The sequence below is a fragment of the Crinia signifera genome, chromosome 4, assembly GCF_055691185.1.
Source record: "Crinia signifera chromosome 4, ASM5569118v1, whole genome shotgun sequence".
Taxonomy (NCBI): domain Eukaryota; kingdom Metazoa; phylum Chordata; class Amphibia; order Anura; family Myobatrachidae; genus Crinia; species Crinia signifera.
In genome coordinates, this window is record NC_139220.1 from 327,348,858 (window position 1) to 327,420,946 (window position 72,089).

The 72,089-nt window shown below is 43.4% G+C and overlaps 1 protein-coding gene across 1 annotated transcript; it reads right to left on the reverse strand.

Moving 5' to 3' along the window:
• Positions 1-10,940: 10,940 nt before the first annotated feature.
• On the reverse strand, positions 10,941-31,869 carry LOC146073472 (olfactory receptor 1500-like). The gene is made up of 5 exons (XM_083180654.1): positions 31,791-31,869; positions 27,344-27,424; positions 24,415-24,513; positions 12,138-12,250; positions 10,941-11,867 (listed from the first exon to the last, which is right to left on the reverse strand). The coding sequence occupies exons 1-5, from the start codon at positions 31,867-31,869 to the stop codon at positions 10,941-10,943; spliced, it is 1,299 nt and encodes a 432-aa protein (XP_083036780.1).
• Positions 31,870-72,089: the final 40,220 nt, after the last annotated feature.

Here is a 72,089-nt window from a genome sequence, read left to right on the forward strand (position 1 = left end):
CTGTGCCCCAATTTCTCCCGAGTACGGCAATGCCTCACATGTGACCAAAAAATACCAGTTGGGTGCATGGCAGGACTCAGAAGGGAAGGAGTGATTTTTGGATTTTGCAGCTCAGATTCTGGTGGAATTTTGGTGGGTGCTATGTCGCATTAGCAAGACCCCCCAAGCACCAATACAGTGGAACCCCCCCACAAGTGACCCCATTTTGCAAACTACACCCCTCAGGGAATTCATCTAGGGGTATAGTGTACATTTCAAACCCCCAGGGGTTTCACCAATTTTGATACAAGTGGGCAGTGAACATGAAAAATTACATTTTTTTACACAAAAATGCAGTTCTGGCTCAAAATTTTTCATTTTCAGAAGGTATGAAGGAGACAAAGCACCCCAAAATCTGTGCCCCAATTTCTCCCGAGTACGGCAATGCCTCACATGTGACCAAAAAATACCATTTGGGTGCATGGCAGGACTCAGAAGGGAAGGAGTGATTTTTGGATTTTGCAGCACAGATTTTGGTGGAATGAATGGTGGGTGCTATGTTGCACCAATACAGTGGAACCCCCCCACAAGTCACCCCATTTTGCAAAGTACACCCCTCAGGGAATTCATCTAGGGGTATAGTGTACATTTCAAACCCCCAGGGGTTTCACCAATTTTGATACAAGTGGGCAGTGAACATGAAAAATTACATTTTTTTACACAAAAATGCAGTTCTGGCTCAAAATTTTTCATTTTCAGAAGGTATGAAGGAGACAAAGCACCCCAAAATCTGTGCCCCAATTTCTCCCGAGTACGGCAATGCCTCACATGTGACCAAAAAATACCATTTGGGTGCATGGCAGGACTCAGAAGGGAAGGAGTGATATTTGGATTTTGCAGCTCAGATTCTGGTGGAATTTTGGTGGGTGCTATGTCGCATTAGCAAGACCCCCCAAGCACCAAGACAGTGGAACCCCCCCACAAGTGACCCCATTTTGCAAACTACACCCCTCAGGGAATTCATCTAGGGGTATAGTGTACATTTCAAACCCCCAGGGGTTTCACCAATTTTGATACAAGTGGGCAGTGAACATGAAAAATTACATTTTTTTACACGAAAATGCAGTTCTGGCTCAAAATTTTTCATTTTCAGAAGGTATGAAGGAGAAAAAGCTCCCCAAAATCTGTGCCCCAATTTCTCCCGAGTACGGCAATGCCTCACATGTGACCAAAAAATACCATTTGGGTGCATGGCAGGACTCAGAAGGGAAGGAGTGATTTTTGGATTTTGCAGCTCAGATTCTGGTGGAATTTTGGTGGGTGCTATGTCGCATTAGCAAGACCCCCCAAGCACCAAGACAGTGGAACCCCCCCACAAGTGACCCCATTTTGCAAAGTACACCCCTCAGGGAATTCATCTAGGGGTATAGTGTACATTTCAAACCCCCAGGGGTTTCACCAATTTTGATACAAGTGGGCGGTGAAAATGAAAAATTACATTTTTTTACACAAAAATGCAGTTCTGGCTCAACATTTTTCATTTTCAGAAGGAATGAAGGAGACAAAGCACCCCAAAATCTGTGCCCCAATTTCTCCCGAGTACGGCAATGCCTCATGTGTGACCAAAAAGTGGCAGGACTCAGAAGGGAAGGAGTGATATTTGGATTTTGCAGCACAAATTCTGGTGGAATGATGGTGGGTGCTATGTCGCATTAGCAAGACCCCCAAAGCACCAATACAGTGGAACCCCCCCACAAGTGACCCCATTTTGCAAACTACACCCCTCAGGGAATTCATCTAGGGGTATAGTGTACATTTCAAACCCCCAGGGGTTTCACCAATTTTGATACAAGTGGGCAGTGAACATGAAAAATTACATTTTTTTACACAAAAATGCAGTTCTGGCTCAAAATTTTTCATTTTCACAAGGAATGAAGGAGAAAAAGCACCCCAAAATCTGTGCCCCAATTTCTCCCAAGTACGGCAATGCCTCACATGTGACCAAAAAATACCAGTTGGGTGCATGGCAGGACTCAGAAGGGAAGGAGTGATTTTTGGATTTTGCGGCTCAGATTCTGGTGGAATGAATGGTGGGTGCTATGTGGCATTAGCAAGACCCCCGAAGCACGGTGAAATTATGAACCTAATATTTCATAGATGTGTGGTATATTTTAAAACACTCCTTTATACATAGGCCGGGTTTGTCGGGGCAAGTGTCACACTGGAAAATAGTTTGCTTTCTTATTCCCTTTTTATAGCAAACTTTGCACCTTTTTTGTGTCCTGCCCTTTTTTCCAGTGGAGGGGATTTCATCAGGAAAATGCTGCCCTGGTACAATACGGGGGCCAGTACTAGAAGTACTGGGGCCCTCTGCCTGCTGGTTCCCAAATATTAGGCCCTTTATGACTTCCTCTTGAAAGTGCATAAATGTCCCCCTCTGGCCGGTAGAACGGAATAGCACGTAAGCGTTATACAGTGCCATCTGGATGATATACACGGCCACCTTCTTGTACCAGATTTTTGTTTTCCGCAGGGCACTGTACGGCTTCAGTACCTGATCTGAAAGATCCACTCCGCCCATGTACCTATTGTAATCCAGGATACAATTAGGTTTGGAGGTGTGGGTACTGGTACCTCGTACAGGGACGGAGGTGGTACTGTCTCCGTGAATTGTTGTCAGTATAAGGACATCCCTCTTGTCCTTATATTTGACCAACAACATATTTTCGTTGCATATTCCCCTGCTTTCACCCCTTCTCATTACTTGGGCAATGTGCGTTTTTGGGAGGCCTCTTTGGTTCTTGCGCACAGTACCGCAAGCTGCTGTACCTCTTGAACCAAGGGCCTTAAACAGGGGGATGCTGGTGTAAAAGTTATCCACATAGAGGTGATAACCTTTATCCAGGAAGGGGTGCACTAAATCCCAGACAATTTTCCCACTAACACCTATGAGGGAGGGGGGGCATTCTGGCGGTTCAATTCTTGAATCCTTCCCTTCATAAACCCTAAACCTGTGGGTGTACCCTGAGGTGCTTTCACACAGTTTATACATTTTTATGCCATACCTTGCCCTCTTACTGGGAAGGTACTGGCGGAATTTAACCCTTCCTTTAAAATGTATAAGGGACTCGTCGATACAAATAAATTTTTCAGGGATGTACACCTCTTCAAATTTGGCACTGAAATGATCAATGACCGGCCTGACTTTGAATAGCCGGTCAAAGGTGGGATCATCTCTGGGTGGGCACTGTGCATTATCGGTGTAATGTATAAATTTAAGAATTGTCTCAAAACGAGTCCGGGGCATGGCCATACGGTAAAATGGGGTGCTGTACAGAACATCTGTACTCCAATATTGCCTAATTTCTGGCTTTTTTACTATGCCCATATGAAACACCAGACCCCAAAACGTCATCATCTCTACTGCATCTACAGGGGTCCACCTAGCAAATGATGACGTGGGGTTTTGAGCAATAAACTGCTGGGCATATAAATTAGTTTGGTCCACCATTAAATTTATAAAATCATCAGAGAAAAATAATTTGAAAAAGTCAATTTCTCTGAGACCTGTGGAATCAAATTGGATTCCTGGCATGGCCAAAAACTCAGGAACCTGGGGCTCAAAATTGTCTGGTGGTGGGGTCCATACGAGATCAATTATTGGGGGGGGGTCTCAGCTGCTCTACGGGGGCGTCTTTGAGGGGGTCCCTCATCACCAGAGGAGGAAGAGGAGCTTAAGACGAATCCTTCAAATTCCCCGCTTCCCTCACTGGCTGTGTCAGAGTCAGAGGCAAGCATGGCATATGCCTCCTCCGCTGAATACATTCTTCTGGATGACTGGGATGACATTTGGGATGACATTTGGGATGACATTTGGGATGCCATTTTTATTTTTGTGTTACTGGTAGTGAAATGTTTCAACACGTGTATAGTGTAGGGGGGGGTACAAACTTTATTTCAACCCGGGGGGTATGTAGTGTGTAGTGTGTATGTAGTGCAGAAAAAAAAAATACTTTATACCAATAAAAAAAAAAAAAATGAAGGGGTTAAAAATAAAAAAATGAAGGGGTTAAAAATAAAAAATTGAAGGGGTTAAAAAAAAAAAAAAAGGTCCTGCGCCAAAAATTGAGCACAGATGTTGGTCAGTAACGTCCGTCACTGAACAGCGCTCAAAGGCAACAGGAATTTGATCAAAAAAAAAAAAAAATAGATCAACCCTGTGCCGAAAAAGCTGATCAGTGATGTACGTCACTGATCGGCGCACAGTGGCCACAGGACACCCACAAAATCACAGTGTGTGTAAAAAAAAAATTAAAAAAAGACCCCACAGCACTCACAAAAAAAAAAAAGGTGATCAGTGATGCGACACTGATTACCAGTGAGTGACAGCAGGTGCACAACCTTTGGTGCAACTGACAGTGCAACTGGCAGCAACTGACAGGTATATATATAAAAAAAAAACCTCTGCGCCCCCAAAAAGTTGCTGATCAGCACAGTTATACTGATCAGCGCAAAAGGGGGGGTAGCAGACACAGAATATACACTCTCTATCACTCTCTGTCACTATCTCTCTCTATCTCTCTATCTCTCACTATCTATCACTATCTATCACTCTATGACACTGCAGCAGCAGCACTGACAGTTATATATATAAAATAAAACCCCTGCACCCCCAAAAAGGGGGGGTAGCAGACACAAATCTCTCTATCTCTCTACCTCTCACTATCTATCACTATCTATCACTATCTATCACTGTATGACACTGCAGCAGCAGCACTGACAGTTATTTATATATAGAAAACCCCTGCACCCCCAAAAAGGGGGGGTAGCAGACACAAAATATAGCTCTCTCTGTCACTATCTCTCTATCTCTCTCTATCTCTCTCTATCTCTCTCTCTATCTCTCTATCTCTCTATCACACTGCAGCAGCAGCAGGAAGTCACAAGAAGTCAGATCCAGGAAGCATCCAGCACGCTACAAGCAGTGAGCAGGTGATCAGGTAAGGTATTTGCAAGGATCAGGTAAGTATTAGCAAGGATCAGGTCGGTATTCACGGCAGACAGGCACGGTGACCGTTCTGCACGCTATTCCAGACCGGAATGGCGTCTGCAGCGCAGTCACCGTTAGTTTAAATGTCGCGCCTTGGCTGTGATTGGTCCGTGGGTCCCACGGACCAATCACAGCCTTGGGGGCAGGTGGGGTGAGGGTGGGGTGAGGTGTCATCGTCACCGATGACCCCCTCATGCCCCCTGACGCCCGGCGGTGATTGACACCTGTGTTACCGAGCGTCTGATTCGCTGGTAACACAGGAAAACGCTGTGAATGGCTGTTCACACTGAACAGCCAATCACAGCGATCGCCGACGGGGGGGCGGCATCGCAGCCCCCCCTGGGCATGCAGGGACATGTCTGCTGTCAGGGACAGCAGACATCGTCCCTCTGTCACTGCGTCTCGAGACGCAGTGACAGTTTAAAGTCATGACGTACATTTATGCCATGTGTCGGGAAGTACCTCCCGGCCATGACGTAAATGTACGTCAAATGTCGGGAAGGGGTTAAGGCCAACGGGATGCACAGTATTGAGCCTGTGCATCTACTTTGTCTCTCTATGAAGCAGTAGTTTATCATGACCCCCCCCCCCTCCTAAGGTTCAGGGGGATGTGATCTATTATCTTGTACCTCAGGGTCGCTAGACTGTGTTTTAATTCCCTAAACTGCTAGGGAACAGGTTGCTCCTATATGCAGTATAATGCCCAGCACTCACTACTCATGTACACTTTGCACAGTGCCACACTCACCCACAGTTGGCCAAAGAAATCAGTGACCCACAACAGTAGGTATTGTCAACATTTCGGGTATATTACCCTTTATCAAGACAGAAAAGAAACAATGGTACAGTACTTACATGTGTGACAAACCCCGTGCAAAATGAAACTCCCCTCAAATCTGCCGTCCAGGAGCCGGATGACATCATTCGGGGCACCGGTGCGCCGACGGGTCCGGTCACAGCGGTGTAAGTGTGTCCGGGGAGTGGTGAACCATCACCTAGGTGATAACAAACACACAGAGACTTTAACTGACACTGCAGGAAAAGTACAAGAGGCACCAGATCGGACTTTGTAATCATTAATCAAAACACTCTGAGTGTGCACTGATTGACATTAATGAACCTAATTAACCAAGTTTGCACTCCGTAACATTGAATTTTAAATGTATTTAAACACATTACACACATATTGATCCATTAAGGGATCTCACGTGTTCCATTGAAGTAATAAAATATTTGGTGGAGAGATTAAGGTAACTCTGCCACCTAGAGGTAGTTCTGCACTATTGCAAGCACTTTATTTCATGTCATCTATTACAAATTGATGAAAGTTTTAGATGTTAGATGTTTAATATGATATTGCTGTTGCCACTGTATATTACACATTTTATATTTGATCACTATATTTGATTTGTGTTTTGCACTTTGGTTGAATATTGTTTTGATTCCCACAGTAGTCCCCCTGACCCAGATGGCATCCTAGTGCCGGCGTCATGTCACTTACGGTTTCCAGAGCCGGAAGAAGCAGCGGGACCTGGACCGTGGAACATCAGGAGGCGGGGCGAGCTCCTTAATGTGAGTATGTACAAATATCACCTTGTCATGCACAACTGTAAGTGTGCGTAGACCCTGCAGTAAAGTTTATTTTTTGCACCAAGACCTGGAATGACACCTGTATAGCCCTCTCTGGCTAATTAACAGAAACTGTCTATGTGTGTGGAATATTATATATACAGTATATTCTTTAGTTGAGCACCCCGAATGACTAAACTGGATGTAAGTACAGATCTCTGGATCATGATATATTACTTTTGCAAGCTGGCACATGTAATTTTGGGAAGAGATGCTCAAAAAAGCATATCACTCAATGAGCTTAGTTCAGGTGCAATCATGTTCGGCTACCCTACTGTACTTTCTACAAAATGCACAAGCTACTATAGGCAGCTATGCCCATGCTTTGACTTTTACAGTTACAGTGTGTCCCCAAACTGCATTGGACCCTAAACTGCCTGAATGAAAAGTGGTAAAGACACCTCATTTTTGCAGAAGAGATGCTCACAAAGCATTTCACACAGTGAGCTCAATTCAGCATATGCTCAGCACTTCTCCCCCCATCAATGCTCACTCCAATTCAAACCCACTGAGCATGAGCTCACTGCAAATACAGTAACTCTGCACCTCCCCGTCCATCAGCCTCCTTCCCTACATTGCTGCTATTAAGGGCACTAGGCAGATCCAACTGGATTCATAAAGCAGCTTGTGCTCTCCACTGTTATTTGGCTGCAGGCATCCCGGATGATGAATTAAAACAGTGAAAGCAAGTACTTTCTTATGTTGCTATTCAAAATGACATATATTCATATACAAATTTATAAAGTGACCTGCAGGCATCCATGTGAAAGGCAGGTGGAAAATGTTCCTTGATGCTTGCAGTACTGGCATGGGTTGCAGTGTGTATTGGAATGAGCATTACAATGTGAAACTTATCCAGCATTAAATTGAGAACAGGACAGATTTCTACACATTTGTCAAAAATGTACACCTTGTGTCCGATGTGGGATCCGAACCCTAAAGAAAGAAGGATGGCAACTTATAAATAAGACACAGAGTATATGAACCCTTTGAGTGCCAACGTTGATTTGATCATGCCCACACATTGAACGATGATGCCATTGTACACGATAGGTCGTTCAACTTTACGCCTGCTGAAAGGAGCAGCAGGCTCAATGAACCACCAGTGGGCACCCACATTGGATTGTGACTGTCCGCATGTGGAAAGTTTATAAATAATTGGTCATTCCGATCGGTCGGAAATGGCCGTATAATTTTAAAAAATGTTACTGTGTGTGGGCACCTTTAGTACATATCCCCATTAATAGCTTGTATATGGTTTTATCAACCTTTAAAGATAAATATACCCCTTGGTACTCATTGTGCAGATGGCTGGAATAATATGTTTAATATGTTTTTATTTTTACATTTATGTTATGATTTTTTAGACATATATACAGAACATGTTAATTAATGTACTTTAAACAATATGTTTATTTGTATTTCTACAAATATGCCTTAATTCTTATTAAGTACAACACGCATAACCCTCTGAGGCACTTATGTATTATATAGCTTCCCTTCTGGACCTACAAGCTATACTATTACTGGTGCCTGTCCTTGTGTTTCCCTCCTATATCCCTATAGATTGTAAGCTTGCAGCAGGGCCCTCCTACCTCCAAGTCTGTCTGTTGTTACCCAGTTTGTTTTATCACTGACTACAATTGTAAAGGGCAACGGAATCTGCTGCACTATATAAGACACTGTAACGGAATCTGCTGCGCTATATAAGACACTGTAACGGAATCTGCTGCGCTGTATAAGACACTGTAATGGAATCTGCTGCGCTATATAAGACACTGTAACGGAATCTGCTGCGCTATATAAGACACTGTAATGGAATCTGCTGCGCTATATAAGACACTGTAACGGAATCTGCTGAGCTATATAAGACGCTGTAACGGAATCTGCTGCACTATATAAGACACTGTAATGGAATCTGCTGCGCTATATAAGAAACTGTAACGGAATCTGCTGCGCTATATAAGACACTGTAACGGAATCTGCTGCGCTATATAAGACACTGTAACGGAATCTGCTGTGCTATATAAGACACTGTAACGGAATCTGCTGCTATATAAGACACTGTAACGGAATCTGCTGCACTATATAAGAAACTGTAAATAAATAATAAAAAAATAAATTAGAATATCTCCCATTATTTGTACCCCTTTTATAAACTAATATTTAAATAAGTGTTTTTAAAATAAGATATACAATTTAAAATAATATTTTTTTATTAATTAACATATTGCCTTCTTTTTTCACAGATGATGTGATGTATTAAATCACACACAAATTATTTTCCTTCCACACTTTTTATGATAATTAATAATACATGTATTATTCATTTCAGCTGATTTGTTTGTACTTTATCTCTCTACAAGGCTCAATACATCTCCTCCTTAATATTTTGTATATGTTTCAGACTAAAGAATTAAGGTTTAATATTTCAGAAATTTTTCCAGCCCTCACAAATGGCCACCATTCTGGTTAAAGAAACTGGCATGCTTATACAGGAGATAATAATAATAATAATAATAATAATAATAATAATAATAATAATAATAATAATAATAATAATAATAATAATATCAATAAGGGTGTATGTGTTCTAAAGGTTGACTTTCACTGACTTCGAATCGATGGAAATCGGTCTTAACCAATGTTGGGTTTCAGGGTCTAAAACACACATTTATATATATATATATACCTGACGAAAATGCCACAGATAAACGGGCATTGAAACGTTGTGAACCTTAACTGGTCTGTGAGTATTTCCTTCATCAAGTCGCCTGGAGTGCTATATCTTCCTTGTCCTGATATATATATATATATAACAATTCCAGGGGGTGGGCGGCACTCAAATAAATCACTCAGCCAATGGGTAAAACAATGCTGTGTATTGCGCACCAAGCGCTTTCGGGAGTCACCCCGTCCTCAGGGTACAGATGACACAGGAGAGAAGGCTTCTCTCCTGTGTCACCTGTACCCTGAGGACGGGGTGACTCCCGAAAGCGCTTGGTGCGCAATATACAGCATTGTTTTACCCATTGGCTGAGTGATTTATTTGAGTGCCGCCCACCCCCTGGAATTGTTGTATGCAGTTATCGGGAAGGCACCTTGCTTTTGCCTTATTTGGAGAGTGCCGGCATATCGTGGATCCTTATATATATATATATATATATATATATATATATATATATATATATATATATATATATATATAGATAGATAGATAGATAGATAGATAGATAGATAGATAATCATTTTTACTTTTTAAATATTAACAAATGTGTGTTTTAAATGTACCCCAATGTATCCAATGTATGATTTCTCTGATCGTTATTCATACACATGTGCCTTAATTCTTATTAGAATTTCTGCCATTAACTTTGTACCTTTTTATTATTATTATTTATATAAATGTTCTTGGTATAAGATATCAAATTATAATAGTGTTATAAGCAGGATCACATAAAATTCAAACATTGCTACTTAAAAAAATTACTATAATACATTGGCATTTTTTTAAAATAGATTAAATATGTATTAAATAACACACAAATTATTTTCCTTCATCACTATTTCATGATAATTAATAAAACATGAATTATCTAATTTCAACAATTCTGGATTTGATATTTCATCAAAATTGACATATTCAAAATTTGGTTGCGTCCACCATGAAATTTTCTTCAGCATAGAATATGCTCCTTGTTAAGCTGTGTACATACGCTTAGATTTTTCCCTGTTTTTGATTCGATTTTGCTTATAGGAGCAAAATCGAATCCACATCAAATGGTTTTTAGGACACTTTCGATCTGCATTCGATTCGATGCGCACTCCCGTTTTCTTAAAATCGAATAGAAAAATCTACTGTGCATCCAAGGAAATCTCGAATTCTATCCAGTAAATAGAATGAGTACATTGTGCCTACATTGTGAAATCGAAATCGAATCGAATGCAAAAGTACAGATCTAATGCCAAATCAAATGGGATGATCTAATGCCAGATCTAATAGAAAATCGAATCTAACATCAAATCTAAAGCAAATCTAAGCGTGTGTACAGGGCTATACTGAGATATTACTATGTCCGATTATACTCACACACTTTCCTGCATCACGCCCTGCACCATCCTTCACATAACATGGGGTGATCTCTAGCAGTCTCATGTTCTGTGGCATCACATTCTTATAAAAATAGGGATTTATCATAATTTCTCACCAAACTTGTGATGACTAAAAAAACAGAGAAGAAGTCTGCAGGCATTTTATAATGTTGAAATAATGAGCCAAGAATCATCTAGTGATATTTTTGATATATTTATTAAATGCTTTGTGTATGTCCTTATTTCTAAAGCTGTATATGAAAGGGTTAATCAGTGGTGTGACCACCGTGTACAGTAGTGGCAGGAGTTTACTCAAACTTTGTGAATTGACTTTCTTAGGAACTACATAGCTACTTGTCAAGGTGCCATAAAATATGGAGACAACGGCCAGGTGGGAGCTGCAGGTGGAGAAGGCCTTATGTCTTCCAGTAAGGGAAGGCATCTTTAGGATGGTAAAAATAATATAGATATAGGAAATAATAATGATTATGAATGTCACATTAATTAAAAGGATGGAAAGCAGCACAGTTTCAATTTCAAACACGTAAGTATCTGAGCAGGAGAGCTCCAACAAGGGGTCATAATCACAGAAGAAATGGTCAATCACATGTGGTCCACAGAACGATAACTTCAGTATAGATATAGCTAAAATGAGTAGCACTGAAAAACTTATTACCCAGCACATGAGAATTAATTTAAAGCAAAACATTTGGTTCATTATAGCAGTATAACGTAGTGGGTTACATATGGCCAAATAGCGGTCATAGGACATCACTGTCAGAAGGAGACACTCTGAGCCTTCTGAAGAACAAAAGATGAAATACTGGGTGATACAGCCCAGAAGAGAAATGAGGCCTCCATCATAGATGAAAACATAAAGCATGTTGGGGACAATATCTGTGGCCACCAAAATGTCACACACAGAAATCTGTGTAAGAAAGATGTACATAGGAGAATGGAGAGTCTTGCTGTGAGCCACCAGTGAGATGATCAGAAGGTTCCCCAATATGGTCACCCAGTAAATCACAAGAAAGAAAGCGAAGCTTAGAAACTTATGTTGCTGGAGACTTGGAATTCCTAACAGTAAAACTTCTGTGATATCCGTTCTATTCCTCACCTGGAAATTATAACAATAGAGGATGTTTTTTTATGAGGATATACAGCATTTAAATTTATTGATTCAAGTTCAAAAATTACATCATCACTGGCTATGGAGATGAATAAAAAATTTAAGCAAATTAATACAAGTCTGGTTGGCAGGGCCGGTCAAGGTTTTTTGGCACCCCAGGCAAATGTTCAGCTTAGTTCTACCACCATCCACACACCCATAATGCCTTTCCAGAATGGCAGGTGAACATCTGGACATGGTGTCTTAGAAGTTCAACACCTGCTGTTTGCCTCTCTGATTGTACTCCTTAATTTCTTGATAATCAGATTTAAGGGAACCCCCAGATTCTGGAGCCACAATGGTAGAGCTGGCAATGCTTGTAGGAGTTTGGTCTGTAAGGATGTAGTGAGTATTTAAACAAGAATACCAAAACCTTTTTTCTTTGATCTTACATCTATCCTTGGGGTTAAATGGGAGTACAGGGATGTAACTGAGTTCCACCACCTGTATTGGCAGGTGGAACTAGTTCCACATCCACCACAGCCCTGCACAGCAATTCCAACAGAAAAACATGTCCCAGTGTCTTCCTTTTCTGGCATGCCATATGTGGTGCCGTCACTGCTAATGAAGAGCCACTAAGATGCCCATTTTATGTGCATGCTGAAGACAAGGTGAGAGGGGGCTGAAGGAACACAAAGAGGTTGAGAAGCTGTTGGAGAAACGTAGGCAGTTGGCTACTGGAGTGAAAAAAGATGTGTATAAAGGGCAATGCTACTGTGGGCATTATGTGTAAAGGGCACTACTACTGTGGTACATAAGGGATACAATTGTGTAGCATAAAATTTAGACATGCTACTACTGTTTAGTGTAAGATTGTGCTACTGTGTGGCATAAGTTCAGTTGGGTCTCCAATGTTAGCGCTAACCACTTCTAGCCTGTTTCAGTTGCAGATTAGTAGCAGCCTCAGACTTACTAGATTTTCAAAGATTGCAAAACATGCTTTGCTTCACTTTCAAATGCTTCGCTCTACAAATACATGCTGCCTCTCCCGCACACTATTTCCAATTCCTGTCTCCAAGACTTTGGCTTGGTTTCTCCCTACCTCTGGATCTCTCTCCCTCTACCCATAAGGCTCCCCAACTCTCTGCAAAACTTCAAAAGGGCTATCAAGAGCCCACTTCTTTATTAAACCCAGCCAACTCTCATCCTATTTCTCTGTTCCACACTCACAGTCTACCCCATCTGTGTCACCCCTCTCTGTCTACCCCTCCCCTTTAGAATATAATCTATCACGAGCAAGGTTCCCCTCATGTGCATTTCTTTCCTTTACTTACAGTAGGTTATCATGTGCTCCGTACTCCCTACAAGTGCACCTAGCAATCAGTAATAATTTATTTATGCAAATGCATTACTGTGCTGTAGGTGTTCAAAAAGTTACATTCTGGAAAGGCTATTAAAATAACATTGTCCATTTTGTCCACGGTGCCCTTGAAATGCATTCTCAGTGTTTCTTTTGGAAATCGGAACATACAGGGTTGATGTTACTTACCTCAGTAACAAAATGATGGAATGCAGTGTGCCCTGAAATATTTGTCTTTCCATTTTCCTGTGACAAGTCCCCCATTAGGCAATAGTTAGAGGTCAATGTACTGTAAATATTTCAGAATCATGAACAAAAAGAAGTCACTGTTTCTGCTTTCCTTGTAGAGACAACAGAGCGTCTCACCTATAGCACTGGGAGACAATGACTGATAATCTGTTAGTCTTTTTATAATCATAATGTGGAGACTCCAAGGTCCTGTTTATTCTCTTCAAATCTCATGTGTATCCCTATAATCTAGTGGTATGAATTAAAAGATAATATTAATGCCAGTATATTAATTATATTTTTTTCTAGTTAAATAAAAATATGTAGTCTGCTGTATTGGCTGAGATCACTATATGAGATGGGCATCATGGACGGTGTATTGGTTAGCATTACTTAGCATTATTATCGTGGGTTTGATACCCACCTTGGCCCTAACTGTGTGGAGTTTGTATTTTCACCCTGTGTTTACATAGTTACATAGTAGTTATGGCTGAATAAAGACCTGGGGTTACTCTGGTTTCATCCCACAACCCAAAAATATACTGGTAGATTAATTGGCTCCCAACAAAATGAACCCTAGAATGTCTGTGTGTGTGTGTACATGTGGTAGGGAATATAGATTGTAATCTCCACTGCGGCAGGGACTGATGTGAATGTTCAACTTTACTCTTTAAAGTGCTACAGCATATGTGTGCGCTATATAAGAAACTGTTAATAAATAAATAAATTATAATAATGTTGATAGTTATGACTATAATAGTATAAAGTTTGGGCAGACGTAACTATGACAACTACGGCAAAGAACGCAAACATGGTCCAACACAGATTCAATATCTTTGTTTCCATGTGATCTTGACTGACCCTTTGTACCCAAGATACATATTTAAACAATGACACCCTCATTTTAAATCAATATCACCCAGTACTCAGTCAATTCAGGACACAGCAAGCAGTATTGTTCAATTATTTAATGGCATACATGCAGCCAACAAATGTTACAGCAAACAAACTTCATATGAAAAACAAGAGAAACTAATTTTCCACCCAGAGCTCTGGGCACTAATAAGTCCCTGCACTACAAAACTTAGCCTATAGCTTGGCCTCTACCGGGCCTCATTGCCCTGAACAGGTTTAAATTCCTGCTAGTGCAATCAGACCAATTCCCAGCTGTGGATGTGACGGTCCAAAAACCTGGAATTAACCCGTGTGCTTGGGAGCCCTCCCTTCTCTCCCTCAAGCACACCTCAGAGACCCATTCCTGGCTTTACACCGAACCAGGATCTCTTACCTGGCTACAAAGCACTTTTCTTTTACCGTCTACAGGGCAGTTGTGACGAGGGAAACCATGCACGCCATGGTGAAACTATCCCTGTTTCACCACAATATATACAGTATATATATTACATTTTTTGTATATACAGTATATCAAAAACTCTCACACAGGAATAGCACACTATTTTGTGCCACATCCCTTTTTAGTAAAACAACCTGTTATGAGTATCCGGTCAAAAGGTAATCATTGTCTAGGTCAACACCATAGATTCAACATGTACAAAATATTGACATGGCCAAAGGGTTAATGTGTCAATGGTCGGCATATTACAAGTGTTGACATGATGGGTTTTTTTGCATTGTTTTCTTATTTTGAGCTTTTTCATTCTTTACCATCCACATGGACTCATCCATATGGCCTGAAGCATGACGAGCAAGGTGAGCCATGAGACGGGAGTCGGTACACTAATTTGAGGTCTTTGCTCTCAAATCTACAAATTGACACCAAAAAACATAGATAACTCTTGTCTATATTTTTAGGAGAATGTTGCAGTCTATGTGGCTAATAGCCACAGTATCTGCTAAGAGGTGCAGCTGTGCTCAATCATACAAGTACCAATTGGGCTATATGAATATATAAAAATTTATTAAAACATAATAATAAACAAAAAATACATATTCTCAAAGTGCACTTTGTATTAACACACAGACAGACAAGACTCACAACATATAACAATTAAAAGTCACTGGTTTCAATGGCTATGGCTATGAGGCTAGAAATGGCTCTTTATTCCTTTGGGCATAGATGTGCAAATTTATTGAGGTGTAAGACACCTTATAGTTACCAGTCCCACTCTTGGTGGATACTCCTTGGCATTATTTTGTAATCAAGGAATAATATTCGCCAGGTTTGCAGTTTCCCTGCCTTTACCAGAGTTGCGCTCCAGGCAATGGAAATGTGGGAGGTACTCCTGCACCAATTAGAGTCCAGCAAGTCACACTTGGGTATTTTAGCAACGGTTTTGTAGCAGCAGTATTCTGGGCACAAACACAGTTCAAAACACGTTTCTCCGCCTATGTAGAACACATCAGCGGCTTCCTCAGTTGAACTGTATACTGGTGTACTAGCGGGTTTTATAGCCGCAACTTTCCCGCGGCTCGTCCTTGCCACACTTCCGGGTGGGCTACACATATGTATAGTGTTTCGCGGCCATCTTTAATATGCTTCCACACCTCGGTTTCAGATCAGGATAATTTCCTCATATGCTTATACTCCAGCCGGTGGCCATTTTTAGCCAGCATTTCATGCCTTTCATACAGGAATTCTTTATGCATTCCAAGCCTCGTTTTGAATAGCGTCCATTGCCCAATCAGCATAAGCCTCAGGAGTCAAGCCTCTCTTTTTTTATAGCCATATTTATTAAATGTCAGATTTCTACCATCTTTCTTTTAATGCCATTCTAGCTCAAGCCATATATTTAACCATTATGGTTAAATATATGGCATGAGCTAGAATGGCATTAAAAGAAAGATGGTCAACATGTCAACATGGAGACTAAAAACGTGCACTGCATCCCCTCACATGGCTCTCTGTGCTATGCTCAGCACACTATTATATTCTCCCACCACACCCTAGTGGATGGCAAGGCATTAAATACCACCTGTCGGCACAAGTCGACTCAAAAAAGTGAAAAACCCCATGTCAACATATTGACTGTCGACCCTCCCAATGTCCACCTAATGTCCCTGCTGATCTTCGGTTATGTGGACCTTCCTGCATGTCAACCTCTTCAATCATGTGGACCGTAATGCAGGTTAACATTCAGTGGTTGACCTAATGCTTTTCCACCTTCCCCCTTGTCAACCTAATGATCATACCCCCTTAAAGGTCCACTTGTCTCCACACTAGTCAGTGCACAACTCCCCACCGTCCAGCTTGTCTGACATTGGTCAAGTTTGTGCAAACTTCCACGTGTCCTGTACACCCAATTCTGGTCACCTGCTTAAAAACCTGGAAATCCAACCAACGAATAGACAACCAATTTTGTAGACTGACCAATCTCTAGTCCCAGCATCCAAGCACACCATCGGTGTGGCAGCAGTAAAGGATGCGGATGGAGCCAAGCACTATCCGCTGCTGCAGGACCCAGCATGATGTGGTGGTGGGACTATGGTGGCATGGCAGCAGAAAGTGCATTGGCATCATTTTTTAAATTCAAAATGGCAGTGGCAAGCATATATCAGCAAGCCAGTAGCAGCAAGCCACATCATCGCCTGACTACTTGTTCTGGCTATTATTAGCTAGTGCAAGACAAAAGAGCTGACAAAAGTTCCTGAAAACTGAAGATCCTGGTGGGTGGAGGCCAACTCAAAATAACTTAGAGACTGACACCCTCAAGGTGAAGATTGAACAAGAGGTGCTTCCACAAACCCTTAGGGGGTGGAGCTAGCACACGAGCTTAAAGGCAACTGCCCACAATGTGAACATATAAGATATTGACACTAGGGTTGCTCCCTTCTCCCCAGGTGAAGGTGCTGTATAATAAATTATTCCAACATTTGGTGGCTGGTCTGTATATTAATATTATTTTATAGGTGGACTAAAGGTGCCAGAAAACTCCTCTTAATGCCTGGGCATGCTGGAACTTGTGGTACTGTCACCTTTACCCAAATCTGATCTAAGTTGTTATACAGTACTGTATTTTGCAAATGGTCAAGTTAGATTGAAATGTTCCTGGAGGGTGTATATTCAAGTCTAGTCTAGGGTCAGTGGTACTGTATGTGTACATGTAGAATGAGAACATACTTTACAGTATGTATTGTTATATCTAGATATGGTCTGTGTAACGTGGAGATTATTTGGAGAATAATAAATGGTGGTCAAATACTGTACATACCTCTGGGATATCATAATATGTCATTGGGCATTCTATACAATATGGTATAACCAGGCTTTTTTAAGGGGTGTTGGGCCTGCCACCTGACATTTCATAAGTGTGGTGTGAACACCGAACACCAATGGGTAGTCAGTGGCATTCCGCTAGTACCAGATGACTGACCCGGCAGTGGAGGCGGCCGGCAGCTGATTGACAAGCTGCTGCTGGCCTAATGATAAGCCATGGACCGTGGGCCAAATATAGTATCGCACACATCTATAGTGGTATCCTTCCGCCGGGCATTGCTGGTACAATAGGAAGGACGGAGGACGAGTGGTATCCGTGCGTGCAGAGGGGGCGGGGCACAGAGTGGATTGCAGAGGCAGCTTCCCAGTTTCCACCATTGTGACTCCTGCCTGAGACAACCTGCCCTCAGCAGCAGGAAGACACACAGCCACAGACAGGCGGTACAGCCTCGAGAGTGATCCATCTGTACAGCGTCACCTGAACGAGAGAGGCCACAGACCGGGTAGAAGGGAGAGAGAGAGATGGCAGCAGCATCCACCACCGCAATACTTCCCATCCGCTTCCAGGAGCACCTGAAGGTACCAAAGGACAGGCCGCCTCTGCGCTATTGTGGGTCAATGTCACTTGCTTGCATAGGTGTGCGCACATTGAGTGTTAGGGGTAAAACTGAAATAGGCAGAAGATTATGGTGCGGCTAAGAGACTTTTTATATAGTAGCGAGTGCCAATAGTTGACGGAAGACACGCCTGATTGGCAGTGTTAGACACGCCCAATAGGTGGAGCTGCACACACCCATTTGACAGTGCACCCCCTAATAAAATGTGCTGCGCACGTCTATGCTTGCTTGTCATGATAAAGTGAGTTCCCCAACCCTCATTTTATCCGCGTCCTACTTAGTAGGCCAGTTTGGTTACACTGTATATTTCCAGGGATATGTGAACTTAAACTTGCTGTACCATTGGTAGTTCATTCCTGTTATTTTTATCTTCCATGTAAAATGTTGTGGGAACTTTGTGGTTCCTTGCAAAGACAAGACGAGCACTATTTTGTTAATGCTTTCAGTCTAAAAGCTTCATGTGCTTTAAGAAGGCTTTTAGTGGTTTTACCAATTTGGGCTTTTAAAATTGTATTTAGGGTGACCTGTTTAATTACATATAGAGCTTGTTGCAAGAATTGTTGAACATTTGTAAAATGCTTGATGCTATGTAGTAAAAATAATAGTAATATACTGTAGGTTTATCTCTTCAAGTAAGTTTTAATTGTGCCATTATTGGTAGTGGTACATGCACCTGTGACTGAGCGTTAGACATCTGTATTGTGGTGGTGTCATTTTGGGTGTATACCCTGCTATAGTAAACTAGTGCAGTCGGAGAGAGGCTGCTTATCGGCTGCAATCTGTCAATGTACCTCCCTGTGCCGGGCAGGAGCACTAGGCCAGAAGAATGAAATTTATTCTCCCGGCCTAGTGATTCTGCCTGGCACAGGGAGGTATTCAATGAATTAGCCTCCTACCCGCAGTGGCCGGATATACATTTCATCTCTGTAGTTATTTTAACAAGGTTGCATGAGTGAAACTGGTCTTGTTTGAAAGGCACATTTCTTTATATACTATGCGAGGGGGTACCTATGATGATTAGCCACTCCTCTATGGTCAAGTGGCCACATCCCTTCAAAAAGACCATGCCTCTTGTGGGCCCCGTGAGTGCATTTCCCTGGTGGTCCCTTCATGCTCCAGTCTTACACTGGGTATGACCCTCCGACAGTCTCGATTCTGATGGTCGTTTCTTCAACATCGGAATCCCGATTGTTAGGAGCCCGACAGGGGGTGAGCATTTTTAAGCCCCTTGCAGGGTCACTGCACTTGCCGCGCTGTGGTCGAAGTGGCATGGTGCACTCGCCACTTATTCTATTCTCCATCTATGGGGTTGATGACTTCCTCAAGGGAAAATAGCCCATGTAGGCCTTGATTCCGATGTTGGAAAAACGACCACCGGAATCCCGACTGGCGGTGAGTCACCCGGCACCTGTACTATAGACTGTGTGCATACCAAAATGGTCTTTGAACCATGACTGGGAGCAGTAAATGAGTTTGGATGAGAGACATTTAGATTTTCCATCCCAGTGGAGGATCATTAGGAAAGACAGGCACTTACAGATGCGTCCTCATACACCTATTGTCAGTACATCTTTAGATGCTGAGCCACTCCAAAGGTATTGGGATGTTGGTCACACACAGTAGCTGGAGAGTGGATGTTAAAGTGACTGCTGGACCACATAAAAGAGGTTATTCTGGTTGACACACAGCGCTGCGAAGTTCGCAGAGCTGCATGTCATTTTAAGCCCACCTGTCACTCGCACATGCTGCCGTCCCCCTCCGCAGCCTGAATTCACCTGCTCAGCTGTGAATGGATGTTTTACATGAATATCCATTCGCACCATATGGGGGCAAACCACCATCAGTTTATGGTTGCCATCCATTGAATGATGTGGAAGTACGTGCAAAAGCTTTACAAGTGTTCTCAAGGGGAACATGGCGGTCAACTGATATCTAGTGATGTCAGCTTCCCGCCCCTGCACATATGTCACTGGGTAATTACACGCAGCATTTTCCGTTCTCATGGGCACCCATACCCGCCCCCCTCCCCACACTCCCCATCCACACTAGTGGTTGTGAACTTGCAGCGAACACTCTGTTCACCATGGTTGCTCACACCCGGCACATGAGCATGCACAGTAAGTGAACATCCTGCACCTGTGTGAAATCACATGGGTGCACATGGACCAGAAAAAGGACTCCTATACCAGGGTTTATTGGTAAACCCAAAGTAACAAGGTTAATGCAGGAACTAAGAGGTAATGCGTGTGTTAACAGCAATGGTATCAACTACTTGGTAATAACTGGTGTTTGGCTGTCTCACTTCAATAACGTAGCACTGCACATGTGTGCAGAAATATAACACTCTGACCAGATATGGAACTTTTGGATGGGGAACTCAGGTGCAAATAAATATTTTGAGCACTGTCATTTATACCTGTGTGTCCTGAAGACGGGCATGAGCCTGAAATGCCATAGACATTAAAGCATCTTGGTTACACTCATTGGTTACACTCTCGCCCGCCTCGCCCCTCTCCAATCCATTCTTAACGCCGCTGCTTGGCTCATCTTCCTCTCCTGCCGCTCCACCTCCATCTCCCCCCTCTGTCTATCTCTTCACTGGCTCCCCATTCCTTTCCAGGTTCTCTTTAAACTCACCTCCACCTACAAGGCTCTCTCCTCCTCCACCGCTCCTTATCTCTCTTCACTGATCTCTATCCACACTCCCTCCCATCCTCCTCACTCCGCCGCTGACTGACCACTCACCTAATCACCTCCTCCCACTGCCGTGTCCAAGACTTCGCTCGCGCTGCCCCCCTGCACTGGAACAACCTCCCGCCACCCATCAGGCTATCTGATTCCCTTACCTCCTTCAAGCACTCCCTCAAAACCCACTTCTTTCTACTGGCTTATCCCTCCTCCTCCTAACCTCTTTTGCTCCTCCTATCCTGCCTACCTACCCCTCCATCCGTTCCTACTTATCCTATTGTTTTTCGTTCATCTACCCACCTCATTTTAGTCTGTTAACTCTTATGAGTAGGGCCTTTCTTCCTCACGTACTCACACTACCTCTTTACCTCACCAGTGCTCCTGCCCTGTTCTTCCCTTCCTCTACTTCATCTTCAGTCTCCTCGACATTTTCGACACCTACTTCAGAACTGATGCTGATTTTAGTTCTACCAGCTATACCCTATTTATGCTGTATTTTATCAACACACCCTGTACGTTACCTTGTAATTTGTTTTTTAGTTTGCTATGTACGGCGCTTTGTGGCACCTTATAAATAAACATACTACTACTAAGTCCCGGAGTGACACTCTTATCTTGGGCCTCCCTCCACCACCTCAATCCAAGTTTGCAATATGTAACATGGCAGTGGGTGACAGGGAAAGGCAAAGTTTTACAGGAAAACACAGGGGCAGCAGTAGGCTCCTTAATCATCAAGGGCCATCTTTCATTACACCTGCTGCACAAATGGTAGTTTGGCTTCTAAGTCTGCCACAATAAATATGCCTGCAGATGTGCAGTAGCACATTTGGTTGGAGTTCCCACCTCCCTGCTGTGAAGACTCAGGGTCCTGTCTAGCATGTTCTGGTACAAAGAAATAAGCAGTGAAGAGGCCTATCCTTTAATAAAAAAGGAGTACCATATTTCACCTATAGATTGTAAGCTTGCGAGCAGGGCCCATCTACCTCTATATCGGTCTGTTACTACCCAGTTTGTACTATCACTGTTGTTTCCAATTGTAAAGAGCAACTGAATATGCTGCATGACAAGAAACTGCTAATAAATAAATATCTTTTTTCTTTCTTTCAATATTGCAACTTATTTGCATTGAATTTGCAGCAAAACCCGTCACAGTCATATAGTCATTAGTTTGCCCTGATCCACTTGTCCACATGTCTGTAGCTAAGTGGACAGTGGGTAGAGCCGCATTTTTCAGGGCACTGAGGACACTTTGTCTGACCTCTCTGTACATCGCGGGTATCGCCTGCCTAGTGAAGTGGAATCTAAATGGGATTTGGTACCGGGGACACCTTCGTAAACCATCTAAATCCCACTCCACTGATGGTGGACACCGGATGCACATCTAACACCTACATAGCTGTCAAAGCCGCAGTATTTGCCATAGGATAACTGCTGTCATATTTCGTCCTCATGGCAAACGATTGTTGGATGGTCAATTGCTTAGTGAAAGACGTAGTAGTCTTATGACTTCCCCTCTGGGATGATGACCAACTCCCAGCATCAACAGCTGTAGTAGGCGTAGAGCTGCAGGATCCTCCGGAGGAATCCTGGATAGAAGAGGAGTCATTTATGTTGGTGACATGGCCTGTAGGAATCCCCCAATACAGATCGAGGAGGAAATTGATGAGGAGGGAGTTGGTGGTGTGTTTTTCAGGAGCTTGGCTCCAACAGGAGGATCAAGGGATTTAGGTGTTCCTGGACTGCTGATGGTCCTAGCCACAGTTCCTGAACTAAACACTGATTTATGAAGGGTCTTCAGGTGACGTATATGGGAGGATGTTCCTAGGTGGGTAAGATACTTACCCCTGTTTATTGGAGCTTTACATAAGCTACATATGACAATAAATATTTGTTGTCCAAATTCTAATAAAAAAAATTCCAGAGGTGGATTTATTAGTCCTCTGTGCAGGCATGACAGTAGGCTTTTTTATCCCATGGACAACAACTGTTTCCCACCTGGTGCCTCATTTAAGCAAACCACGTCAGCATCCTCCTCGTCAACTTCCTCCTCAGCCCCAGCTACATCAATATCCTCCTCTCGGACTACAACTTTGACACCTTCATTATCAAAATCAGGAACTGCACTGTGGGTGATCCCTCCAGCATATGCAGAGGGAGTGCTGAAAATGGTGGAAAGAGCCACCTCTTCCCATACAGAGATGGGAAGGTCAGGCATCGCAACCACCAACACCCTTGGACTCTTCTTGGGGGTTTGTGATAACATGTCTTCTTTAGTAGGCAGAGATGTTTGCTGTGTTTTTGATGACAGCTGAAATCTCTTCAAATTTCTAAAGGGGGGAGTAGGAGGGCTTGCATGGTCATGTGTAGTTGAACCACCAGTCATGAATACAGGCCTGGGCCTTAATCGTTCCTTGCCAATCCCTGTCGTAAATGGCACATTCGCAATTTTACGTTTCTCCTCCAATGATTTGAATTTATTTTTTTGGGTCCTTCTTTTACTGAACTTTGGCTTTTTGGATTTTACATGCCCGTACTTTGACACTGGACATCGGCCTCTGCAGACGACATTTATGACATATCATTGTCTATGTCATCATTGCTACGTGCATTTGCAGCAGATTCAGAAATAAGAGGAAGCGGACTTTCATATTTCCCTATTTGATTCTCCATATTTTGGATCTCCATTATTTTTGTGGAGTTATGCAATATATTACACCACAGGACAGCACCACTAGAGTGCAAATATATACGGCAGTAGATGCACCAGTAGAGAGGTATTATATATACGGCAGTAGATGCACCAGCAGAGAGATATTATATATATGGCAGTAGATGCACCAGCAGAAAGATATTATATGTGCAGCAGAAAGAGTAGCAGTGCACTTGTTGCAAAAATCACAATAACTACAAGATCACCCTACCCCTTTAAACAACGGATATATCATTACTAGATACATCTATTGCCCCTGATTAAGTCCTAGGGATGAAACGTGTTGGGTTGCAAATTGTCAAAAACTTATGAATCATCATGAGAAAACAGAAATGTTTATGAAATCTTATTCATTTTAATAAGGAATAAATATACATTTTTATTATATTGATTTGGCAATTGTTTGTAGCGCACCTCTATCCCATCTTTTCATTTTTCCTGGTTCCCTCTTTAACAGCAAGGTTCCACTTATTCTGGAGCGCATTATTAGGTTTATACCATCTTTTCCAATATATATATATATATATATATATATATATATATATATATATATATATATACACACACAACATTGGGAGCAGCACTATCTGCCAATGAAAAAGAACTTTAAAGGGTGCAGATCCATAGACCCCAAAAAGGACCCCAATATAGTCGACTGTAATCGGCAGCACTCCCAATAAATTGACACGTGACACAGGTAGCGTGTGATAACATTTCGAGGCTATTTATTGCCTCTTCATCAGATCAAAAGAGTGTACAAATATACAGGAAATTTATACTCACAAACCATCTCTTCAGGCGCGGGAGCAGCAGCCAGCGTCTTCCGCATCCGTCATCGCTGAGATCGGAGGTCCCAGCGGCTCCGTTGCCAAGGAGATCTGAACAACAATACAGACAAAAACAATTTTATTGCAAAACACATTAACATAAAAAAATTTAAAAACATAAATAGCAATCAGCATGAACATAGCAGGCGATAAGGAAATGAGATCCAGAGAGTATTCTAAATATTTATAACGTTTTTATGTATGTTTATCAAAGATGGCAATCACAAGGCTCTGGCTCTGGCTAAAGCCATCCATTTTAAATGCTGCTGCTAGGCTGATAATCCTTGCAAGACGCTCATCATCTGCTGATCCGCTCTGCCAGTCCCTCCATTGGTTGCCTGTATCTTACCGTATTCAATATAAAACACTTCTACTAGCATATAAAGCTATTAACCATACTGCACCAGCTTATATCTCTCTACTTATCACAAAATATCTCCCATCTCGACCACTCCGCTCTGCACAAGATCTGCGTCTCTCTTCTGCACGGATCACTAGCTCCCATTCACTATTACAGGACTTTCATCGGGCTGCTCCCATCCTATGGAATGCCCTTCCATGCACAAAAAGACTCTCCGCTAGCCTCCAAACTTTCAAGTGTTCCCTGAAAACTCACCTCTTCAGGCAAGCCTATCATATTTAAGTTCTACACGCATAACCCTCTGAGGCACTTATGTATAATATAGCTTCCCTTCTGGACTTGTAACATGGTGGGACTGCTATGCTGTTACTGGTGCCTGTCCTTGTGTTTCCCTCCTATATCCCTATAGATTGTAAGCTTGCAGCAGGGCCCTCTAACCTCCAAGTCTGTCTGTCGTTACCCAGTATGTTTTATCGTTGTCTACCATTGTAAAGCGCAATGGAATCTGCTGCGCTATATAAGAATCTGTAAATAAATAAATAAAACAAACCAAGATGGATTAAGAAACATAAGAGATAGAGGAAAGAGAGATAACACCCCACCTCCACCCAAAGAGAATGATTTTTTAGGGAACCCCCAGACAAAGGTACCAGCAGGATCCGGGAGAGTTACTGAATGGATCACTAAAAAAAACAAGCGACCGCGATTCAGGGGAAAACAAGGAGGGTGGAAGTTATCTAGGAAACAATTCAAAAAGAAGATAAAGGGAAAGGGTGTATTTAACCTATCCAAAAAAGTATTGACTGAGGAAGAGGTTAGTCTGTTAGAAAAAGGGATAAATTTTGCCCCAGCAAATAAACCAAATCTTTTTGAACTCTTTATAGATCTAAATAAATTTGTTAGGAGTCTGAGACAGAAAATATATCTCGCCATCAAAAACCACCAAAAAAGTATAGGATAAAAGAAAGAAGTACTCCATATAGATGATGATAATATAATTTTGGAAATACTAGAATCCCTATCTACTGATAATGGTAAAAAAGTTGATAAAATCCCTATATATGATGTAAAAGAGGAATCAACCACAAAGAAAATATTTAAGAAGAAATCTGAAGTTTACCCTTTACAGTTTAGAGGTCCCTTTATAGAAAATTTCTATAAGGTAAAGATGGAACAATTTAGAGAGTTATGCAATAAAACAGAGAAAATCCCCCAAAGAGACAATAGGTGAGATTTAATAGGATGAGAGATTCAGAAAGTGAGAGATTTGGTGAGAAATCTCCAGTTTTTTTAATGCGGCAATCATTCACACTGCAAAATCAAACTGGTTTAGCAGTGTAAATGATTGCCGCTTTAAAAAAACTGGAGATTTCTTACCAAATCTCTCACTTTCTGAATCTTTCATCCTATTAAATCTCACCCAGAGTATCTAAACAAGAAAGAATTGCGTTAAAATCAATATGCAGGGATACTAGTCTGACCATTAAACAGGCAGACATGGTACTCATGGAGACAACAGATTATGTAAAAGAAGCATTCAGGCAGCTGACTGATGTAAATTATTATAGGAAACTAGCGGGTGAACCAACCCACCAATTTCTAAGAGAGCTGAGCCATTTATTGGACGAGGGACTCTCTGTGGGAGCAATATCCAAGAAAACACACAATTTTCTTTTTTGTTCACTATCCGGTCACACCCACTTATTATTTTTTACCAAATATACATAAAACACTCACTAATCCACCAGGTTGCCTGATAATCTCAGGGATAGGGTCAATGACAAACAATCTATCCTTTTTTTGGACAGTTATTTGCAATTTACAGTCTTATATCAAAGACACAACACATTTTTTACAAAAAAATAAAGAAACTAGTTTGGAAAGACAGTTATTACCTCATTACTAGTGATGTAGAGGCCTTATATTCCAACATCGATCATGAACTAGGAATAACAGCAGTTGAAAAATATTTGTCTAATGACCCTGAGATATCGGGCGGCCTGAACACTTTTATTTTACAGTCTATAAGATTTATATTAACTCATAATTTTTGATTCACAATTTTATTTACAGTCACTGGGCAATGCCATGGGGACCAGGTTTGCCCCAAGTTTCGCTAACCTTTTTATGGGCAAGTTTGAGGAGGAGCACATATGGGGGCATGATCTCGGGGCAAACCTGGTCCTCTATGGCCGATACATCAACGATTTAATTTTTGTTTGGGATGGGGATCACGATTCAGTTATTAAATTCACTAATAGTTTACATGATAATTCATATGGTTTAAAATTAACAAGTAATTCTCACAAAGGTGGTATTAATTTCCTGGATATGGCTCTCACAGTTGAGGAGGGACAAATTCAAACATATGTGAAAAGTGTGGATCCGAAGCGCTATCTTAACTATCAAAGTAATCATTACAGTAAGTGGAAGAACAACATACCGAAAAGTCAGTTTATGCAAATTAAAATAAATTGTTCTTCAAATGCAGCCTAAAAGAAACAAAGTGAAGTGCTATACCAAGCCTTCCAAGAACAGGGATATCCAAAGAAAATCTTGGATGACTCATCGATGCTAGTGAACGAAATGGAGAGGGAAGAACTAATAAGAGAGGAAAAAAGGACAGGAAAAAGAAAAAGCAAAGTTGAAAGATAGAGAAAAAAGGGCGGTATTTGTTACACAATACACCAGGGCGCTAGAAATAAAAAGAATAGTAAAGAGGAACATGTATCTCCTGAGATTAGATGGCATCTTGAATAAAGAAGTAGACCTATGAAACACAGTGGTATTCCAGAAATCTCAGAATCTAAAAGACAAAAATAGCACCAAGCTTTTTCAGGGATAGGGAGGGAGCCATAAATAACTACACCTAGCTAACAGAAAAACCTAATGGGTTCCATACATGTGTGTGGGGGGGGGGGGGGGGGGGGAGTGAAATTTGCCCTCCTGCATAACTGTAGAGAGGAAGACAATTAATTGTAAAATATAACTGTAAAACCAAATACATTATATATCTCCTTTACATGCGGATGCGGCCTGCAATATGTAAGCCACACAATTAGGAGTCTCCATAATAGATTTATGGAACACAAACGCAATATAATAAAAATGAGTAGAAATAATAGCTTATACTGTATAGACATATGGCAGGTTATCAGCGGGGGGGGGGGGGGGGGGTGATAGGAATATAAATGATAGGGACAGAACATGTAAAAAGTACACCAAGGGGGGGGAGATTAATACATTTGGTTATGTAGGCGGGAGGCCTACTGGATCGTTTGCCTTAGGACCCTTAATCCACTCAGTTTAATCCTCCTCCTCCTCCCTCCTCCTCCCTCCTCCTCCTCCCTCCTCCTCCCTCCCCCCTCCCTCCTCCTCCCTCCCCCCTCCTCCCTCCTCTCTCCTCCCTCCTTCTCTTCAAGATAAGGATAAGGCATGGAAGTGAAGGCAACACTCGGCAGATGTAGTACAATGTATCAAGCACTAAAGGGCAATGTTAAGAAAAGCACTGTAACAGGGGTCAGAGAAAGCAGTTAAGATTAAGTTGCTTGTTCATACAAGATAATTCAATCTCTAGTAACCTTTCATCTGGGAACATCTTCAGTGATTGGTTTGCAAGAGACACATTTTATTGCAATAGCCACGCCTGCTTTTCATAATACTCGCTATCCCACAGGCTACTTTTCTAATGGTCTTTTTAAATGACAAGGTGTAGCTATCCTATTTTTATAATACTGTACAGTTTAAATTGATATCTCAACCATCTGATAAGGATGGATGCTATTTGATTTTGATTGGTAAATTGGATGATAAAATAATCACAATTGTCTCTCTATATCAGGGATGGGCAATTGCGGCCCTCCAGATGTTGATGAACTACACATCCCAGGATAATTTGCATTAGTTTTGCTATGTGGCCATGCTGAAACTGATGCAAGGCATGCTGGGATGTGTAGTTCATCAACATTTGGGGGGCCGCAATTGCCCAGCCCTGCTCTATATGGTCCAAATTCCAATCAGATTTTTACACAAATTATTTGAAACTATTCAAAAAGTTCAGAAAGGACACAAAATAATTATGGGAGACTTTAATGTAGTTCCTGATGAAATGCTGGACAAATCCACATGGTTTAATACCATATCTAATGATCAACGTCCTATAACTCCCTTGGGCCATTTGTTGATAGAGTTTGATCTTTATGATATTGGGAACATAAAATCCACCTGTCTTGAAACTAACATAATTCCAAGATTTATGTTAGTTGGTCTTGAAACTAACATAAGTCCAAGATTCCACCTTGCCCGTAGAGACTCCCAGAGTATATTTTAAAGTCCCCCTGAAGCACGTTCTGCAATTTCTGAGGCTTTGGTGTCCTATATACTCTAGCCACAAACTAACCTCTTAATCATCTATACGCACTCACTGGTGTGCTTTGAAGGGAGTACTGCGAGGTCAAATTATTCAAGTTGGAGCGAGACACAAAAAACAACATTTACAACATCAGAATGCTTTGGAAAACTGTTTGCTCCAAGATGAGTGCATAAATGGACCCGAGGCAACTTGTCTCTTGAAAAAGGAATTAGTCTCAATCTGTAATCAGCTCCAAACCCTATCCTTGAACCAATTGAAGCATGCATGCATATGCTAGACTACAGCAGAAATCCTAGATTCGGAGCCTTTTTGGCCCATAAATTGAGATTGCAGCAGGTTATAATTAGAATCAAACTCGTCCAAACACCAGACAGGAGGAAACTCCTGAACTCATACAACATATCAGAGGCATTTGGTGACTAATACAAAACACTACACAATCTAAATTCTGACCCTGACACCCCACAACCCACTCCCTATGTCATAACTTCCTTTTTATTGCACCTCCACTTTCCGAGTTTGTCTTCTACGGCATTAGATTCCCTTAATTTACATTGACCAGAGAAGGAAATATTGACAGATATTAAACTTTTGACACTGATGAAGGCCCATGGTCTTTTTGGCTACACTAATTCTTTCTACAAAGCATTTGCTTCTGATCTGCTATAATGTCTCACTCCATTATATCAACATTTATCAGATTGTGGATCAAGTAATGCAACATGCACAAAGACCCTTCCCTTTTTTGGAATTATAGACCAATAGCATTACTTAACACAGATTTAAAATTTTATCCAAGCATATAGCAAATAAATTGTCTCTATTAATTTCTCATAGTATCCATCTGGACCAGGTTGGTTTCATCAGGGGAAGACAGTCTACAGACAACACAAGACAAGTTGCAAAGGAACAAAAAAACGGGTGCTGGCTAGGGGTGTGTTGCAAAGCAGCTACTTAAGAGGGGTGAGTGATCCCTCAATAGAAAGATAAAGAAAAAAGAGAATAAAGTAGCGCTACTACACCAATGAACATTCGAAGTATACCATTTAATAACATATAAAACAACTTAAAACACTTCGAATAAAGTGTGAAGGATCCGTTCCTATGTATACCGCCAGTAGGGACCACATAAGCTCCAATATTCCAAATTGGGAAGAGTTAGGTGAATAATTTTTGGAGAAGGACCTAGTGGTACAAATAGACAACAAACTGAGCTGTAGTACTCACTGCCAAGTAATGGCAGCCAAGGCACACAGAATACTTGTCTGCATAAAATAGTTGTAGAGGCTAGTGATGACACTGTAATAAAGCATTAGTGAGGCTCCACCTAGGAGTCCATTGGCATTCCTGTGGTTATGACTCTTTATGAGAAATTCTGAAGATTTTAAGGCCAGTCCCCAAGACATCAACTGCATATGGTTTCAAGTTGTCTTCCACAAGCAGTTTAAAGAATTACAGTCAATACCAGTAAGAATTTCAAATACTTGTAACTAGAGATTAGCGGTTCAGATTCTGTGGAATCCAAACCGCTCCGAACATAGCCGGCCTGACGTCCCGCGAGCCAGGCTTGCAAGTTTCCGGTTTTGTTTGGAAACTCGAGTGTGGCTGAATGTGGGAATCTGGCGTTGGATTCTCGCGAGATTCCGAGTCTATAAAAGCTCATCGTCCTGAGAATTCGGTGCCAGTTCACAGTCACGCTTCCTGCTGCCCACAGCTCTGCATAGTGGGGTCTGGGCATTGTGTAGGCTAGAGGGGTGTTGTGCAGCAGAGGAGCACAGTCAGTGCAGAGGGGTGCTGTTCAGTGCAGACAGAGGGGTGTTGTGCAGTGCAGACTGCAGAAGGGTTTGTGCTGTGCAGATTCAGAGGCATGTTGTAAAGTGCAGAGGGGTGTTGTGCAGTTCAGACTAGCAGGGTTTGTGCAGTGTAGAGGGGTGTTGTGCAGTGCAGAGGGGTTTGTGCTGCGCAGACTGCAGAGGGGTTTGTGTGCTGGGTTATATAGATTAATATTATATATTTATAAAATTAAATATACTTAATTATATTGTAATTGTACTGGTCGTGTGTTAGGCAGGCTGTCAGTGTAGTGGGGTACAGTAGTACACAGGCAGGCTGTCAGTCAGCTTTTGTTATTTTTTTTTTCATTGTGATGTGTGGTCACTGTAGTGTGCTGCACAGCAATCCAATACACTATATACTACTGTCAGAAGCAGAAGTTCTATGTGTGATTGTTCTGCCTCCACGGTCCACGCAGTGTTATCCAGGGCCTGTCCATAAAAAAGATATATATATAATAAAATATACATTTTGCTGTTCTTTATTTTTTTGCTGTATACTGCACCCCAATACACCACAAGTTCTGTTTGTGATTGTTCTGCATCCAAGCAGCATTATACAAGCTGCGCATTAAAAAAAATTAAAGTAAAAAAATCGAAATCAATTTTTCTCTTCTTTAGTCATTGTTTGTGTGTACTGCACCCATAGTATATAGTGTCAAAAGGTGGGTGTGTGATTGTTTGGCCTCCAAGCAGCGCTATACAAGCTCTGTCCTCCAAAGTAAATGTAATTTAAAAATGGAGAACAGATTGGACCAAATACTCTGGCACCAGTTGCTGCCATCATTCATGGTGACAAATATGGTACTACTACTAATACTAACGCCGTTGTTGATGCTCATCTTTAAACTGGGCAAGGAGAGTTAGCCCAAAGAGTTTCTAAACAAAAAACCTCCAACAGGAAGAAAAAGAAAAAGAAAAAGAAAGTTTGTTCCTCCTGCAGCTGAAAGAATGAAAAATGCCAGAATGCCATTCACATCACGAAGTGGCAAGGAAAGACTCTGGGCTTGCACCCTATTTCTGAGTCAGACTTGGGAATATGAAGCTGCCAGTGAGGTATCTCATGCCTCTTACAAAGAAATACCTTGTCATTCCACTTTCCTAAGTGAGAAAACAGGCCACACCACTAAGTCATCAAAACAAACTGTGCCTCTAGGAACAGAAATGTCGCAATGTACTGAGGGGAGTCCAAGTGTGTCCTTGAGTGCTACGTGTGGGCCTAATCTCTCAGAAAAGCCACCTTCGACTCCTGTTGAGTTACAGCAAGAGGATGAGGGGTTGACTTGTGTAGCAGATGATGGTACTACTGAGGAATTGGATATTGAGGATGTTGTGTGTGTAAGTGAGGCACAAGTGGAACCATCTGTTGGGCATGATATGACTGCCATTGGTTATAGGACCAAAAAATGCACGTCTTATGTGTGGAATTAATTTCACACTATGTCATAAAAAAATTGCCAAGCCATTTAGTGGTTCAGGCATTTTTAAGAAACGTGTAAACACAGATTCCAAGGGAGGAAAGAAGGGGAAAGATATACTCTTGGTGGAGGCACTCTTATCTTGTTGACAGGGTTTGAGCTTTTATTGCTGTAGTTAAAATATAGCTTTTATTATCATTATTTTAAAATTATGACCCATGATTAGATATTCCTACTCCTTACAGCGCTGTGCAAAAAGAATTTTTTGGTATTGGGTGTATGTCAGACTCAAATTGTCTGATAGCTGTGGAAAGAGAGATAACTTTCATGCATTTGAAACTATAGTGATCCTCATAAATCCCATAATTTTTCTACCACTGTGTTGGTAATGGTTTGGGAGAAATAATCATTGGTCACTTTATAAGGATCGCATGAAATAAAGTAAAAAAATGAAAAAAGTAGAAAAAGTTGACACAAGTGTCGACAAAAATTTATATATATAAATCACAATGGATTATCTTTCCTTGACAGGTATGACCACAATACAGCCGGCGGATGTTGGTATATAGCCTGGTCTCCCAGCCCTCCTACAGAAAAATAGCTAGTATACTGTATACTTAATATGCAGGTATAATCTGTTATTATAGAGAAGAAAGGTCCGCTGGACGTATCCAGCGGTTACCTTGCTGCCGGAGATCGTTTGTTGGGAGCTGGGAGCCACGAGTAGCCGCCGTGCTGGTCCGTCCCCGTCTGTCAGCTGTGCGCCGGTCACGTGAGTACACCTCCCGTGAACAAGCGCCCAGCGAAACGTACGTCGGGACTGCCGATCACGTGGTGCACTTCAAAATATCATATCAAAAGAGTGCCCCAAAAACAGAGTCCCCTTTCTCTCCCCCTTTTTTTGTACTGTTCATCCGGACTCATGGGAGCACCACCAACTCTGTAGTGTCCGCCCAATCAGGTACCTAGACACACATTATTAGTTGGTTCCAGGCTACTCAAGCCGAACCCCAGCACGGGGGGCAGGGATCTCTCTTGATCCCCCCCATCCCGAGTGGGGGCAACCTTGTGCGGAATCCAAACAAAACCCTATCCCCGACATGCAAAGAGCTCCTGGTGAGACAATTTTGCACAAATCTGCCCGTAAAAAACTGCATTTTCCCAAAACATCAAGTGAGGGTGAAAAGCAGTCCACAAAAACACCTTTTTTTGTCATCTGGTCAGGTCTAAGTGATTTGACCAGTATCAGTGACACTTCTAGCGTGACTACTCCATCAGCTACAATCAACATGCAGAGGTTAGTGGAGGACTATTTTCAGGACAGTGTCATTGTAGGCATGTCAGTCCTTTCACATACTGGAAAAAAAAAGTCGGTACTTGTGTAGTTTCACAGCGCCCGATATATCAGATGCGATATCGGCCGATATATCAGATGTGATATTGACCGATATATCGGATGTGATATCGGCCGATATATCGATGCAATCCAATGCGATTTTTTACCTGTTCATAACCCCACTATCCACTACGCATGGAGTTGATTTTATATAGTGTGGCGAGCGCAAAATTGTATCGACCAAAATTTACCACTAATTTAAAGTACAATGTGTCACGGGAAAACAATCTCAAAATCACTGGGATAAGTAAAAGCAAAAAAAAGTTATCCACACTTAAGTGATACATGTCAGATTTGAAAAAAAGGGCTCTGTCAGGAAGGCAAAAACATGCTGCGGCGGGAAGGGGTTAAGCTGCCCATCCTCCAGTGTGTACTTGGAGAGAGTGTTCAGTTCTGTTGGGAACCTTGTGAGTGATCGTCGTCAGAGGCTACTGCCTCAAAATGTTTAAAAAATGATGTTCATAAAAATAAACTACAAATTTCACAAGGAAGATCTTTCCTACCAATTCCATTGTAAAACACAGACAACAGAGAGAGGTAGTAGTGGAAAGTAGGGCACCGTGACCTGCGGCATATAGGAGAGACAGGACAGTCAGCAGATCTATGATACTAACAAGCTGACAGCCAAGCGGAGTCCTGGGAAACAGTGTACGCTGTTCTGTTTGTGCTGACTGCTACTGCTCAGAGACTGATGAGGGAACTGACTGACAGCTTAGAGACTGAAATCTTTGTCCTGCACTTATGTTTTTGTGCCCAATGTGCTTTTTTCTGAGGGTCTCTCAGTGACCAGCTGTCGGAGCCCCCCTGGCAGAATTATTAATGATGTTTTGATTCATGGGTGTTTGATCAATGCGGTGGGCTTAATGCTGTGAAGTGCCCGCCTCCACCAGTGACATAGGGGGTTATTTTGGTTCACTCCTTCTGACACATTCCTTCTTAGATGGACAAAACCATGTGCACTGCAGGGGGACAGATGTAACATGTGCAGAGAGAATTAGATTTGGGTGAGGTATTTTGTTTCTGTGCAGGGAAAATACTGACTGGTTTATTTTTACACTGCAATATAGATATCACTTTAAAGTAAAACCCCACCCAAATCTAATTCTCTCTGCACAATTTACATCTGCCCAACCTGCAGTGCACATGGTTTTGTCCATCTTAGAAGGAATTTGTCAGAAGGAGTGAATTAGAATAACCCCCATGATGCTGTAAGTTAGATATAGGTATATAGCCATGCAGTGTGCGGTGACAACAAAAAACACGGACACCGCCCTTTTCTTAGTCAACTAAGGTAGGGTCTTGGTCTTCTGCATCCCCAAGCTCACTCATATTTTCCCCTACACTCTCTCTACCCTCCTGACACACCCTCCCACATCATTTCCTCCATCACTCTCTTTCGATACCTGTAGTGTGTACAAAAACTGTACAGATATAATGTGTTATGTGCTGCAGTAACGTTGAGGAGATCAAAAGTGTCAAACAGTACAGATGGAGCTCAGCCCATCTTTGCAGGGGCATCTTTGCATCCCGCCAGGGGGCGCGTGAACGAGACGCTCTTGCGCCCCCTGGCAACGGAGCCTGCCTCCGGTCCCCGCCGCCTCCCCCGCTGTTGCCACAGGTACCCCTTGCCGCCCCGAGTGCCCCATAACCCTGCCCGTCTCCCTGAAGCGGAGACGGGCAGGGACACGCAGCATCCCCGCCAAGAGACTGGGAAGCACGTGCGTGTGAGCCGCACGCGCGTCCCAGTTCAGTGTAGCCCCTGTCTGCCGGCGCTCGCCAGCGGGGAGGGTCTGGCGAGCCCCAGCCAAGGATGGCAGGGGCTACATGTGTACATACAGGTTTTAATGTACAGCTGTCCATTTATTTCAAGGAACATTTTGGACAACCTGTTCTGGAAAAAAACATGAAAAAATCATGTTGGCCTTTCTCATGTTGACCTTTTCCACATCGACCTATTACTTATATTGACCCTTTGGCCATGTTGACATAAGCCATGTCAACCTTTTTCAGTAGTTGACCTATGGCCTGTTGATCAATTGGTGTCAACCCATTACGTGATGACCTATTTATTGTCAACCCATCGACCACATACCGGCTCAGGGTCAGCGCACAGTTTCTCAGCACCCTACTGCGAAACATTTGTGTACTTGGAATATGCAGTAGCTGTCAGCCACAGAATCACTGCTGATGTCTGGTACTAGTTTAAGACATTTAACAGCATCATTTTGTCCCATTGGTCCATTATAAAATATTAGTTATTTTGTGTGCACTTTGACTGTGTGATGTAGATGATGTAGGGGACATGCGGTGTGATGTAGGGGGTGGGAACATGCTGCAGGATGTTAATATAGGGGAAGGGGACATACATTGTGATGTAGGGTACGTAGACCTACAATGTGATGTAAGGTACATAGACATGCATTGTGATGTAAGGTACATAGACATGCATTGTGATGTTGTAGGATACCTAGATGTGTGGTGTAATGTAGGCGGCATGATGTATACGACAGAGACGTGCGGTGTCACGTAAGGTATGTAGAAATGTATTGTAATGTAAGATACATAGATTTGCATTATGATGTTTTAGGGTACATATGATTTAGACAGGGGTCACTCTAGAGGTAGAGTCGTTTTTTGTGGGAGTCCCCACTCCTCCAGGGTCCCTGCCCAGACTGACCAGCCACAGGCTAAGGCTTTGGCCATATGCATCAACAATTGCAAAGTGATACAATTGAGAGATAAAGTGCCGACCAATCAGCTCCTCACTGTCACTTTACAGGCTGTGTTTAAAAAAAATGCTGTAAAAAAAGATTTTTATTTGAATAAAATCCACCAACTCCAAAGAAGTTATGTAAAAATAAAGGGTGCAGGGAATAAACTACAAAGTGTAAGCTGCAGGGTGTGAGCTGTGAAGTATGATCTGCACAGTGTTAGCAACAGGGTGAAGATTCAGACATGTCAAGGCTGCAATTTTTGCAGACGGACAAAACTAAACTGCACTGCAGGAGGGGCAGATGTAACAGGTGCAGAGAGAGTTAGATTTGGGCGGGGTGTGTTCAAACTGAAATCTATTGTGCAGTGTACAGTACGAATAAAGCAGCCAGTATTTACCCTCCACAGAAACAGAATAACTCACTCAAATCTAACTCTCTACACCTTACATCTGCCCCACCTGCAGTGCAGCATGGTTTTGCCCATTTGCAAAAAATGCAGAAATCTGAAAAGTATTTTTTTTTTTTATAATTTGATGAAAATGATTTCAGAGGTTCTGTTCCTTATTGCCACACATATGCCACACATTAAACATAGCAAATCCAATAAAATATTGAAAATATTGCATTACACTGCCCAGTGTACAATCTATATTGCATTTATAGGTGTCATTTCTTTATTTATCCATTCATTGATCCAAACATCTTCTAGGCAACAGGTATCTTATACAAGCTCCAGAGAACACAAAGTTTAGTAAATGATAGAATGTGAAAAATATTGCATTTAATCACATACCGTCAGAAAAGGATAGTAGATACTGTGAAGGTGATTGAATGAAATGTTGCTGGATTTATTTTGCTATAGGCAATACAGTAGGTGCACAAGTACCTGTACAAACAGTAGATCATTCTTATAAAATAAAAATATATGTACAGTACTCTAAAAAAAACATACAGTAAGGGTGAATTTACTCATTTTGGAATTTGGCATTTTTCTATTAGTTTTGAACAATGGAGATTTACTATATGAAAAAATTACAGTAATTGGCAAAATAACCCAGGTTTACTGTCTGACCATCAATTATTTCACATGCTGTTCACAAAAATAGAAACCCTAGATTTACTGACAATCATGTTAGTAAACCCAATACCACTTGCAGAAAATGTGCATCAGATTTGTAAAAAAAGATTAGACCTACCAGTGGCAGGTGATGCACTGCACATATCCTTATGATCTGTAAAGGCTGTGTTAAACAGAAAAGAAATGGTTACATTTCAGAAAACAAAAAATCCCCTATAAAATCAATAACCAGTCCTTGAATAAACGGTTTCCCCATTTTTTTCCAAAAATATTTAGGCCCAAGGCTGGCTGTACCTTGGGATGAGAGTGTCTTTTTTTGATTGGGAGAGTCCTGACTTCTCAAGGGATTCCAGCACTGGGTTGACAAGTTAAGATGCGGGGTCCCCCATGATATGTGTCTTCTTCATATAGCATTAGTCTCCAGGCTGGTGCAGCCTGACACTGGTTATTGGAAAGTTGGTAAAACCTAATACCATATTTCCTCCTAATTTCCAGAGAGGTCCTGGTCTGGTTACGAGTTTTGGGTAGACCCATGCTGTTTTGTACAGGAAAAGTAACCATTCCAAGTGTAACCTATTAAAAAATGGCCAGATCTTACTAAGATGTTGCAGTGATTTATATTCGACATAGATTAATAGAGGATTAGATTGGGATTTATCCAACTGGTTTCTTGACGGAAAAAAGACAGTGGACTTCAATGAAGGAGTTCTATTGATGCTCAAATTGATGTTATGGTATTTTTAAATACTGGAATACAGTAGACAACAGCCACGCTTCTTACTAAATTTACCCAATGGAGTTATACAACCGTGTTGCATTTCTAGAGTGATTTTTGGTGAAGATAACTTCAATTCATACTTAACCAAAATCAATAAAATACCATTTTAAAGGTTAAGTTCTCCGCTTCTGACAAATTGTTAATTTAGAAGTGCACATTGTATTGTTTGTTTAAAAACCGAAGTAAAAAATCGACTTTTGGCCCATTCACATGCAACATTTTTGCACAGGCCACCTAGTTGAAATGTATTTATTAAAGGCAGCTCGTATCTCCTTATTCCTCAAGCTGTATATTATAGGATTAAATAATGGTGTTACCACAGTGTTCATCAGAGATAAAAACTTGTTTAAATTGAACGAATATCCTCTTGATGGTGAAATATACAGAGTAACAAGTGTACCGTAGTAAATGCAGACAACAGACAGGTGGTTGCTGCAGGTAGAGAAGACCTTCTTCCTACCAGAGGCTGAGGAGATATGGATAATGGATCTGAATATGCAAATGTAGGTTATGAGAACATATAAAAATTGAAAGAGGCCCATCACAATGGCTATGATGGTTATTTCAATTTGTACCATTGATGTGTCTGAACAGGAGAGCTCCAGAAGAGGAGCAAGGTCACAGAAGAAGTGATCAATTATACTGAAGCCACAAAAATCTAATTTCAGTACTAAGCAACAAGTTACAGAAGCACAGACTAAACCAGAAGTCCAAGACCAAGACACTAGGGCTCGAGTAGCACAGAAGCTCATTGTAGTTGTGTAATGCATTGGGTCACAGATGGCCAAGTATCTGTCGTAGGACATCACAGTGAGAAGACAACATTCTATAACTGCCGAGGCACCAAAGAAACACAACTGCATGATGCACTGTATAATTGACATGTGGCTTCCGTTCTCCAGAATGACTTTCAGAGCATTAGGGGCAACATTTGTGCTGATTAAAATATCTGTTAAGGAAAGGTGGCTGAGGAAGAAATACATGGGGCTGTGGAGGTGGGGAGTCCTAAATACCAAGAACACAATCAGAACATTTCCTGCTATGGTAAAAACATACCATAAAAATAAAAGTAGAAACACTGGGATTTGGAAAATATGTAAAGCTTGGAAACCTAGAAGTAGAATTTCCAAGGTCTTTGTCTGGTTTTCCATATCCTGTAAACATAGAAAATATATTCTGTGACACGTAGTAAAATAAAATAAAATAATAATAGTATATATATATATATATATATATATATATATATATATATATATATATATATATATATATAAAATAATCTAAAACTTAATTAAATGCACTACTGGGGACAGCTGTTGATGGCACTACTAGGGACATGATATGTAACTGACACTACTGGGGACATCTGTAACTGGCACTCATGGGGACAGAATATGTAACTGACACTACTGGGGGCATCTGTAACTGGCACTAATGATGACAAGATATGTAACTGGCACTACTGGGGACATGATATGTAACTGGCACTACTGGGGACATGATATGTAACTGGCACTACTGGGGACATGATATGTAACTGGTACTACTGAGGACATGATATGTAACTGGCACTACTGAGGACATGATATGTAACTGGCACTAATGGGGACATGATATTTCACTGGCACTACTGGGGACATGATATGTAACTGGCACTACTGGGGACATGATATGTAACTGGCACTACTGAGGACATGATATGTAACTGGCACTAATGGGGACATGATATGTAACTGGCACTACTGAGGACATGATATGTAACTGGCACTACTGGGGACATGATATGTAACTGGCACTACTGGGGACATGATATGTAACTGGCACTACTGAGGACATGATATGTAACTGGCACTAATGGGGACATGATATTTCACTGGCACTACTGGGGACATGATATGTAACTGGCACTACTGGGGACATGATATGTAACTGATACTACTGAGGACATGATATGTAACTGGCACTACTGGGGACATGATATGTAACTGGCACTACTGAGGACATGATATGTAACTGGCACTAATGGGGACATGATATTTCACTGGCACTACTGGGGACATGATATGTAACTGGCACTACTGGGGACATGATATGTAACTGATACTACTGAGGACATGATATGTAACTGGCACTACTGGGGACATGATATGTAACTGATACTACTGAGGACATGATATGTAACTGGCACTACTCTGGACATGTTATGTAACTGTCACTACTGGGGACATGATATGTAACTGGCACTACTGAGGACATGATATGTATGTAACTGGCACTACTGAGGACATGATATGTAACTGGCACTAATGGGGACATGATATTTCACTGGCACTACTGGGGACATGATATGTAACTGGCACTACTGAGGACATGATATGTAACTGGCACTACTCTGGACATGTTATGTAACTGTCACTACTGGGGACATGATATGTAACTGGCACTACTGAGGACATGATATGTAACTGGCACTAATGGGGACATGATATTTCACTGGCACTACTGGGGACATGATATGTAACTGATACTACTGAGGACATGATATGTAACTGGCACTACTCTGGACATGTTATGTAACTGTCACTACTGGGGACATGATATGTAACTGATACTACTGAGGACATGATATGTAACTGGCACTACTCTGGACATGTTATGTAACTGTCACTACTGGGGACATGATATGTAACTGGCACTACTGAGGACATGATATGTAACTGGCACTACTGAGGACATGATATGTAACTGGCACTAATGGGGACATGATATTTCACTGGCACTACTGGGGACATGATATGTAACTGGCACTACTAAGGACATGATATGTAACTGGCACTACTCTGGACATGTTATGTAACTGTCACTACTGGGGACATGATATGTAACTGGCACTACTGAGGACATGATATGTAACTGGCACTAATGGGGACATGATATTTCACTGGCACTACTGGGGACATGATATGTAACTGATACTACTGAGGACATGATATGTAACTGGCACTACTCTGGACATGTTATGTAACTGTCACTACTGGGGACATGATATGTAACTGGCACTACTGAGGACATGATATGTAACTGGCACTACTGAGGACATGATATGTAACTGGCACTAATGGGGACATGATATTTCACTGGCACTACTGGGGACATGATATGTAACTGGCACTACTGAGGACATGATATGTAACTGGCACTAATGGGGACATGATATTTCACTGGCACTACTGGGGACATGATATGTAACTGGCACTACTGAGGACATGATATGTAACTGGCACTACTGAGGACATGATATGTAACTGGCACTACTCTGGACATGTTATGTAACTGTCACTACTGGGGACATGATATGTAACTGGCACTACTGGGGACATGATATGTAACTGGCACTACTGGAGACAATTTACTGTATGTAATTGGTACTAAATATTTGCATGAAAATGATTTTTTAGCATTATAATTCAGTGCCTGAGATAGTACACAAACTTTGGACCTTATTTTTGTTGACTCGCAGCCTTGCGAGTCCACCAAACCCCACCTGGCAAATGCCGAGCCACCCCACCCCCCCTCACAGCACGGATTCATCTGCACTGCCTGCTAATGGATGTTTAACATAAAAATCCATTTGCAGGCTAGGAGGAACCACCCCTATCATCCGATGGTTGCCGACCATCGAATGATGGCAAAGGTGCATGCATATCTAAGTGACTCTCAGGTCACTTGGATATGTGTGCACCCTCAGGAAGAAGTGGGTGGGCAGCTAACATCCAGTGATGTCAGCTGCCCCCCCACACACACACACACACACACACACACACACACACATTTGAATGGGAACGCCCATGAAACGCTGAGCATTCCCATGGGGTGATTGCCTGGCCCACTGCCACACACCCTGTTCGCTGTGGCTGCACGCACCCTGCGTCTGCACATGCACAGATACATGAGGAGTGAAGGCACCTGAATAAGGTCCTTAGTTGTTGTTTTTTTAAGAGCCGCCGTTGACGGGTCTGTGTTACTGCATCCTAACTTCTGTATGTGCAGTCTCACCTGTCATAAATAGGCCATTAGCACTCTGCCTGTGTGTTTGGCTGACCAGCTGCAGTGATTAGGGGGTGTGTCCTGGTTGTTTTAATTGGGAGTTGCTCCCTATATTACCCAGCCTGCCCTTAGTGCTGTGCTGGTTATTCTGCTAGTATCTAGTGCTATTGCTGGGCATACCTGATTACTCCTGTATTCTCTGAATCCTGTGGTCTCCAGCCTGCATGTCCCTGCTCTAATAGAGCTTCTGTTTGTGTCTGCATCTGTGTCGTTTATGTACCCACTGTTGCTGAGCTTCAGTGTATATCTGTGTAAATGCTGGTGTTGCTAATAGAAACTAATCCACTTGTGGATCCTGTCATTTTGCCTGTGCTCAACCGTTGCTGCTCCATGGTCTGGTCCTGTATTTGGCTGCCTTTATTGGCACTGATCTGCAGTCCGATCCAGCAAGCCCATTGTGTGCATTATGGTCCTGTTTTGTGCCTGCCTGTATTGTATTTAGATGCTACCAGAGACTGCACTGCTTACACCTCGACCCTAGTGGTTCAGTACCCAGTCCTTGATTTCCCATCTGCAGTACTGTGGGCTAGTGTGTACCTTCTGCCACAGTAGTCATGTACCGGATGCCCACGGTGGTGCACTAAATTTCTGTTTTACTCATGTTTCTGGCCCTTCCTCTTCTGTCCCTGTCTGGCTCCAGTTCTGTAGTTTCCTTGCACAGTCTCCAATAGCAGCCTTGTCCATGGAAAGACCAGGAAGTATCCTGGTAATTGATGAACCTAATCCACCGAGAAAAGGTGGCTGTTATTAGTGAAGTTTTAGTTTGCAGGAGGCTAGAAGACATCTGTGCGAGTAACAGCACCACCTGGCACCATCTGGTGACAGTCATAACAAGTTTAAAATTCAAATTTAAGTATCTGATCAGGAAAGTGTCAGCAAGGGATCATAATCCCCGAAGAAATGGTTAGTCCGATGTGGGAGATGGAACCTTAACTTGGATATAGGTTGATCTAGCTGCACCAAATGGGTATGGATCATTGGGTTGACCAAAGTAAGGTTGACCTACATTGGGTCTTCCACTGAAAGTCGACAGGCCTTAGGTCGACAGAGACAAAAGCTTGACATGTCTATGGTCCACAGGGTCAAAGGTCTTCAAAAGCATTAGGTCAACATTGGGAAGGTTGATGGTCAAAAGGTCGACATGGAATTTTCATGTTTATGTCCCGAATATCGGCATGGACACCATATCAGTGCACCACGTCCCCTCACTTCATGCACGGTGCCTCGCTACCCTCGGCACACTATTATTTCCTCCCTCCATGCCCTAGGTCAGGCATTCCCAACCACGGTCCTCAAGGCACACCAACAGTGCAGGATTAAGTGATATCCAGGCTTCAGCACAGATGGTTGAATCAGAATCCCTCAGATACTAATTAAGTCACCTGTGCTCAAGCCTGGATATAACAAAAACCTGCACTGTTGGTGTGCCTTGAGGACCGTGGTTGGGACTGCCTGTCCTAGTGGATGGTTGGACATAAGACCTAATGCATGTGTTGACCTTTTGACCCTGTCGACCTTAAGCCCCGTACACACGGGGGAGATATATCGCTCAGTTTCTCCTGTTCATCAGCGACCAGAGATGGTCGCTGATGAAAAAGAAACTGCTGGGGGGAGCCGCAGTGGTAATCAGCTGGTCGCAGGGGCATGTTCCTGCAACCAGCGATCACTACAGGGGTAAAAACGGGAGCGTGCACCCGGTGATATATCGCCGGTGCACACTCCCATCACGGGCAATATGGTTGCTTAGCGACCATATTTCCCGCGATATAATACAAAATCGCCCCGTGGGTACGCACCTATGGACATGTCGACAATTGTCTGTGTTAAACCAATAAATGTCAACCATAATAGTAAACACCACTGAATACCCTAAAACCCAGTCCATTATATCTAATTAAATGCAAAGCATTCCGAAGGTTCATTGTAGCAAACTTACTGGACGTGGACAGAGGGAGCTGTGAAGACAGAGATTGGAGGTAGGGGAAGATAGGAACTAAGCCATAATTTTGACGGGTGATAAAACTAAGACTGGACTTAACCCCCCCCCCCCCCCCCCTCTGAGCAGGCATGGGCACACCTGTGTTTACAGGGGTGCTCCCAGCATTTTTGGGGGGGTGCGCCCACCATTTCCATGGGCACACCCATGAAACACTCCGGAGGACTGCACACAGGGCCGGCGCTACCCACTCAGCAGCTCCTGCAAAGCAGGGAGGCGCCATGCTGAAAAGGCGCTGTGTCCCTCCCTGCTCTGCTAAAGCTGCCTCAGCCCTCACTGTCACTGCCTCCTGCACGCCGCCCGCAGCGCCTTTCTGACAGCGGGTGGGCGGCAGTATAAAGAGCTGCTCCCTGCACCGGGAGTGCACACAGCCTGCATGTTGCCTGCAGCGCCTGTCTGACAGCGGGTGACAGTATGGAGAGACTGAGAAGCTCCCTGCACCGCGCACACACACTCCTCCTCCTGTGACCTGCCCCCTCTTCCTCACGGACACTTGCGCTGAGGCATGTAGCGCTGTCTGTGAATGCCTGGATGACATGTCCCCCACCCATTACTCTCTGCTCCTGTCAGCTGTCAATCATATGACAAACAGGCAGCAGCGCTGCATCCCCTTTCTTCCCTCTTCTCAGTGTGCTGTGCCAGTGCCACTGCCAGTCCTCAACACTCCACCCCCTCTATCTCCTCCTAGAGGGGTGTAATGGCGTCCTCAGCGTCCTGCCTATGCAGATAGAAGAGGAGGGACTGCACAAGAGTTAACCAGCAAAAGAACAGTAAGTCTTTTATTATACATGTTTATAACAATTTTTTTTAATAATTGTAGATTTTTTTTATATGAATTTAGACACTTTTTAAATAATGGGCTGGGTTATGTGCCTAAAAAAGGCCATACACGCTGCAATAGCAGCGTGAGATGCGATGTGTGCTCCTGCGGACCTTTAGTGCCTGTAACATTTTGCGGACACAGCACTGAGATGGTGTATGCATACATGTACGTGCACCCGAGATCCTCCATAGGATTGCATGTTGCATACGCTCCCACAATCAGCTTGTTGCAATGGCAATGTGAAAGGGCGCAAAATGTATGGTTTGCAGGAGGGCGCCGGACACCCTAGCACCGGCCCTGACTGCACATGCGCAGATCCAAACCATCAGGAATGGAGACAGGAATGTGCGGACAGGTCAGAATCGGTCCCCATGTAATAAGCAAGATCGGCTAAATCCCTGATTATTCAGTCTTTTAAAAAAAAAAACACCACAAAAAACCCCACCACTTTTTATAAACTTCTACACAATGCCAAGGAAATAGATTTTTTTTTTTAATGTATTTTTGAAATATTCCCCCAATCTGTGATCTGTTCTAGTTACTATTGGGGATATATATATATATATATATATATATATATATATATATATATATATATATATATATATATATATATATATATATATATATATATATATATTCCATTTGCGTAGGGGGTTACAGAGGTTCAATTCTGGACTGGTCATGTCCGATATCGTGCATGGAGTCCACAGTGCCCATTGAGTTGTCGGCACTTACCTGTGCAGAGACACGACGGAATGCAGTGTGGCTTTTAGTATCTAACTTCACATTATGATACTGTGACCAGTTGTCCATTCTCGCAGTAGTTGATGTTCAGTCTACAGTAAGTGCCGTATTTAAGTATAATGATACAAGGAGTGTTGTTGGCGCTTCTGTCCTCCGTGCAGAGACATTAGACCACAGAACCCACAGCAAGGGAGACAATGACTGATAATCTATAGTCTGTTTCCCTTTATAAACATAATGTGGAAGCTCTATGGACCAGTTTCTTTTCTACAATCCTCATGTGAATTCCTGTAATATATATGTGAAGGTACGAGTTCCTCAATCACTCAGACACCGAGCAGATGAAACCAGAAGAATGGTTTATTTTCCACAGCACGCACAAATAGACAATAAACAGTGGCAAAGGTAAATTGCAGAGTAGAAAGATATTCAGGTAGCAGGCCCAAACAGACAGTCCTTGTATAGTCACAGTCCCAGATCAGTTCCACAGGGCAAACTATCACTTAGCCCACACAGCAGTGATAGCATATAAGTCCACACGATACCTAGACAGAGCATAACCTCTTAGTCCAGGACAGTCCATCAATTCTCCTCCCGGCTTGTGTGCGAGTCATTTTAAAAACTTCCAATTCCCACGCTTCTCCATACCATCAGTGGGCTTGCACTCAATCCCTATTGGTGGATTCAAGTCAGGTTTATCCCCCCTCCCAGGTACTGCTGCTGCCCATCTGCTTCTGCCCCCTGCTGGGGTCGGTTCCAGAAAGTCTGGAAGTGGCCAAGATATGCATAGCAGAGTCAACCCAAGATATAAAACACAGTCTGATTACATTATGTGGTGGTCACCCCCTGTGGACAACCCTCCTGTTGATAGTAGGGGAATTTGATCACCCCCTGTGGTGATTGTCCTTCAGCTATCCCCCTCATGTAAACAGCAGGAACAATAATCGGCTGATTACATTATGGGCTGATCACCCCCTGTGAAGATTGTCCCTCAGCTTCCACCCTCCTGTGATAGCAGGAACAAAAGGATGGTAATTGGACATACACAGGAAAGAATTCACCACAAGGTTATTTCCTGTCCGACCAGATTTGCTTAACAGCATCTAATACTATGGTACACACAGATATGGGGAATAGAAACATCTATGGGGAATATGAGGGTACCGACGGACTAAAATAGTACATTAATTACTACACCTAATAAAATATAGTAATTACAGATTTACAGTGAATCTGATAACCTCACATTCCTTCCCCTACTATTGTAGTCCCGGTACCCAGCTGTTCAGGAACCAATAACAACCTGGAATAGCGGGATGCAGAGCCGAGAATCTGGGGTTTGGATATACCACCTGAGTCCCACAGGGTGACATCATACCAAACCCATCTTGTAAAAGGCGGCTGGTTTGCAGAACCAGCAAGGGCATGATTACAGTCTAAGTCATACATTGGAACTAACAAGGGCTGTAGCAATTCCTCTTCTTCGGATTCTGGGTACCCCCCCTCTGCAACATTGTAACCTACTAATACTTTTGCCTCGGGCACAATGGGGCAGGGACCACTTTCCACCTCCCCCTCTTGCCCAAGGAACAGGGGCCAAACAGCAGGCCAATATAGGGGCTCTGGCCCTGGCACTTCCACCACCCCGTCATGTCCTTCCTCCCCCAAACCCAAACTAGGGGCATGGCACATTTCAGTCCAGCATTTGGTCTCAATGTCCAGGGCTGAGGAGGGACCCTCCATCACAAACAATTCCGCTGGTGGCTGCAGGACAGGCTGTGTCAGCTCTGTCCCCTTAAAAGCCAGATGCTCACCTGCAGCTACTTCTGCGCACACCTCCTTCTCCGCGATAGCCTCCTTCCCCAGCTGAGTATGCTGGGCAGCCCGAAACACGACGTCATCTGTGACTGGTGGGCTGGTGGCCTGGATGTTGTCGGATACTCCTCTAACCACGGCGATCTCTTCTTGGACGCAGTCCTCATAGATCCCCTGGCAGCAGGATAATAGCTCTGCATCTCCCACCTCAGCAAAAGGGAAGCAGTAGTGCAGCTCCTCCCTAGGATGGGGGAGAAGCAATTGCAAACGGTGCCTTTCATCACGCCCCCTGCGACACTGATCTTGCCATGCTGGGGTATCCAGGAGCCCCCGATCAATCGCCTCTTCCTCTGCCACCACGAAGCACTCCTCCAGACACTGCAATTGTTCCCACACACTCAACTGTGCACCGAAATGGAGGATCCAGGCTCGATAATCAGCAAATGCATTTGTAGGATCTCCCTGATCGTGCAGGATCTGCTGAAGGAGTTCCCCGCGAGTGCAGGATCGGATGGGTATACCTCGCAGCTGACCTTCTGCTATCAGCTCCTCCATACTCATTTCTTCAAGGGCAGTTAGGGGCCCCCCTGACAACGACCCTTCTCTTGCGGTAACAATTAATTCTGTGGCAGACCCCTCGGTTGTCTGCCCAGATTGCAGTAGCCCCCTTCTAGACCTTTCCTCTGGTTCTATCTGGGGCATCAATTTATTCTGGACTTGTCCTTCAGCCTCAGAATATTGTCCTCTTTGTAGCATCTGGGTAACTGTAGCAATCACTTCCTCTGTAAATTCTACAAACTCTGGCTCTCCTAGCAGATTCCAAGAAGTGGCCTCACCTTTACAGTGCAGGAATGCATCCCCCAGGTAACACACTTTGTCCTGTATGCTGGATACTCTCCACCCGCTGACCATCTGCTGAGCGTCTTCCCAGTACTTCCAGATATACTGCATTTTCCTGACAATAAATAACAGATCCGGCTTCCCAGCCTGCCGATACACTGAAGAACCTCCATCCCTGAGCTCCTCTGCTACAGGGGTCTTGAGGCATCGATTTTCTTTCCTTGGAAACATTTTCCCTTTCACAGGACTGACACCTGCTCACTTGCTGAACATCACCTTATTGCATTTTCCGTTTCCTTACATATGGTCTGATCCTCTGTTCTCTGTGCTTTCTGTGCTCGATGGTTGGTGTCTGAATGATCCCACTGTCGCTGCCGCCAAATGTGAAGGTACGAGTTCCTCAATCACTCAGACACCGAGCAGATGAAACCAGAAGAATGGTTTATTTTCCACAGCACGCACAAATAGACAATAAACAGTGGCAAAGGTAAATTGCAGAGTAGAAAGATATTCAGGTAGCAGGCCCAAACAGACAGTCCTTGTATAGTCACAGTCCCAGATCAGTTCCACAGGGCAAACTATCACTTAGCCCACACAGCAGTGATAGCATATAAGTCCACACGATACCTAGACAGAGCATAACCTCTTAGTCCAGGACAGTCCATCAATTCTCCTCCCGGCTTGTGTGCGAGTCATTTTAAAAACTTCCAATTCCCACGCTTCTCCATACCATCAGTGGGCTTGCACTCAATCCCTATTGGTGGATTCAAGTCAGGTTTATCCCCCCTCCCAGGTACTGCTGCTGCCCATCTGCTTCTGCCCCCTGCTGGGGTCGGTTCCAGAAAGTCTGGAAGTGGCCAAGATATGCATAGCAGAGTCAACCCAAGATATAAAACACAGTCTGATTACATTATGTGGTGGTCACCCCCTGTGGACAACCCTCCTGTTGATAGTAGGGGAATTTGATCACCCCCTGTGGTGATTGTCCTTCAGCTATCCCCCTCATGTAAACAGCAGGAACAATAATCGGCTGATTACATTATGGGCTGATCACCCCCTGTGAAGATTGTCCCTCAGCTTCCACCCTCCTGTGATAGCAGGAACAAAAGGATGGTAATTGGACATACACAGGAAAGAATTCACCACAAGGTTATTTCCTGTCCGACCAGATTTGCTTAACAGCATCTAATACTATGGTACACACAGATATGGGGAATAGAAACATCTATGGGGAATATGAGGGTACCGACGGACTAAAATAGTACATTAATTACTACACCTAATAAAATATAGTAATTACAGATTTACAGTGAATCTGATAACCTCACAATATATATGTATTTGTATATAAAAATAATAATGATAGATGCAGAAATTAGAGAAAATACACAGGCTAAACAAAGACTGAGACATTAATATGTGCTAAGCTACATTTAACATACAGTAAGGCCTCCGTTATAGGATCTGCATGCAGACTTGAGCACTGGTTTTGCAAGACGGTCGATTTTTGATTAACGGCACATGCGTACGGAGCATAGCGCACATTCGCGAGGCCAATGGGCAAAAAAAAAAAAGAAATCCAGCATTTTTGATCTCTGGTTGTTTGCAAGATTGACAGGAAGCTGGCCTTTTGGGGTGCCACGCAACCGTTTTCTGGGAGAGCCAGTTAAAATGCTTGGGTTTTTTATTTTTATCGGCAAGGCTGACATTACAAATTTTGGACAAAACAGGCAGTCCCAGTCCCCCCCCCCCTTTTTAAATAATTTTGGGACTCCCTCCTTATACTGTATATTTTTGTTCATTATTATGTAATCCTTTTACATATTTTACAGTATATCCCTCATCCCCCTATTTTATGCCCACCAACCCCCTCACCAATTCCTAATATATTTCATGCACAACATATACTTTTTAATACAGCCGACTGCCCCCCCCCCAGTCCCCAAACACCCACCCTCCCCTTATATATAATGTTTGCCTATCTACTCTTTATTTACTTGGATAGGTTCTTCTATGAGCAGCAAAGTCCAACACCAGCCGATTACAGTGAGATGCAGGGAGACAAACCTGGGGACAGTGTGCCTGCTGTGGTCTACCCATGGCCTGCCTCTGTTGAGGGGCAATGGCGGCCAGAGGACCTGCGGGCATGGGAGACTGTGAGTGAAGGCAGGTGCTGGCAGCCATTCTGCCTGCGGGGATAGGGCATCCCTGGACTTACACTCTGTCATATTGGCCAGGCCCAGGACATTTAGCACCATAGCACCCCCTGATGGTGGCATTTTCTATCACACCGGCAGAGTAGGTTCTGGGTCTGCACACACTTGGAAAATCCTTTGATGGTGACTGAGTTGCGTAAGTATTGAAGCTAATCAATGGTCGTGATATTCGCAGACTTGCAAGGGTGGGATTTCTCTAGGTTGGTGGATATTCTATTGAAGGGCTCTGCAATTCGCAGAGAATCGATTAGGTCTGTATAACCCCCAACTTTTAGCATTAGTATCTACTGTACTTCACCACTGTTGTCTACAGAAGGGGCAGAATGGCCCATGAGGCTTAAAAGGGAGATCCCCAGTAGTTCAACTTCCCCCCATACTGGTCTATTCATTACAAACTGTGCACCACACTGATTACTCTGCATTGTCCCCATTCCTTCTGTTTTATCTGCACTACAGTAACTCTGCCTTCCAGTGGTGCTGACATGGCTGCCGGACATGGTATACTTCTGGTGCTGCCGGGACACTTCTACCAAATGTTCCAGATCCACTTTTACTTCAAAAGTCAACCTCCGGGGACATTATGCCCGGAAAGTTTAGATCTACAGTACATTTACTGAAGGGGACATATAAACCATCCTACCTCACTTCCGGCTCTTAAACATTGGCGCAAAGAGCGCTACCTCATTTCCAGCCATCGAGCAAATACAAAATAAAAATAAAAGACTATATAAGCAATATTTATTATTTCTGTTTTTTTTTTCTTTTCTTTATTCATTACTTTAAAAATGATTCTCTATAAGATCCTAAATGTACCATAAGGATCTGTTTATGGTTTGAAGCTGCTTGATATACTATAAAATCATTATTTGATAAAGAAGCTCTTTGACCTGGAAGTAAATGTAAATGGTCAAAGTTTGACTTAGAAAACTAACACATTTTCTAACGTTATTATGCTGATTTTTAAGACTGTTATGGTAATGTATTATTTTTCAATGTAAAGTCAATTGAATAATATTTTTTAAGAAATATGTGAATCAATCAATTATGAAAATTAATCCTAATGGACTCTTGGTATAAATATGAGTCCCAAACTTACAACAGTACACCATGACAAAGCTGGACCAGTGAAACACCTTGGTACTATTCCAGATCAGACATACCTGCTAATTCATCTGACCACTTGGTCCCACATATTGAACGTCTTTGGCTCAAGATTCCTGGTACAACTGGATACAAATCACTGTGAGGTTGTAGGTCGGCTTTTATCCAACACTTAGCCACTCCCTCTGGTGGCGTCCAGAACATATCGTTCCGTGTGGACTCCATCTTTTTTGGGACTGCTGCTATTTGGTACAGTGCAAGTTCTATGCATGCCCAATTATTGGGCCCATTCCATTAACACTTGACCTGAAATCCCAAACTGTTGTTCTTAGTGAAAGCCTTTTATGTTGAAAGTAATTAAATTATGTCATATTAAAATTGTTTTATTTAAAATTGATTCACCTGTTAAATATTATTAGAGCGCTGCTTTCTCTTCTCTTTTTTTCTATTTATTGTAAATAGGGGAGTGACCATCCCCTTATAAGCAGCAGATTAAGCAAGTGACTCCTGAACAAAACGCTCTCCATTTTTTTAACCCTGTATTAAAAAAACGTTTTTCTTCAAAAGTCAACCTTTGGTCGACCGTGTCTAGGTTGGCAGTCAGTAGGTCTTCATCAAATGGTCCGAATGCATTAGACCAACATAAAGAAAGTGTAGACAGAGCAAAAAGGTCAACAATGAAATGGTCAACACAGAAAAAGGTAAACTAGAGTGATATATGTGATATCATGTCCCTCCTTTCCCTTCTCTGGTCCAAACTATACATATTGAGATATTTTAGTCTTTATGTATACGTTTTGTGGTGTAGGTGATGTACAATTTTAGTTGCTCTTCTATATACCACTTACAATGTAAATGTCACAGCCTCCCGGACCGCGGGCGCTACTTACCGGGTCCGGGGGCGAGTGTGGTGCAGGCAGCGGCGGCAGGGGATCAGCGGTCGGCGGGTGATCCGGGGCGACGCTGGGAGGGCGTCCTGCCCAGATCATTCTCTCCCCGTCGGCAGCAGCACACAGGCTGCAGCGCAGATGGGAGTCACAGTCCGGCGTCTTCCGGCCAAGCGGGAGCGCGCTCACCGCGCTCCTGTAGATTGAAAGGCACAGGCAGGAAATGCAAGGGTGTCCTGCAGGGATATAAGGAGGTCCCTGACAGGTACACCTTCCCAGAGTATAAGCTCACATTACCTTGCTCCAGCGTTCTACTGCTTGTTACCAGTGTATTGCCTCAATTGGACCCGACCCGGCTTGGCTTGAATACTCTCTGCGGCATTCCTCTGTGCTGTACTACCCGTCTGGTACCGACCAGTTATCGGCCACGTCTATATTCACCCTACACTTACGCTCATAAGGGGAACCTATCCGGGGGGCTGCGACCGACGTGTCGGGAGCCGCAGAAGCCCAAATCCCAATTGGAGGGGTCACTGGCATAAAACCCCCGGCACGGTTAGACTCCGCGTCCCTGTGATAGGTCAAGCCAATTCCCGAGCAGAAGTGTACCCCGGTCGTGACAGAATACTCTGGCCCATCGAATATGGACCCAACAAGTGGCCCGTCTCCTAAGGAGCTCCTGGAACATCTCCTAACCAGGGTAGAGAAGCAGGAGCAGGACCAAGCGCAAATTATGCAGTGCCTTCAGACCCTGATGCAGCGCGTGAAAACACCGCCACCTCCAGCTACACCAGCACCGATACCGCTAGCAGTCGTTGTGGGTGCACCTTCTCTTCGAATTCCAAACCCGGCCAAGTTTGACGGTAATTCCAAGGAATGTCGGGGTTTTTTGAATCAATGTCTGATCCAGTTCGAGATCCAAGTGGCCTATTTCCCGTAAGAGAGGACGAAAGTGGCTTATATCATCTCCTTACTAACTGGTCAAGCCTTGTCCTGGGCCTCCCCACTCTGGGAGAAGAATGACGTCATCGTCAACCGGAGTGCGGATTTCATTGCCGAATTCCGCAAAGTTTTAGACGAGCCAGGACGAGTGACTTCCTCTGCGTCAGCAATCCTGTGCCTAAGACAAGGGACCCAGACGGTGGGCCAGTATACGGTGCAGTTCCGAACCTTAGCCTCCGAGCTAGGGTGGAATGAGGAGGCCTTAATAGCCACTTTCACACAGGGCCTTTCCGACAGAATCAAGGACGAATTGGCGTCCCGCGAACCTGCCGCTTCTTTGGACGATCTAATCTCCCTGTGCAATCGTATAGATCTCCGCCATCGAGAAAGGGAGAAGGAGAGAGAGCAGTCTCGCAAGTACAGTTTTAGATTGGCTCCTTGGTTTATTCCTCCAGGATCCAGCACAGCCTCTGCACCGGTTGCGACTGCCAGCCAACAATCTGAGGAACCCATGCAGATTGGGAAATCCCGTCTTCCTTCCGCTGAGAGAGAGCGGAGATTCAAGAATCGCCTGTGTTTGTATTGTGGAGAATCTGGGCATCTCCTCTCCAGTTGCCCCAAGCAGCTGGGAAATGACAGAGCCTAACTGATAGCAAGGGGGTCAGGTTAGGTGCCATCTTGCATACCCCTTCTCGAGTTTCCGCAGCTGGATTCACCATTGAAGTCACTCTCCAGGGCCAGACTTCTTCCAAGGTTCTCAAGGCCTTCCTAGATTCGGGTGCAGATGGTAACTTCATTACCACTCAGACAGCTAAGGACCTGGGAATACCATGCCAAGATTTGACCAATCCAATACATATCGTTGGAGTGGACGGCAATCAGTTGCCGCTGTCCAGTATACGAGCCTCTACCCGTCCGGTTATCCTGAAAGTCGGAGCGCTACATCAGGAATCCATCTCTTTCTTTGTCCTTCCTTCAGCCGAGAACCCGATCATTTTAGGGTTACCGTGGCTACATCGGCATTCACCTGTCCTGGATTGGAAGAATCCCCAAATCTTGGCATGGGGAGACGAATGTCACGGGCAATGTATACCCAAGATCGAGCGCCTTCAGTGTTCCTTCACCTTGACCGAACCAGAAACTGACGTTAACATTCCTGCACCCTACCGGGCTTTCGCTGATGTCTTCAGCAAAAAGGAAGCGGAAAGATTGCCAGCCCATAGGTATTGGGACTGTGCGATCAAATTAATCCCTGGGAAAACACCTCCTCGTGGCCGAGTATTTCCTCGATCTTTAGCTGAATCGCAAGCTGTGTCTGAATACATCAAGGACAATTTGGAGTGGGGCTTCATCTGAGAGTCCAAATCACCTGCAGGTGCGGGGCTATTCTTTGTCAAAAAGAAGGACGGGGGTCTGAGGCCCTGCATCGATTACAGGGGCCTAAATGCCATTACTGTGAAGGATCGTTTTCCCCTTCCTCTAATTTCCGAGCTCTTTGATAGGATCAAGGGAGCACAAGTCTTTACCAAACTGGATCTCCGAGGAGCCTATAACTTGATCCGAATCAGACAGGGGGATGAATGGAAGATGGCTTTCAATACTCGGGACGGACATTTTGAATACCTTGTGATGCCGTTCGGGTTAAGCAACTCTCCAGCAGTATTTCAGAGATTCATGAATTCCATCTTCCAAGATCTATTGAACAAATTCATAGTTGTTTACCTTGACGACATATTAATTTTCTCTGAGAACATCCAGACTCACCGAGACCATGTTTGCGAAGTATTGTCCCGTCTTTGCAAGTACCAGTTATACTGCAAATTAGAAAAATGCTCATTTGAACAGCCAGAGATGCCTTTTTTGGGGTTCATTATTACAAGTACTGAGCTACGCATGGATCCACAGAAGCTGTCTGCAATTGCCGACTGGCCTCAACCAGTAGGCTTGAAGGCCATCCAACGATTTTTAGGGTTCTGTAATTTTTATAGGCAGTTTATCAAAGATTACTCTTCTGTGGTGGCTCCCATCAACAAGCTTACACGCAAGGGCGAGAAGACTAAAGAGTGGCCAGTGGAGGCTAAGCAAGCCTTTCTTCTCCTTAAACAACTCTTCATGTCCGCCCCCATCTTGAGGCGTCCAGACCCTGACAAACCCTTTTTCTTAGAGGTGGATGCCTCATCAGTAGGTGTCGGAGCAGTCCTTTCTCAGAAGGATGATGCCAATAAATGGTATTCGTGCGTTTTTTTTTCCAAAAAGTTTCAATCAGCAGAACGTAACTATGCGGTTGGAGACAAGGAATTATTAGCAATCAAGTTGGCCTTGCAGGAATGGCGGCACATCTTGGAGGGGGCGAAATTCCCAGTAACGGTCTACACAGACCATAAGAATTTATTATATCTCAAGACGGCACACTGCCTCAATTATCGTCAGGCAAGATGGTCACTGTTCTTTGATCGTTTCAACCTTGTCCTAACATATCGACCAGGGGACAAGAATGTCAAAGCAGATGCCCTTTCTCGAGCCTATGGTCCAGCCTCTTCTGAAGAATTGTGCGAACAGAAACCTATTTTGAAGTCATCCTGTTTCATCGCATCTTCCAAGAGAGTCAAGATTCCTCCTGGAAAGACATTCATTCCTTCCAGGTCAAGAACCAGTCTCATGCGTTGGTTCCACTTTTCTCGCTTTTCCGGGCATGCCGGGTTCACCAAGACTCTAGAAATCATTTGCCGTAGTTACTGGTGGCCATCCATAAGATCAGACGTCAAGAACTTTGTCGCAGCTTGCAGCACCTGTGCTAAACATAAATCCTCTACTCAAGCTCCAGCCGGGTTACTCCATCCTCTTTCCATTCCAAATCACCCCTGGGAGGACATCTCCATGGATTTCATATCTGAGCTTCCGTCCAGTCATGGCTACAACACGATCTGGGTAGTGGTGGACCGGTTTTCAAAGGCAGCTCATTTTATTCCATTAAAGGGCCTTCCTTCAGCTCCAAAACTAGCCAAAGTTTTTATCAAAGAGATCTTCCGTCTCCATGGCTTTCCTCACAGTATTGTTTCAGACAGAGGAGTACAGTTTACCTCCTAGGTTTTGGCGATCTCTGTGTGCTTCATTCAAAATTAAACTCAACTTCTCTTCAGCCTATCATCCTCAGAGTAATGGACAGACCGAGAGGGTAAATCAAGATCTGGAGAAGTTCTTGAGGCTTTATGTTTCAGCAAATCAAAACGACTGGTTATTCCTGCTTCCTTGGGCCAAATTCGCTCATAATAATCTGTTTCACGAGTCCTCTGGATCCTCCCCATTCTTTGTCCAGAATGGATTCCATCCTAACCTCCCAGAGTTCTTTTCCAACATTAACGAGACACTTCCGGCAGTCCGACATACGGTTAAGAACTTTCAGGACATTTGGTCCGCAGTAAAGAAGAATCTTAGGAGGGCTTCTGAACGCTATAGACGTGTTGCCAATGCTAAGAGAAGAAGTGCTCCTAGATTTAAACCTGGAGACAGGGTCTGGCTCTCCACCAGACATCTGTGACTTAGAGTACCGTCTATGAAACTAGCTCAAAGGTTTATTGGTCCGTTAACCATTATTCAAATAATCAATCCTGTGGCCGTGAGACTTAAACTTCCCAAGTCACTGAGAATTCCCAATGTCTTTCATGTATCGCTCCTCAAACCACTGGTTATTAATAAATTCTCCAATACTAGGCAACCTCCATTACCCGTTGTGGTAGAAGACCACAAAGAATACGAGGTCAATCAGATTCTGGATTCCAAGATTTCCAGAGGGGAGGTTCACTTTCTTGTTGACTGGAAAGGGTTCGGTCCAGAAGAGCGTTCTTGGGTCAAATCTTCTGAGATTCATGCCCCTCAGTTATTACAAGAATTCCGTCGCAAATATCCCACCAAGCCATTCTTAGGGTGTTCGGTGCCCACCCCTGGAGAAGGGGGTAATGTCACAGCCTCCCGGACCGCGGGCGCTACTTACCGGGTCCGGGGGCGAGTGTGGTGCAGGCAGTGGCGGTGGCAGGGGATCAGCGGTCGGCGGGTGATCCGGGGCGACGCTGGGAGGGCGTCCTCCCCAGATCATTCTCTCCCCGTCGGCAGCAGCACACAGGCTGCAGCGCAGACGGGAGTCACAGCCCGGCGTCTTCCAGCCAAGCGGGAGCGCGCTCACTAGGGGCGCGCGCGCCGCGCTCCTGTAGATTTAAAGGCACAGGCAGGAAATGCAAGGGTGTCCTGCAGGGATATAAGGAGGTCCCTGACAGGTACACCTTGCCAGAGTATAGGCTCACATAACCTTGCTCCAGTGTTCTACTGCTTGTTACCAGTGTATTGACTCTGCTATTCCTGACCACTCTCCGCTCAATCCTTGTGTACCATAACCGTGATTCCAGTGTATCGACCCGTGCTATTCCCGACCACTCTCCGCTCAATCCTTGTATACCGTAACCGTGATTCCAGTGTACTGACCCGGCCTGACCTTGACCACTCGTTTGCCTGACCTCTGATACTGTTGCCTCAATTGGACCCGACCCGGCTTGGCTTGAATACTCTCTGCGGCATTCCTCGGTGCTGTACTACCCGTCTGGTACCGACCAGTTATCGACCACGTCCATATTCACCCTACACTTACGCTCATAAGGGGAACCTATCCAGGGGGCCGCGACCGACGTGTCGGGAGCCGCAGAATCCCAAATCCCAGCTGGAGGGGTCACTGGCAGAAAACCCCCGGCACGGTTAGACTCCGCGCCCCTGTGATAGGTCAAGCCAATTCCCGAGCAGAAGTGTACCCCGGTTGTGACAGTAAAGATACAGTAGATACAACAAGTAGGACCTTATTCTGATTGACTTGCTAGGCTGAGAATTTCACAGCTTTGCGAGTCCATCAGACTCCGCCCACAGTGCCAGCCCCCCAAATGGCTGCGAATGGATGATTTACATAATCATCCATTTGCAGGTGGGGTGAAATCATTTGATGGTTGGTGACCATCAAATTATTGATCCAGTGCTCGCATTTCAGAGACACCTATATGGTGTTTCTAAACTGCAGGTGCACTGTGCGAGGACAGGGCGGGCAGCTGACATCCGGTGATGTCAGCTGCCCGCCCCTTACCCATGTCACAGCCTCATTACCATGAGAATACCTGGGTGCTGGGCTTTCCCATATGGTAATGGAGCTGCCCGATGCCCCCGTCCTTCTCTGCCCCCCCCACACTCTGTGGTTGCACGCCCCCTGCACATGCGCAGAAATGCATCTGTGCATGTGCAGATGTACAACATTGATCCTCCGTGCGACCGCATGGAGGACCGAATGGATCTGAAAAAAGGTCCTAAACAAATTGCTTTCATATTTATTTTTATTTTTATAACCTCTTAGCACTGTGTTACCATATTTTGCCTAACAAAATCGTTTTTTTTACCATTTCTAATGTATTTAAATCCTACTGAAGATATGGACTCCAGAACTGAACACAGTACTCTAGATGAGGTTGTACCAATGACCTATACAGAACTGGACACCGTATTCTAGATGAGGTCGTACCAATGATCTATACCTGGGGTAGCCAACTCCAGTCCTCGAGAGCTACCAACAGTTAATGTTTTCCAGATCTCCTCACAGAATCTCAAGTGAAGTAATTAGCTCCACCTGTGGATCTTTTAAAATGTGTCAGTGTGTAACGAGTGAACCTGTGCAGCAGCTAGGGTATCTGACAAAAAAATGAACTGTTGGTAGGTCTTGAGGACTCGAGTTGGCTACCACTGATCTATACAGAACTGAACACAGTATCTAGATGAGGTAGTACCAATGACCTATACAGAACTGAACACAGTATTCTAGATGAGGCCGAACCAGTGACCTACAGTATACTGGACACAGTACTGTAGATGGGATCATACCATTGACCTATACAGAACTGGGCACAGTGATCTAGATAAGGTCATACCATTGGACACAGTATTCTACTTGAGGCCGTATCAGTGATCTATACAGAACTGGACACCGTATTCTAGATGAGGCGGAACCAGTGACGTACAGTATACAGAACTGGACACAATACTCTAGATGAGATCATACCATTGACCTCTACAGAACAGGACACAGTATTCTAGATGAGGCCGTACCAATGACCTATAGAAGACTGGGAACAGTACTCTAGATTATGCAGCACAAGTGACCTATACAGAACTGGACACAGTGCTCAAGATGAGACCAAATCATTGACCTATACAGAACTGGAAACAGTATTCTAGATGAAACAAAAAAAAGTAGGGAATGACATGTCTCACGGCACAGCAGTAGGTAAGTCTATTAGATACTTAAGTTCAGATGAACATCTAGTTGTAAGATGTGTAAATTTCTTAATGATAGGTTTTTTCACCCTGTAAAAGAAGTTCTTCCAATAAATGGTGACCCATAGAAAGAATGGGGTTATATATGGTAACAATCTGACGTGTCTTCAAAATCGTATACGTTAAACCAATATATTCGGCATAACCCATAGCAGTTTCTTCATTTGGACCAAGGATCATCTTCTTTACCGAATCTTCAAGTAGAATCTTTGGTACTCTTTACCTAGCACGGCGCCCACGATTTTGATCGTGGTCATCGCAGGTAAAAAAATCGCGTCCATCGCGGGCATTGAATGGACTAAAAAATCGGGTGCGATGCGACCGACGCGATGCCCGCGATTTCCCATAGGGAACAATGTTAAATGTCTCAATTGACCCGATTTTCCTGTTCAGTGCCTCAATTGACCCGATTTTTCCATAGGAAACAATGTTAAATGGCCCACAGAGGCCAAATAGGCACCCTGAAGTGTGAAATGGCCCCCACAATTGTTAACGCCACCCCACGATCAACGTGAACCCGAAGCATGGCGAGCGCCGGCGGTACGCGTCCTACGACCTTTTCATACCCCCACTATCCACGTAGGCGTGGAGTTCGGAATAGAAAGTGTGGCGAGCGCAGCGAGCCAACGAGCCCGAAGAGTGGCGAGTGGACACGGACACCTTCACAGGTATATGCGTCCCCTCACGGGCTTCACAGCTGTCCGCGTCCCCTCGCGGGGCGCGCTGCGCTAGCCAATTTTGTTAGAAGTGTAATCACATCGCATGCGATTTTTTTGGTCGCATGCAATGTGACCGACGCAATTTTTTTTCCTTACGATGCCCACAATCAAAATCGTGGGCGCCCTTCTAGGTAAAGAGTACCGTGCTTTTTGTTAGAAGTGTAATCTTTTTGATACGTATTTGTGATTGATATGTATTGTATGTTATCTTTTGGCAATATATTTGTCTACATCTTGTACTAACACAGACACAATATGTATCACCTGATCACTACAGGTGTCTTAATTAAAGTCCTTCACTCCCTGTGACAGGAGGTGTTGATTCACAGAGATGTGGCTATATATGACTTGTGTGTATGCAATTTTTTATCCTGATGACGAGATTAAATCTCAAAAGACCTTGAGGAACCTGTGTGTGGTCTCTATTCTTTCTTTCAAGCAGTTGTCCGAGTGCCGCCTAGTAAACCACATATATATATATATATATATATATATATATATATATATATATATAAAGTACCAAGAACCGGCACTCCCCAAATAGCTTCCACGCAATCTACTTACCCGGTGCCTTCCTTACTAGACCTTTAAGCCCACGTACATACAGCGGAATTAGGCGGCACTCACGGAATTCTTCAGTGAAAAAAATGCAAATTTATTGCATGTTAAAGACCCGACATGTTTCGAGCCACCAGGCCCATCCTCAGGGATCAAAATACAAAGTGCAACACACGTGTATATATACTCAAAGAAAATCCCGCCACACAATCACATTAAAATACACCTCACCTGCGGGGGTCCAGCGTCTCCCTATTCCCGTTGCCGCGGCACACGTTACCATGTGCCCGACGTCATCTTAGGGTGCCTTCCGGGAATCTCCGTCCGGCTCATCCCCCTGACGTCATCACGCACGTTGGTGCAGTCGGCTCTGGAATCCGGAAGCGCCTCCTTCCCCGCTGTGGTGTGTTGTCATAGCAACATAAAACACATCTAAAATATAAAGAACATTGTGAATATAAGAGGCTTACAATAGCCACCATTAAGAGACCCATCAGGTCATATGTGTGCACATCTAAAAAATGTCATTCAAATTAAAAGCATGTTACCGATGTTTGTAAACAATTTATATCATACACATTGAGTGAGCTTCTACCAGATGCACCAGACAAATCTGCCTGTGTGTCTCTTGGTAGTGCTCACCTAGGGGACAACAGTACTATACCACTTATACATAAATACATATTTTCTAATAATAAACAATGCTCAATGCTAATCATAAGTAGTGGTATAAACCATGTTGTTCGTTTAACCCCTTGGGTGACAGGGTATCCAATAGGAATATCCATCTAGCCTCAGCCTGCAGGAGCATTTTACTTCTATTCCCTCCTCTTATTGGGATCGGAATGTGATCAATAATTTTTGTCCTTATACTGGCCACATTATGATTTTTTAACAGACAGTGTCTGGCCACCGGTTGATCACTATGCCCAGTGGTCACTGCCTGTCTTATGGCCAGTCTGTGATTTGCCATCCGTTCTTTGAATTGGCACTCTGTCTTGCCCACGTAGTAAAGACCACATGGACAAGACAGAATGTATACCACATAGCGGGTTGTACATGTTACAGGATGCCTAATGTGGAATTTCTTACCAGTATATGGATGATTCACTGTATTGCCAGTTAGCATTGAACTGCATGTTGTGCAGCCTATGCACTTATAGCATCCTGCTGGTCTGGAAAGGAAGTGTGTTGATTTTTCTTTTTTGGTCATTTCAGTAATATCAACCTTGACCAGTAAATTGGCCAGGTTGCGCCCTCGTTTGTATGCGGGCATTAACCTGGTATTATTAAGACTTTTAAGGTTTTTATCAGTCTTAATAATAGGCCACAATGATTTAACTTCTTTGGTGACTGATTCACTGCCCCCAGTATATTGAGTCACCCATGGTATCTTTTCCCCAGGGTCTTTCCTATTAGGTGTCCCCTGTAATATGGTCTCTCTAGGAATAGCGAGGACTCTCAGTTTTGTTTTTTCTAAATTTTCTCTTTTATATCCTCTTTCTTCAAATTTAGTTTGCATCACCTCCAGGTCTTTTACAGTTTGCTCCTCACTACTCGTTTTTTCTAGAATTGTTGTCCTTAGTGCTGCATAGAAATTATTTTTGCTTTAATGGTTCCATCTACCTACAGCGACTTGGCGTAGCGATGGGATCGAATGTGGCCCCATCCTACGCCAATGCGTATATGAATGTATTGGATCAGGCCATGTTTCTTCAAGGACCGCATGCAGACAAAATCCTACTTTACACACGTTTTATAGATGACCTGCTAATAGTATGGAAGGGAAGTGAGAGTGAACTAATAGAAATGTTTAAACTTCAAAATGAGAGTTTGAGTCCTGTCAAATTCACATATGTCCTTATCCGCCAGGAAGTAAACTTCCTTGATGTAAAAATCAGAGTTAAGGATAATAAAATTGAAACAGCATTGTTTGTTAAAGAGACTGACAGGAACACGCTCTTGAGATTTGAAAGCTGCCACCCCACCCCTTTAAAACAGGGTCTTCCGTATTCTCAGATGTTAAGAGTTAGACGCATCACGAGTAGTGAGGAGCAAACTGTAAAAGACCTGGAGGTGATGCAAACTAAATTTGAAGAAAGAGGATATAAAAGAGAAAATTTAGAAAAAACAAAACTGAGAGTCCTCGCTATTCCTAGAGAGACCATATTACAGGGGACACCTAATAGGAAAGACCCTGGGGAAAAGATACCATGGGTGACTCAATATACTGGGGGCAGTGAATCAGTCACCAAAGAAGTTAAATCATTGTGGCCTATTATTAAGACTGATAAAAACCTTAAAAGTCTTAATAATGCCAGGTTAATGCCCGCATACAAACGAGGGCGCAACCTGGCCAATTTACTGGTCAAGGTTGATATTACTGAAATGACCAAAAAAGAAAAATCAACACACTTCCTTTCCAGACCAGCAGGATGCTATAAGTGCATAGGCTGCACAACAATCAATTAGCATTGAGCATTGTTTATTATTAGAAAATATGTATTTATGTATAAGTGGTATAGTACTGTTGTCCCCTAGGTGAGCACTACCAAGAGACACACAGGCAGATTTGTCTGGTGCATCTGGTAGAAGCTCACTCAATGTGTATGATATAAATTGTTTACAAACATCGGTAACATGCTTTTAATTTGAATGACATTTTTTAGATGTGCACACATATGACCTGATGGGTCTCTTAATGGTGGCTATTGTAAGCCTCTTATATTCACAATGTTCTTTATATTTTAGATGTGTTTTATGTTGCTATGACAAAACACCACAGCGGGGACGGAGGCGCTTCCGGATTCCAGAGCCGACTGCACCAACGTGCGTGATGACGTCAGGGGGATGAGCCGGACGGAGATTCCCGGAAGGCACCCTAAGATGACGTCGGGCACATGGTAACGTGTGCCGCGGCAACGGGAATAGGGAGACGCTGGACCCCCGCAGGTGAGGTGTATTTTAATGTGATTGTGTGGCGGGATTTTCTTTGAGTATATATACACGTGTGTTGCACTTTGTATTTTGATCCCTGAGGACGGGCCAGGTGGCTCGAAACATGTCGGGTCTGTAACATGCAATAAATTTGCATTTTTTTCACTGAAGAATTCCGTGAGTGCCGCCTAATTCCGCTGTATATATATATATATATATATATATATATATATATATATATAATCAACCCCCCCCCCCCAATGAGGGGACTACACAAAGCAGGTGGATGCTCAACTTCTGAGTCCCAGTGGCTATTATCTTATTGCTTGACAGTGGGGAGCTTCACAGCAGGCACATTTGCTCTACATGCCACCTCCATTTCTCCTGCTGGATTATCCACAGACCATGGCCGTGCCTCCATCCTCCACCAAGCATCAGAGAGAAGAGATTGTACTGGCTTGTAGAGCAGATGTTTCTGCTATAAAGAAGCATATTGCTAAGAAATACAAATAGCCAGTGGTGTTCCGAAGGTGAGCACCCACCACTAAGGGGATTCTTTGTAGTCATCTGGAGAAACTAGTTGAAGAAGGAGGGTCAGGAACTGAAGGAAGCCTGGACACTGTCGCAGACACATCCCTTGTACCTACCTTAGCAACACCCTTGGTTATTATTTCAAGTAAAGACAATAAAACTAATTATTGTAGATTTAAATGATTGGAAATGAGACACGTACAGTAGCAACAAAAAGCTACTTTAATTCCAAACACCATAACAGTTTAAAGGTTTTAGCACCATATGTATTTTCAGAGAATTCCTAGAATTGCTTGCATTCTTCCAATGGCCTTCTTGATGTCATTGTTCCTTAGAGTATAGATCAAGGGATTGAACAGTGGAGTCAATACAGTGTTGAGCAGAGATAAATATTTCTTCAAGTTCAGTGAATAACCTCTTGATGGAGTTATATTTATGGATATTAAAGCACCATAATACATACAGACCACAGTCAAGTGGGAGCTGCAAGTGGAGAACGCCTTCTGTCTACCAGTAGAGGAAGATATTCGGATAATAGAGATGAAGATACAGATGTATGTTACTATGACAAAAGTCAGTTGGAAAAGACCAATGACGGTCATTGTAGAGATGGCATTTTCCATAAGTGATGTTTCTGAACATGAGAGCTCCAGGAGTGGAGGAAGATCACAAAAGTAATGATCAATAACATATGGACCACAAAAATTCATCTCAATTAAAATACAATAATTTATTAGAGCAATAATAAAACCAATCACCCAAGACCAACCAGTCAAATAATGAGGAAGCCTGTTGATCATGATGGAGGTATAGTGCAGCGGGTCACAAATAGCCAAGTATCGGTCATAGGACATCACAGTAAGGAGAATACATTCAATAAATGCAAAGGCACCAAAGAAATATAACTGTGTGGCACAACACATGGCACATATGAGACACTTACCTGCTAGGACAACCTGTAATGTGTTAGGAGTGACGTTTGTGCTTATAAGAATATCACACATTGAAAGATGACCTAGGAAATAGTACATAGGGGAATATAATTGATGTCTCATTGATACTAATACAATGATCAAACCATTTCCAGCTATGGTTATAATATATGTGATCAGGAGAACTAAGAAAACTGGAATCTGGAAGCCATCCACTTCAGGGAACCCCAGTAGAAGGAACTGCACCACAGAACTCTTGTTGGTTTTAGACATCTACAAATCAAATTATTAAAGAAAAAAAAGTTGCTTATTTGTTATGTAACATCTGCATTAAACATACTTTATGTAAAATAAATGTATATAAAAACCGACCAAATTATACAATGCAAAGAGAAGTAAATTTGTGGCCATTTTCAAGACTTCTATGTGACCGTCCTCTTACCTCTCTTTTCTTCTTGGTGTTTGTGGTATTGTGGATCATTTATCAAGTGGAGCAGCCAAGTCAACTGATAAATAGAATAATTCAAGTTGATTCATATGTATAACTTATATTATGTGTATATATATATATATATATATATATATAAGCATCAGCTCAGATGGATGTCATGTTGGCTAGATTTGTAAATAGAGGTTATGCCAAAGATGATTTACTGGCAGCCAAAATTAAAGCCCTATGAAGGACTCGTGAATCATGTCTATCTCCTGTAACCAAAACTAACCAGAAGTCCCTACCGCTAGTCACCACTTTCTCGTCTTCAATGTTCCATCTGTCAAGTGTAGAAAAGCAGGTGTGTTTGCAGAAATGGCCATCGTTTGTCGAGAAACGGCCATTAATTCTACAATCCACTGCAGTTCCCGAAAAAAACAGATCAGACTAAAGTGGTATCTGTTTTGTCAAACTCCGCCTTCAATTCTGTCGGAAATGGCAGCATTGAATATGTGGTGGCCGCTGTTTCCTCTGTCGATAATATCATCTGACATTGAATCACCCCTAAATGCCATTTTCTCTTCCTTTTGTAAAATCCAGGTGGTACTCAATCCCAATACTGTAGAATGGGACCTAAATTCAACAAACTTTTTTTTTTGTTGGCTGGGACTTACTCCAACTTGAGATGTTGATTCCTGGATCCCTACTACTGTACTTCCTAAGGGAAGAAGGACCAGGTTGTGAAGAGGTATCTGATATAGCCTTCAGTGCCAACCATCTTCTTGCAGATGTGTGATCTTTTGTCGCACATGTGCACTAACACTGGTGGGTCAGTCCCTACACTGTAACATTAAGATAAACCAATTAGCCACATAATTGATAGTGTCAATGGTCATGGAGACAGCTGTTTGTTTTTGTTTTTTTAAAGAAAAAGCTTCTCCTAAACCACAGAAATTTTTAATTTGTTGAGTAAGACATAACATTTTTGGGGGTTATAGGGTAATATTAATTAAACTGTATAGGCCTAATATTGAGTGTGTTCAATATCTTTGGTTTACTGTGAATGATACTGTATAAAGAGTGATTGGTAAATCACTGTGCAATTTTCATAAAGCAGTGTAAACAGTGGAGAAGTGAAGCTGTGGATATTGGGCCCATGTCAACCAACCATCAACTTGGTCTCTGTTAACAGCGGCTGTCAGGCCTTCCTGCTGCCCCCACCATGTTGACACACTGCTGAGCAATTACCTGTGGAATTCAGATTTTTCATTTTCAAGCAAACCCAACCCACCTGCTTGCCATGCCCATTCTTTTCCATAGTAATGGTTCTTTGTCTTACCACAATATATTTTTTTGACTCACTGATCATATTAGAACATATTTTGTATTTAGAACATATTTTAGTGGTTGAGGTATGGACTTGATTTGATGGATCCATGACTGTATACATTAAAGATGATTGTCAGTAGAGTTCTTCGGCATAGTCTAAAAAGCAGGGCAGAGCATCTATTTTTTTGTATTCAATATAATCAAAAAGAGTGCACAAAACGAATTTCCACCACATTAAACTCCATCTGCAAGGATGGAACTTCCCAGTGAAGGATCATCGGGAAATAAAATCCTAGCAGAAATTCATTGCCTTAGAATAAATTATCAGATTCAGGAGGTGATTAGCATTAGAAGTCTCTGCTGGCCAATATTAAGTGTTTACAGCAAGGCTTTGGAAAGTAGTAGTAGTAGTAGTAGTACGTTTATTTATAAGGCGCCACAAAGTGTCCGCAGCGCCGTACATAGCAAACAAAAAAAAAAAAAAATTACAAGGTAACGTACAGGGTGTGTAGAAAGATACAGTATAAATAGGGGTATAGCTGGTAGAACTAAAATCAGCATCAGTTCAGAAGTAGGTGTCAAAATAGTCAAGGAGACCGAAGATGAAGAAGAGGAAGGGAAGAACAGGACAGGAGCACAGGTGAGGTAATGAGGTAGGGTGAGTACGTGAGGAAGGAGGGCCCTGCTCATAAGAGTTAACATACTAAAAATAGGTGGGTGGACGAACGAAATACAATAGGATAAGTAGGAACGGAGGGGAACGGAGGCAGGATAGGAGGATCAAAAGAGGTTAGGAGGAGGGATAGGCTAGTCGAAAAAAGTGGGTTTTGAGGGAGCGCTTGAAGGAGGTAAGGGAATCAGATAGCCTGATGGGTGGCGGGAGGTTGTTCCAGTGCAGGGGGGCAGCGCGAGAGAAATCTTGGACACGGGAGTGGGAGGAGGTGATTAGGTGAGAGGTCAGTCGGCGGTCAGCGATGGAGCGAAGAGGACGGGAGGGAGTGTGGATAGAGATCAGTGAAGAGAGGTAGGGAGCTGTGGAGGAGGAGAGAGCCTTGTAGGTGGTGGTGAGGAGTTTAAAGAGAACTCGGAAAGGAATGGGGAGCCAGTGAAGAGATAAACAGAGGGGGGAGGCGGAGGTAGAGCGGCGGGAGAGGAAGATGAGCCTAGCAGCAGCGTTAAGAATGGATTGGAGAGGTGCGAGGCGGGTGAGAGGTAGCCCAGAGAGAAGGATGTTGCAGTAGTCAAGGCGGGAGATGACAAGAGAGTGAATGAGAATTTTGGTCGCATCAGTGGAGAGGAATGGTCTGATGCGTGAGATGTTGCGTAGGTGAAAGCGGCAAGACTGTGAGAGAGCACGAATGTGGGGGGTGAAAGAGAGGGAGGAGTCAATGATGACACCGAGGCAGCGCGTTTGGTCGGTGGACGTGATCTCGGTTTCACCAATGCTGATGGAGATAGTGGGAGAAGAGGGGATGTTCGGAGGATGGAAGATTAGAAGTTCAGTTTTAGCCATGTTTAGTTTCAGGAAGCGTTGGGTCATCCAGGCTGAGATGGCCGTGAGGCATTCGGAGACCTTGGACAGAAGTGATGGGGATAAGTCGGGGGAGGAGAGATAGATTAGGGTATCATCAGCATAAAGGTGGTAATGAAAACCATAGGAGCTGATGAGGGTGCCCAGAGAGGTGGTGTAGAGGGAGAAGAGGAGAGGGCCAAGGACTGACCCTTGGGGAACACCGACTGGCTGGGGGGTAGTAGGAGAGGAGGAGCTCGGAGTGGAGACAGAGAAGGGGCGATCGGAGAGGTATGAGGTGAACCAGGAGAAGACCGTGCCAGTGATGCCAAAGGAGCGGAGGGTGTTGAGCAGGAGAGGGTGGTCAACAGTGTCAAAGGCAGCCGACAGATCAAGCTGGATGAGGATAGAGAAGAGGCCTTTGGATTTAGCCGATAGTAGATCGTTAGTGACTTTGGTCAGGGCAGTTTCAGTGGAATGTAAAGGTCGGAACCCGGATTGGAGGGGGTCTAGAATGGAGTTAGCAGTAAGGTGGCTTAGAAGACGATTATAGACGTTCTAGGAGTTTGGAGGCAAAAGGGAGGAGGGAGATGGGCCTGTAGTTGGATGGAGAGTTGGGGTCCAGATTTGTTTTTTTGAGAATTGGGGAGACAAGAGCGTGTTTGAAGGAGGAAGGGAAGATCCCAGAGGATAAAGGGAGACGAGTGCAATATCCTTAAATAAATCTATGCAACTGATAATCCCCCATGATAATTACTTTTCATTAGGGATGTGCACTGGCCACTTTTAGCGTTTTGGGTTCTGATAACATTCAGGTTTTGGGTTCTAATGGGTTTTGCCCAAACACCCCCTCAAGGTTTTTGGTTCTGATTTTTTGTTTGTCATTGCAATTCTTTAAGGGACAGTAGAAACTGAGGAGTTCATTTTTTATCTCTTTAAATCAAGGCGTGCATCCAAGACCAAGCCCTGAAACATAGGGGGTCAAAGGGGACAGCCTTCCTGGGCACCAATGGTGTGAGGGGCCCCAAAGCCAGCGTTCTGACTGCTCAACTGACCATCTCAGCACATGCCTTCTGGCTGCTAAACTGACCACCTCAGCTCTGGCTTCCAGCTGCTCAGTAAGTGACTTCTGCACTGCAATACATTATCAAACTCACAAGTCGCTGTCCTCATGCTAAGATCATTTCTGAGGCTAGAAGCGATGCTGCCTGTAAATGCCACCACAGCACGCTGCAATCCAAAGGTCTGCATCCATCGCTGTGATAGCTGAAGCACTGATGGTGCACCTGGATCTGGCTGACCCTAGCTCCATTTTTTTTCCATGTGACTTCACATTCCAGCTTCTCCTCCTATACTAAGTGAAGGGGATTGGTATGAAATCCCGGCGGTCGGAATCCTGGTGGTCAAAATCCTGATGCCATAATCCTGACCGCCGGAATCCCGACAAGGGGGGGGGGCGTGGATCGCCCCCCTTGCGGGCTCGCTGCGTCACCATGCAGTGGCCCCGGTGCCTCGCTATGCTCGGCACACTAGTTTATTCTCCCTCTATGGGTGTGGTGGACACCCATAGAGGGAGAAAGTGTCGGGGTTTCGGTGGTCAGGATTCCGGCGTCTGGATTTTGACCGCCGGGATTCTAACTGCATCCAAAGTGAAGTATCTATCTCTATGAGGTGAGCCTCAGCCAACTGACAATTCTCCTGAAATGCGCTTCAAAATTAAACAATATTAAATCTGAAAAGGGCTGCCGATCAGACACCATTTCCTGTTGGCATGGAAACAACAGATATTATGACTAGGGGAAGATGGTGCACAGAGTTGATCAAGTTTTCTAGACTAAAATTCAATATAGCATAAATAAATTTGGTAGTCCAAAAGTCCTTATAGATATTTATTTTTCATAAAAATGTTGTAACATCGGACCAAATTTCATTCCACAAATAATGCTGTACAACAGTATCCAATCATTTTCAAAATAGAAAGACATCCAATGCGTTTCGGCAACTTGTGACTTCATCAGGGGTTGTTCTCAGATGGATGTTCAAAAATGAATGATTTTTTTGCCAAACAAGTCCAGAACGTCGTTACACAACCTTTAAAATAGATAGCTTCAATTGTCTCCCTATGGGAGGCCGGGAATAGATAAAATAAAAGTTTTTAGGCTCCAATAAAATTGTCCTAGAGTGAAGTGCTCTGCAGGTCCAAGAGTGTTAGAACACTCTTGGACCTGCAGAGCACTTCACTCTAGGACAATTGTATTTTTAATTCCCGGCCCTGTCCAAGACTCCAGCAGCGCACACTCCATCCCTTTCTTATTTGTAAATTGTGGATAGCATACCATAATGAAGAGCCTCATCTTCTTCTGTCTCCATTAGACTCCTCACATCATGTCACTGCCCCTGTCACATGCAGCCATGTCCTCACTGACACATCACTCATCTCCTGATATACTCTGTGCTGCTGGGGACACTTCTCCTCCCACTATATAATGCTCAGTCTCTCGCTTCCTGCTGCCTCCATTCCCCTCCCCACATCATGTCACTGCCATCATGTCACATACATTTCTACCCCAGTGGCGTAACTATATTGAGGGGAAGGAGGTCCGAGAGATATCAGTGTATGAGACCCCAAGTTTTTATTCCCGGCCCTGTCCAAGACTCCAGCGGCGCACACTATCCCTTTCTTATTTGTAAATTGTTGATAGCATACCATAATGAAGAGCCTCATCTCCTTGCTTCTCCAGTGGCAGGAGACATGTATCCTTGAATTTTGTGAGGTAGACTTCCTGAAGGTCTCCCAGTACACATATGCCTACAGATGGAGCCGCTGTCACCTGCCGTATGCGGGATGTGCAAATCGAGACACTTGTGCGCCCCATCCTGAGCAATCCGGCTCTTACACCG

Excerpts from the sequence above, each read along its gene's own strand:
- LOC146073472 (XM_083180654.1), bottom strand. The coding sequence starts at position 31,869 with ATGAGCATCAACAACGGCGTTAGTATTAGTAGTAGTACCATATTTGTC. Across the intron at positions 24,514-27,343 it reads CCCTGTTCTTGGAAGGCTTG|ATCTCCTTGGCAACGGAGCC; the intron begins GTATAGCACTTC and ends ATTGTTGTTCAG. Across the intron at positions 12,251-24,414 it reads CCTGAAGAGATGGTTTGTGA|ACCAAACTCCTACAAGCATT; the intron begins GTATAAATTTCC and ends ACATCCTTACAG.